The sequence below is a fragment of the Plecotus auritus genome (genome assembly GCF_963455305.1).
Source record: "Plecotus auritus genome assembly, chromosome: 7".
NCBI classification, from domain to species: domain Eukaryota; kingdom Metazoa; phylum Chordata; class Mammalia; order Chiroptera; family Vespertilionidae; genus Plecotus; species Plecotus auritus.
In genome coordinates this window covers 33,409,781-33,481,869 of record NC_137774.1, presented here as the reverse complement: position 1 = coordinate 33,481,869, position 72,089 = coordinate 33,409,781, and positions in this window count along the sequence as shown.

The following is a 72,089-nucleotide window of genomic DNA, read 5'->3' as shown; positions in this document are numbered from 1 at the left end:
GATGAAAGACTTACACACTGACAACTATAGAACACTGCTGAAAAAAAAAAAATTAAGGAAGACTTAGATAAATGGAAAGATAGCCCATGTTCATAGATTAGAGCCTTAATTTTGTTAAAATGGCAATACTACCCAAAGTGATCTGCACATTCAATGCAATCCTTATCATAATTCCAATGACCTTTTATGCAGAAATGGAAAAGCCAATCCTTAAATTCAGATGGAATTGAAAAGGGCTCTGAATAGCTAACAAAATATTGAAAAAGAAGAAAAAAATGGAAACTTACATTTTCCAGTTTCAAAATATACTACAAAGATACAGTCATCAAAACAGTATAGTGCTGACATAAGCATAGACATATAGACCAATGAAAGAGAATTAAGGGTCCAAAAATAAGCTCATTTATGGCCTGCTGATTTTTTTTTTTACAAGGATGCCAAGTTCATACAATAAGGAAAGAATAGTCTCTTCAACAAATGGTGCTAGAACACTAGATAATTATATGCAAATAAAAAATAAAAAATAAGAAGAAGTTGGATCCTTACCTCACATAATAAACAAAAATTAACTCAAAAAGGCAGGGGAGGAGTGTGTATAAGAGATCAAGCATATAATTATAAGCATAATTAATGGACAAGGACACTAGTGGGGTAAGGGCATGTGCTGGGGGTTGGGGTGGCTGGGGAGAGGTTAATGGGGGGGAAAAGGAGACATATGTAATACTATATGTAATACTTTAAATAATAAAGAATTAAATAAAAGAAAAAAAGAAACCATAAATTCCAAATAGCAGATTTAACATTGAACAGTAAGATAAATAATTGGAGTAAGACTTTACAGAGTAAAACTAAATTCTGTTTAGAATGTTAAGAAAAAAGTCAGGACAATAAACAGCATAGTTTCCACAAAACAGTAAAAAGATTATCTACAGCCCTAGCTGGTTTGGCTCAGTGGATTGAGTGTTGGCCCACAGACTAAAGGATCCCATGTTCAATTCTGACCAAGGGCATGTACCTCAGTTGCAGGTTCAATCCTATGTGGGAGGCAACCAATCAATGTGTCTCTCTCACATTGATGTTTCTCTCTCTCTATCTCTCCCACTCCCTTCCACTGTCTAAAAATCTATGAAAAAAAAAAATCCTCAGGTGAGGATTAACAAAAAACAAAAACAAAAACAAAAGATATCTTCAATGGGTATACGTGGATATTTCACATGTAATTCTGTAAAAAAGAAAAATTGTCTCACTAATATAAAAAAAAGGATAAATGAACTACATATAAGATCTAAAGTCATAAAACTCTTAAAAGGAAACAGGGATAAATCTTCATGATCTTGAATTTTGCAATGGATTCTTAGTTATAACACCACAAGCATTAACAACAAAAGAAAAAAATAGGTAATACTTCTTAAGATTAAAAACTTTTGCACATCAAAAGACAATCTACAGAACGGTAAAAATATTTGCAAATTATATATCTAACAAGGATCAAATATCCACAACATATAAAAAATGTTTACTCAAAAAGCAGAAAGACAAAATTAACTTTAAAAATGTGCAAAAGACTTGAATAGGTATTTATCCAAAGAAAATATAGAAATGGCCAACAAACCCATGAAAAGATGTTTAATATCATTAGTCATTAGGGAAATGCAAATGAAAATCACAATCAAATACCACTTCACACCTACTAGAGGGATATAATAAAAAGATAATAAATGTTGACAAGGATGTGAAAAAATTAGAATACTCTTACACTGTTGGTGGGAATGTAAAATGGTTCAGCTACTGTGGAAAACAGTTTGATGTTTCCTCAAAAAGTTAAACATAGAATAACCATATGAGAAATTCCACTACTTGGTATTTACTCAACCTAATTGATAACTAGTACTCAAATACACATACATACATTTTTATAGCAATATTACTCACCGTGGCCAAATCATAGAAACAGCCCAAATGTCCATCATTGGTTTATGTATTATGTATTGTTTATGTATTAAACTTCAATGCATTATTAATCAGCCACAAAAATGAAGTACTGATAGATACTACAATGTTAATGAATCTTGAAACCATTGTGCTAAATGAAAGAAGCCAGACACAAAAGTTCATACATTGCATTTATATATTTATATAAAATATTCAGAATAATTAAATCCATAGAGACTGAATGGAGATTGGGGGCTGGGGAAAGGGAAAATGGGGAGCAACTGCATAATGGGTATGGGTGATAAAAATGTTTTGGAGATGATGGTTGTATAATATCATGGATGTACTACATGCCACTTAATTGTTCAATTTTGAATGGTTTATTTTATGTTATGAGAATTTCACTTTTTAAAGTTCTTTTATAAAGGAACTTGTATTATGTCACCTTTAATGGTTTTAGATGAGGTTCAAGAGTCAGTTTGAGTTATATAAGGCAGGATCTTAGGATCACTCTTCATATGATGCCAAATCATGACCAATCAAAAGCCACTATCTTAGAGACCAGAAATACAGACCACCACTTTCCCTATAAGGGAGCAGATCAGCAATTGCTTAAAGGAGCAAGGAAGTAGCCCCTGAGGATAATAGATTGATGGATGCCTACTGACATCAGCCTCGGGTGACCTGACTCATCCTTCTCTTGATAGGAATGGTTTGTCAATGGTCTATGATGTTCCAGATCTGATTGTTGAGGCTCCCTTGGGGATGGGGACTAACACGTCTTTGCTTTAGCAACTTTCTTTTGTCTATGTTTTCCTCACGACCAACTTTCTCTTTCATCTGTATTTTCTACCCATTCAATTTGACACATTCTTTAGGCCTGTTAATACCTTTAATTATACAGAGAAGCTACCCCCGTCTCCTTTAGGTGATTGTATATATTTCTAACCCCATCCATTATCTTATTTAAGGTGCAAGTTGTATGTGTGTGTTTTAATGGGCATCTCATATATAAACTCCTTGTGGCCACGATACTCCCAAAGTAACTCAAGTGGCTGGGTAATTCTCAGTTCATGGATCTCAGTTAGGACAGATGCAAGGATATTTTGGAAGTGCATAGGGTAGTGAATCAAAATAATCTGGGAAGCTTTTCTGAACTTAACATGGTTGTCACCCAACCTCACTGACAGCTCTGATAGACCAGAGGGTTAGGGTAGGTGGAAAGGATAAGCATGAGTGTTTTGGATAAGCTTTACAGGTGATTCTGAAAATCTTTTTCCTCCTCCCTCATTCTTGTGAGAACTCTCATATACTTCGAGGGAGTCACTGATTGTGGCTGGGAACTTGAGACACACAGACCCTTGTATCAAAGGAACTGTGCCTTTCATCTGTGAATCCTGAGTCTAGCTGATTTGAAAAGACAGGAAGATCCCACAAGACTTCCTTGAATACTTCTCCCTTAGCCAGGTGTTTGCCACTATTTTTGTTCAGAGCCACCCACCTAGCTGCGGCTTTCTTTATCAGGAAAGGCATTTATCCATCATAGTTCTCACCCACCAGAGAGAGGGAAAGAACAGCACTGGTGGAAGTGGGAGTCACAAGGCAACGACTGAGCCCACCCCCAATTTATTACTTTGCAACAGGAAAAAATGACTAATGGGTTTTGTAAAGTGAAGGAAAGTGAATGATTTCACAATCACTTTTGTGGTGGTTGAGAGTAAAGATGTAGTTTGAATCTTCTTTAGAAATGGTCAAAGACCCCATACTCACTTGGAAATGTGGGTTGGCAAGATAAGCAGAGTGTGATGCCAACTTCAAATTGTTCCAATTGCGTAAGTAAGTGCTTGTCAATGGAAGTGATGCTTTTCCGTGGGAGGTTTGGGATATATACAAGAGGAAAAGGAAGCAGTATTACTGTTGAGATTCTAGCAGCATTGAGTTGGCCATATCATACACCAGTTAAGATATGAGTGGTTTTTAGCAGTGGAATTTTAAGTCTGTCAGCATGTCAGTAAGATGCTTTAGAATATTTTACCAGAGCATGTTTGGTGATAGTAAGAACTGGCTCTGTCCCAGGCCTTCTCCCTCATTTTATCTCCCTAAAATCAAAGGTCACACTGAGAGCTTCATCCTGACAGGTGACCACATCAACACAGCATGGGGGTGACCAGTGCTTAGAATTGCAGCTTCCAAATGGAACTAGGTCCTTTGGTAGACATGGCCAGGTGTGGCAGCTTGTTCTCAAGCCAACCAAAGAAGGCATTGTTTTCTGCTGAGTTTGGTTTGTAAACTGGCTAGATGTGACCCACAGAAATTTATTGTTTGGCCCACATGGTATTTTTACATTAAAAAAAAATATAGCTGAAACCGGTTTGGCTCAGTGGATAGAGCGTCGGCCTGCGGACCAAAGGGTCCCGGGTTCGATTCCGGTCAAGGGCATGTACCTTGGTTGCGGGCACATCCCCAGTGGGAGGTGTGCAGGGGGCAGCTGATCGATGTTTCTCTCTCATCGATGTTTCTGGCTCTCTATCCCTCTCCCTTCCTCTCTGTGAAATATCAATAAAATATATTAAAAAAAAAGATAACATATATCATAAAAAATATATATATATGTGTATATATATATATATATATATATATATATATATATATATATCTTTTTATTGATTTCAGAGAGGAAGGGAGAGAGAGAGAGAGAGAGAGAGAGAGAGAGAGAGAGGTAGAAACATCAATGATAAGAATCATTGAGCCCTAGCTGGTTTGGCTCAGTGGATAGAACGTCGGCCTGGGGACTGAAGGGTCCCAGGTTCGATTCCGGTCAAGGGCATGTATCTTGGTTGTGGGCACATCCCCAGTGGGAGCTGTGCAGGAGGCAGCTGATCGATGCTTCTCTCTCATCGATGTTTCTAGCTCTCTATCCCTCTCCCTTCCTCTCTGTAAAAAATCAATAAAATATATTAAAAAAAAAAAAAAAAAAGAATCATTGATCGGCTGCCTCCTGCACGTCCTCTACTGGGGATCAAGCCCACAACCCGGGCATGTGTCCTTGACCAGAACTGAACCCAGGACCTTTTAGTCCACAGGCCGATGCTCTATACACTGAGCCAAACCAGCTAGGGCTACATTTTAATCTGGATCAACATTTTTTAAAAATATATTTTATTGAATTTTTACAGAGAGGAGGGGAGAGGGATAGAGAGTTAGAAACATCGATGAGAGAGAAACATCTGATCAGCTGCCTCCTGCACACCCGCTACTGGGGATGTGCCCGCAACCAAGGTGCACGCCCTTGACAGGAATCGAACCTGGGACCCTTCAATCTGCTGGCCAATTCTCTATCCACTGAACCAAACTGGTCAGGGCTGGACCAACATTTAGGAAACCTGATTTCTGGCCTTTTTCAAAAAAAAAGTCAGAAGTCCTGGTAATATTGAGCCTGCATTTCTATGTGGCAAGGAGTGGCTGGAACTGAGAAGCAGCATCTTCCTTTAAACAGTTTGTCATAGTCTTCACTACTCACACAGCATGTGATGTGCTTTTATACTCAAGGTCATTTGAGCTCAGACCTCCTTCAGTGTGCAGGCAGCAGCCAATGTGTCCCGGAACACTCAACACTGAGAGGAGGAAACATCAGACCCCTCGCCAGAAAAGTCCAAAGAGAACCTTCAAATGCAAACCCCCTCAAGTTGTAATGGGGGAAATACATGGGGAGTCCCTTGGAGATAAATTAGAAGTCCTCCTGGAAGATAAACCAGGTGGTGGAGAATGTAGTGGCTGCTCTGTAATACTGCAGAAGAGGTTAGCATTAACCCCAGGGAAACAGTTATCTCTTACTCCCAATTAGTTCATTTCTAGGCTCATTGGATATGCTGTAGCTCACAACTGAAGTGAGAAAGTGTCCCTGGTGTTGGCACATGCCTTCTGGTTGAAAACCACTATCCCAGCCAGTCTCTAAGGGCTGTGTGATCACTGCCATGGGGACTATTGTTCTTCCCATAGAACTGTGCCTTATCTCTGAATCCCTGAGGATTGTTTCACAACTAAAGGCAGAGGGAGGAAGCCTCAGGCTTATAAAAGTTGCCAAGAGCAGCGCTTCCCAAATTTGTCTGTGCACCCGAGTTCCCTAGAAATCTTTAAAAAATCAGATTCCTGGGCTATATTCCACACCTACCGAATTAGAATATTTGGGAATGGGGTCCAACTATTTACATTGTCATACATCCACCAGGTGATTCTGATGCAGCTATGCCAGCACACCAGCCCGTGCTTCTAAGAAGGACTTTGGAGAGGCACCGGGTCACAGATATGGAGGATGTCCCTGAATCTCCCACATTCATCCTGTAACCAGCAACCCTGTACTCAACAGTCAGTCCCTATTATACTTCTTCCCTTATTGGAGTCCCCAAAGTCACAGATAGTTAGCATAGTCTGGTATTAATGTTAACCTGAGTTTGAATCTTATCTCTGACATTTGTATTGATTGGTCTTGAGTAAGTTTTTATCTCTCCTCAAGCCTTAGCTTCCACATCTGTGAAATGGGAATATTAATACCTAGGGTTGCTGTAAGGACATATTGAGAGAGCATGTGTAAAGCATCTGACTAAGACGTGGGTGGATGGCAATTATGTAGTAAATACTGGCTCACTTTCCAGAAGTGGGATCAGCTGAGTACTCTTAGGAAGTTTTAATCAGGACTCTTCCACTGGGCACTCTAAGACCAGAGTGAAGAGGTGAAAGACCTCAACTTAAGGAGATCTGAAGAGAATATGCAGCTTTTGACATTTTGGCTTTACGTAGTAAAACTTCAGAATCTACTCTCTTTGTTAATGTATGTATGATTTAGTTCCCTTAAACCAAACAAAAACTATTTCCTATGGGAACAATTATTATTCTCCTCCTGAATGTCTCTGGGGGAGAAGACAGAGAAAAAGAATTTAAGCTATATACTTTCAATATAATTTTAAAAGATGAAGTCTCTTGAAATGTGCCCTTAATCCCTCAATATTTGTGAGAAGTTGAAGCAGATACACAGGCATTCTCCCAAAACATTGAAAACAAAGCAAGAGAGAATGCAGCTATAAAAGACATTCATTTCAACCCAGTAGGAGCTCACTTAAAAATTTTGAAAAGTTATACTGTTTGCAAAACATCAACTTTATGTCAGAATTCAACCTCAATAGATAACAATGCAACATTTCCTAAAAAGTTGAAGACAATAATACAGGTTTAGAAAGTTTATTTATCTGAGCAGGTTTTAAAAAATGTTATTTAATCTCGTTTGTTTTGGAAGCAGACACTTTCTGGTATTACTAAACACTGAACCTATGGAGTCTAACTTGAGTGCTTTAAGCTGTGGCAAGAAAAGCAGGAAAATCCTAATGAGAACCACTGACTAAAGCCAGGTTCTGGAATGAAGAGAGTCCTGGGGAAGGAGCTGTCCATGCACTTGGTGCTGACACCCCCAGCAAGTTTACACCGAAAAGCTATAGGCAAAAGCAGCGTATGAGACCATCTTAAAGTCCAACCTAGTGAATTTATGCACCCCAAATGGGGGTGGAGTGGGTGTATTCCTAGATCAGGGTTGATGCACCTGAATCATTGATCAACTGCCTCGCCCCAACTGGGGACCGAAACCCAGGCAAGGACCTGACCGGGAATTGACCTCGACCTCCTGGTTCATAGGTCGATGTTTAACCACCGAGTCACACCAGTTAGTTCCCTTCATCTCTTTTTAAAATTTTTGCAATGTTTTTGTTGAGTAAACCAGTCATTTTTCCTATAGAGTTTTCCATAGATTAGATTTTCCTGATTGCCTCCTGTGGTGTTGCTAAGTAGGTTTCTCTCTCCCTGTGGATTTTGTAAATTTATATATCTAGAGGCTTAATCATATTTAGATGCCTTTTTATTCAAGAGTACGTGTTTTTTCATAGTGCCAGTGGTGAGCATTATCAGGATTCATTCATTCATCAGGGCTGCAAAATGATGATATTCCATAATTTCTTCCTTATGTACTAGCTGAAAAAACTTCTCCTCATTAACTATTTGGTTACTCAAAGCCCACAGAGGTGGGGAACCGTTTTTCTGCCAAGGGCCATTTGGATATTTATAACATCATTTGAGGGCCATACAAAATTATCATCTTAAAAATTAGCCACTATATTTGGTCAAACATTTAATTAACTCACCCCTAATGCCTTGGCAGGGCCAGATCAAATAATTTCACAGGCCTTATATGGCCCACAGGCCAGACGTTCCCCACCCCTGCAAGGAATAAGAGGACAAATATATAATTTTTCCCTTTTATTTACTGATTTTCAAAAAAGGACTTGGTTAATTCCCATTTTCTTCTACACTCACTCTAATCAGGATTTCACACCCACTCCCCAACTACACCACTGAATCTACTTTTGTTGAGGTCACCAATTAACTCTATGTTGATAAGTTCAAAGGTTAGTTCTCATTCCTCATAACTGATCACCTGCATTTAACATTGAGGATCAAACTCTCCTCCTGGAAAGACTTTTTTCACTTGGCTTTGAGAACACTGCACTGTCCTGGTTTTCTTCTTATTCCATTGGCCACCCTTTTTCAATCTCCTATGCTGGTTCATCCTTATCTCCCTAAACTCTTATATTGGAATACCTGTGAGCTATCTTCAAACCTTGTCTCTTTTTATATACACAAGTCCCTTGGAGATCTCCTCTAATCTTATAATTTTAAAATGCCACTTATATGCTAACTCAGTGGTTGACAAACTCATTAGTCAACAGAGCCAAATATCAACAGTACAACGATTGAAATTTCTTTTGAGAGCCAAATTTTTTAAACTTCTTCTAACACCACTTCTTCAAAATAGACTCACCCAGGCTGTGGTTTTTGTGGAAGAGCCACACTCAAGGGGCCAAAGAGCCGCATGTGGCTCATGAGCCGCGGTTTGCCGACCACTGTGCTAACTTATCCCATGTTCATATCTCCAGTCCATTCATCATCCTCAAACTCCAGACTCACATACAACTGTCTACTTGATATCTTTACTTAGAAGTTTAATAGGCATCTCTAACTTAACCTGTCTAAAGTCTAACTCCCAATCTTCTCCTAAAACCAGTTTCATCCACATATTTCCCCATTTTCACTAATGGCAACATCTTTCCAATTGCTCTAGCCAAAATTCTTAGAGTAATGTTGAGTCCTCATTTTATCTCATATTCCATATCTAGTTTGTGAAGAAATGTGTTGCTTCTCCTTTCAAAATATATGCAGAATCAGATCATTTCTTATACCCTCCACTGCTACCATTCTGGTCCAGGACACCATCACACACCTGGATTACTGTAATAGCCTCCAGGTCATGCTGTCTTCTCTGTCCTTATCCTCCACTTTCACTTGCATTGCTACCACTCAAAATTTGAGACTCAACTCAGTCATCCTTTCTTCACACAGCAGACTGAGTGTTCCTTTAAAAATATATCAGATCATATCACCTCTCTCTTCAAAATCCTCTAAAGATTTCCATCATACACAGAGCCAAAGCCAAAGTCCTTACAATGCCCTACAAGGTCCTGCCTAGTCTGCACCCCTTGCTTCTTCTTGACCTCATTTTCTACCAGCCTCCTCTCACTTGCCCCATTCTAACCACACTGACCTCCTTGAACAAGCCAAAAGCACTCTTGCTTTAAGGCCTTTGCATTTGCTGTTTTGTCTGCTTGGAACAGTCTTCTCCTTCCTATGCTTTTGGCTTACTCTCTTACATCCTTCAAATCTTTGCTCAAAAATCACCTTCTCAATGAACTTATTCCTTACCTCCCTTTTAAAAACGGCACCTTCCCTAACACCATTATGCCTTCTTCCTGAATCATTGTTCTCCATTGTACTTATCACCACTGAACATACCATATATTTACCTCATTTATTTAGTTCCCCCCTACTTGAATGTAAGCTGCAAGACAGCAGGATTTTTATCTCTTTTGTTTTGTTCACTACCTTATCCTATTGTCAAGAATAGAACCTATGCCTGGTGACATGGCTCAGTGGTTGAGCGTTGACCTATTAACCATGAGGTCATGGTTTCATTCCTGGGCAGGACACATGCCCAGGTTGCAGGCTTGATCCCAGTGAGGGGTGTGCAGGAGGTAGCCGATCAATGATTCTCTCTCATCATTGATGCTTCTATTTATCTCTCCCTCTCCCTTCCTCTCTGAAATCAATAAAAATAGATTTATGAAAAAAAATAGAACTTAACATGGTGGTACTCATGGTTTCATGGGTGTGCAACCAGTGTAGTTGCACAGGGCACACTCTAAGAAGGGGGCCCCTTACTTGGAGTTTAATGCTCTGTGGTCACCATCCTGAAATTCTTTATACTTTTATCTTTGAATCTGTGTTTCATAACTGTAGTCTAATGGAACAATGGAGCATGCTCTGGGGGTTTGGAACCCCAGTTCACATGTGATTCTGCCTCTGCATGCCCCACCTCTCCGGGATGGTTTCTTGCCTACCTGCTCCTCTTCCCCTACCCAGCAACCACTGTCAACCTATGCCCCAGAGGAGCCTTCCACATAGGCATGGGGAGGGTCACAGCAAGGGTATGGATGCCCATATTCCAAGGTGGAGGATGGGGCATTGGACACCTTTAGCTATACTTGCCCTGCCAGTACCTCTGTGCTCCAGAAATGAAGCATTAAATAGCAAATAAAACATATGAAACCTGATGGAGAGAGAAAATGCCGAGAAAGATAAGAAGCTTTTTTTTGCTTTTGAAGAGGGCCTCCCCCATTTTCACACTCTATTGAGCCCTGCACATTCTGTAGCCAGCACTGCAATGCCCAATAAATATTTGTGAAAGGAACGAATATTATATATAAAGCTCTTAGAAGTATCTGGCATGTGGTAAGCATTCAATAAAAGCTAGCTATTATCATCGACTGTCTTATTGGTGACCTTCTCTTGCTTCAAATTTAACACTCAAGTTACATCCTTCTGTGTTTTCTCTCCACTTTCTGACATTACTAGCATGTGTGTCTTTGCTTATCTTCTCTGCAGGGAATTATCTTCTCTCCTCCACTTGCACTTACATGGCTACCACTCAACTCAATATCCCCTGCTCTAGGAAGCCTTCTCTGTGCCTCCTGAGTCAAATTGTCCCCTCTGTTAACTCCATCCTCTTCTTTTATCAGGCCCAGTTTTTCCAAGGTGGGTCATGACTGAGCTCCATCCAAAGGCCCAGGATTTCGTTTGGTGGGATTTGGAATGTGTCTGTACCACCAACCAGTGTAGCTACTTATAGCCTCCTGGTCTCTGGGTTGAATAGTTGCTCTTCCTCTGCCTCATGCTTTATCTAGAGCCAGGTTTTGCCTTAGTTCCCACAGTCCCAGTAGGACAAGGACTTGCCTGAACCACAGCCTGCTATTGGGATCTTGATACTCATCTTAGTTGTGTAAACAAACATTTCTTCTGGAACCAGGATTTAGTTCTATTTAGCATTGCATTGTCTTGCATTTAGCCTTGTGTGTTTTATGTTCTGTGCATACTGTTTAACATATCTGAGCCTCAGCATTCTCATCTGTGAAATGGGGATGAGTGTCTACCTGGCAGGGTTGTTGAGAAGTTGAAATAAAGAATGCCAGCCCATAGCAGGAGCTTGGAAAATACTCTCCCTTCTGCCAAGTGTATTCCTTTTTTTAAAATATGTTTTTATTGATTTCAGAATGGAAGGGGGGGGGAGAGAGAGAGAGAGAGAGAGAGAGAGAGAGAGAGAGAGAGAGAGAGAGAGAAATAGAAACATCAATGATGAGAGAGAATCATTGATTAGCTGCCTCTTTCATGCCCCACACTGGGGACCTAGCCTGCAACCCAGGCATATGCCCTGACCGGGAATCAAACCCTGACCTCCTAGTTCATAGGTCAACACTCAACCACTGAGCCACACTGGCTGGGCCAGGTATATTATTAGCTACTGGCATGGGACCTTCTCATTGGCACAGGCCTCATGGTTTCCATGCTGCTGTGAACACTTTTAAGCTGCTCTAGCTCCAGGCTGTATGTTACGTTGGTATTAGTGACTATCATCTCCCCACTAGGTTCTTCTGGCCTCAGAGAGGGGGGAAAAATCATTGTTTTGGTTCAAGTGTGATAAACAGTGATTGACAGGCCTGAAAAAGAAGCTGTTGAATAACAAAGAAAAAAAAAAAGCCTCTAATTATTCCCTTTATCCAGTCTGTTCAATTCATTTTTTTGACAACTGCCTTTCCCTCCTTGCTTTAACTGTTTAGGAATAAATTATTTTGAAGAAATGTGTTTTCAAATAGATTTGTTAAAGCTAAAATGTTTGGGAAACTCTATATTCTGAATCTGAGCTTCCCTGCCTTCCACTGAGAGACTGGGGATCACTTTTACTGGGGAACCATCAGTGATAGCAGCTAACAGGGGCGCCCAGGTCCAAGAGGGGAGACCAGCTTCTGATCCTGGACTCTTCACAATTAGTTGGGTACCTTCAGGCAATCCTTTACCCTCTTGAGCCACAGCTTCTTCATCTGTAAAATGGACATATCCTACATACCTCTTGGAATAATGACTGCAAAATCACTTTGGAAATGCAAAGAATTATTATTATTCTTAGATGGTGCTCAAAATACTGATCAATTCAATGAAAGAAAAAGAATGACCGACTTGAGCTGCTTGCCCCAGTTCCTGCTCTTGGAGCTCAGTCTCTGACCCTGGCCTCTCAGGCGCATCCTCTGCAGAAGCCCTCACATCTTTGAGGTAAAGAGAGCCAGTGAGCCCTTTAGAAACTCTCCTGGGCTGGCTAGGCTGGGGCTGGGGCAGGAGTGGGGATGAGGAAGGGAGAAAGAGGAAGGTTTCAGCAGGAAGAAGAAGGTGGGGCAACCTAGGATTTTACTGTGGGAATCCAGAACCATAGGTTTGGAGGTCCTTATCATGGTTATTATTATCTTGGCCACATCACTTGCTCATTCTCCCCACTATTGCAGGGCCCTGAAGACTCACAAGTTACCCTGATGGTCATGGTTCAATCCATGGAGTAGGCTCTCTTGATTGTGGTCTGTGTGAAGTGGGTGATGTGTTAAGGGGAGGAGCTGAACCAAGAGCAGAATCCCTACCTAATCAAAGAGCTAGGTTGAGTTGGGTTTCTGTTCAAGTTATTGAAACTCTGTGTCTCAGTTTTCTCCTCTGTAAAATGGGGGTAATAGTATTACCTACCTCACAGGACTGTTGTAAGAATTAAATGAGATTTTATCCATAGAGATATAGATATACACAATGCATAGTACTATGTATGGCACATAGAGAGTACTCAATAAAAGTTAGTTATTATTATAATAGTTATCATCATTATCATTACCATATCATTAGACACCTGGGCTTAAGCCCAAAGCCATCAGTCTGAGCCTACACTCCTTGTCACTGGCAGAGGGACAGCTGTACTTTCCATTGGCTTATTCTCCACAGGCTCAGGATTTTGCAGTTGCTGGTAGAGCATTTTAATGTGGTTCAGTGTTTTCAATTCTGTCACTTTGTTGTACCTGCCCCCTGAGGCAGCTGAAGCAGAGAATCCCTGAGAAAAAGGAATATATAAAATAAGAAGCTGTGATGAAGTCCCCTTTTTATTGTCTAATTTCAAGCTGTTTTTCAGGGTATCTTTTGGTAAACAGGTGAAGACTCAGAACTCAGCAGATCAAAGCACAGGTTGTAGCCACTGGAGGTGACAGATTGGTTGGGCTGGGGCTAGCAGGTGATAGGGATAGTATGGTGAAACATGGCAGAGAGCAGCCAGGGCAACAATGCACTGTTGTATTGAAGCATGAAGATAACCCATCAGTTAGAGCCACAGATATTCAAAAGCCAGCTTAGAAAACTCTAAAGATTATTTTTAACTACACATACCAGACAGCTGGGCTAGCTCCTCTGGCAGCTCTGTGAATCTCAGCAAATCTGAGTTAGAGTCATGGAAGGTGACAGAGGGGAAATGATGGGCCAGAACAGCATTCCTCTTGTGTGTGCAACAATGAACAAAAAACCTTTAGACTAGGCTGTCTCACTCATGGACCACACCAGCATGGCAAATAAGAAGCTCCTTTCTGCTATCAGTCTTCGTCTAGGCCTCCTACCTGGTTCTGCTTTTGACTAATGAAGAATCTTTTGAGTTCCTGGCCCATTGGTTTTGTCTCTTGCTTTCAGCCCTGCTCTTTTGTTGGGATTTATTTTTACTTTTTTAAAATATATTTTTTATTGATGTTTTACAGAGAGGAAGGGAGAGGGAGAGAGAGTTAGAAACATCCATGAGAAATAAACATCGATCAGCTGCCTCCTGCACACCCCCTAATGGGGATGTGCCCACAACCAAGGTACATGCCCTTGACCGGAATCGAACCTGGGACCCTTCAGTCCGCGGGCCGACGCTCTATCCACTGAGTCAAACTGGTTAGGGCCTTTTGTTGGGATTTAAAGATGGCCTTCAGCATCTTTACTTTGACCTTTTGTAGTCTCAAGGGCAGGCCTGCATCTCCAGTCAGTCTGCTTCAGATAATACCCTACCTGGCTGGAAACTGATCATGCACAGGTCTTTTCTGACCCTTTTGCCAGCTTCCCACCAATGGAACAATGCACAACTTTCCTACTCTTATTCCCTCCTCATCCCCAAAGATTCTAGTTCATAGGGCTGAGCTGCTCTGGTGCTGGTGGTCTATGAATCATGCATTCAGACACACTGCTTCACTGCTTCATGAACAAGTTTCTGGAGTCAGATGGGTTTGGCAGTGGATCATGCTTCTGCTTTTAATGAGCTATGTGATCTTGGGCAAGTTTCTTCACCTCTCTAAGCCTCAGTTTCTGTATCTTTCAGGTTTTGTGAAGTGTCTGATCCAGCATTTAGAAGGGGCTAAGCAAATGATAGATGTCAAGTATTGTACTATCCTGTTGGTAAAGGACTCCAAAAGTCAAGCAGGAGAGGTGGTAAAAGCTATTGTCTGAGAAAAAATTAAGCTTCATGAAGAGAGGAACAACATGTGTATGGTTTTACAAGGGTTAGTGGTGGTAAAGAATGAATCCCACTAAATCTGTCCAGTATATCTCCAAGGTGGCTTCAATGATCACCATCTCCTGGTATTCATGCCCTTGTGTAATCCTCTCTCTTTGAGTGATTAGTGACTCATTTATAAAAAATAGAATACAGCATAAATGATAGACTAGCACTTCTGAAATTAGGTTGTAAAGACATTGTGGTTTAGCCCAGCCAGTGTGGCTCAGGGGTTGAGTATTGACCTATGAACCAGGAGGTCATTGTTCAATTTTTGGTCAGGGCACATGCCGGATTTCAGGCTCAATCCCCAGTGTGGGGTGTGCAGGAGGCAGCTGATCGATGATTCTTTCTCATCATTGATGATGTTTCTATCTCTCTCTCCCTCTCCCTTCATCTCTGAAATCAATAAAAATATATTTAAAAAACAACAACATTGTGGCTTATACCTTGGGTGTACTCTCTCTCATTCAGATCAATTGTGCTGGGGGAAGCAAGCTGCCATGTGAGCAGCCCTATGGAGAGGCCCATGTGTCATAGGAAATAACTAAGGTTCTTAGTCCAACTGCTTATGAAGAGCTGAAGCCTGCCAACAACCACGTGAATGAGCTTGGAATTGGATCCTTCAGCTCCAGTCGAGCTTTCAGATGAGACCACATCCGTGGCCAACAGTGTGATGAAAACCTCATGAGAGAACTTGAACCAGAGGCACCCATTGAAGCCACATTCAGATTACTGATCCCTAGAAACTGTGAGATACTAAGTGTTTTTGTTTTAAATTGCTAAACTGTGGGATAATTTGTTATATAGGAAGATAACACACTTTTACTATCTGGACTTTTAATTTAGTTTCCTTCTTCATTGGGGCTTCTCCAGGGACCCATTCAACCTGATGATGATTATAAATGAGAGACTGGAATGTGTGGAGGGCACTGGCATTGCAGGAGAGTGCCCTAAGCAGCAGAAAGTAATTCCATGATGATCTCATCTCTCAGAGAATGGTTGTGGAGGAACATAGAGGCTGGAGAATAAGGCTTCTCTGTGGATGCAAGTCCAGCTGGGCTAGCTAAGCCCTGGTGCCAAGCTCAGGCTAAAGGTGTTAAAGGTGGTGAAATTCTCATAGGGCAAAGTTGGGGCTCACAGCAGGGCACAAGTGATGGGGTAAAAAGTGAGAGGAAATTGGGGCAGCAGCATAAAGAATGGAAGTACTGTCAGAGTTTTAAGGATTAGGCTCTGCTACTTACTGTGTGACTTTGAACAAGTTATTTAAAATCTCTGAACCAAACATTTTATTTTTATTTATTTATTTATTTATTTATTTATTTATTTATTTATTTATTTATTTTATATGCATGGTCTTTTTATTTTATTTTATTTTTTATTTTATTTTTTTATAAATTTTTATTGTTCAGATTATTACAATTGTTCCTCTTTTTTCCCCCCAAAGCTCCCCTCTATCTGGTTCCCACCCCACCCTCTGACATTACCCGCCCCCGTCACTGTCTTCATCCATAGGTGTACGATTTTTGTCCAGTCTCTTCCTGCACCCAACACACCCCTTTCCCCTTGAGTATTGTCAGTCCACTTCCTTTCTATGCCCCTGATTCTATTATATTCACCAGTTTATTCTGTTCATCAGATTTTTTATTCACTTGATTTTTAGATTCCCTTGTTGATAGACATGTATTTGTTGCTCATAATTTTTATCTTTACCTTTTTCTTCTTCCTCTTCTTAAAGGATACCTTTCAGCATTTCATATAATACTGGTTTGGTGGTGATGAACTCCTTTAGCTTTTGCTTATCTGTGAAGCTCTTTATCTGACCTTCAATTCTGAATGATAGCTTTGCTGGGTAGAGTAATCTTGGTTGTAGGTTCTTGCTATTCATCACTTTGAATATTTCTTGCCACTCCCATCTGGCCTGCATAGTTTCTGTTGAGAAATCAGCTGACAGTCCTATGGGTGCTCCCTTGTAGGTAATTAACTGTTTTTATCTTGCTGCTTTTAATATTCTCTCTTTGTCTTTTGCTCTTGGCATTTTAATTATGATGTGTCTTGGTGTGGTCCTCTTTGGATTCCTTTTGTTTGGGGCTCTGTGCGCTTCCTGGACTTGTAAGTCTATTTCTTTCACCAGGTGGGGGAAGTTTTCTGTCATTATTTCTTCAAATAGGTTTTCAATATCTTGCTCTTTCTCTTCTTCTGGCACCCCCATAATTCGGATGTTAGTACGCTTGAAGTTGTCCCAGAGGCTCCTTACACTATCTTCATATTTTTGGATTCTTTTTTCTTTTTGCTTTTCTGTTTGGGTGTTTTTTGCTTCTTTGTATTTCAAATCTTTGACTTGATTCTTGCGATCTTCTAGTCTGCTATTGGATCTCTGTATAATATTTTTTATTTCAGTCAGTGTATGTTTAATTTGTAGTTGGTCCTTTTTCATATCCTTGAGGGTCTCGCTAAATTTATCGGCCTTTTCTAGGAAATTCTTGAAAAACCTTATAACCGTGGTTTTGAACTCTATATCCAGTCATTTGCTTTCCTCCATTTCTTTCATTAGTGACCTGATTCTTTGTCTCCGCATTTTGGCTGCTTCCCTGAGTTGATAGTGTGGCTTTGTGTGCTAGGTGTCCTATAGGGCCCAGTGGCTCAGCCTCCCCAGTTACCTGAGGTGGACACTCTTGGTGCACCCCTTTGTGGGCTGTGTGCACAGTCTTGTTGTAGTTAAGCCTTGATTGTTGTTGGTATCACTGGGGGGAATTGACCTCCAGGCTAATTGGCTGTGAGGATCAGTTGTGTCTACGATGAGAGAACTTCTGTGTTGGAGACACCTTTATGAGACAAGACTTGCTTTAGTGGGGCTTTGATGCTCACTGAGTCTGCCCCCTGAGTGTGTCACTTATGGATCTGAGGAGTTGTAATCTGGATGGTCCCACTCTGATCCCTGGGTACACTGGCTCTGGGATCTCCAAGGAGGTGCTAATTTAGCCTCTGCCTAAGGCCACCCAGCAGGAGCTACGGAGAGATCTGCAGATTCCTCTTCTTTGTTTGGGTTTTGGAGGTGCCCAGATGAGGCCCAGCTATGAAGCAATGCAAGCTGCTGCGGAGCCTTGGGCCTTCTTTTGGATGTTCTGGGTCTCACTGACTCAGCTGTAGGTAAGTTTAAAATTCAAAGGACCAGGCCATTCATATGCAAAAGCCTCTGCGCTCAGCTTGGATGGGGCAGAGTCTCATGGTGGAGCAAACAGCTATGGCTTTGTGGGGCGGGATCACAGGGCGGAGCAAACAGCAATGGCTTCTCATCAGCCCTGCCCTAGAGGCTCCTGGTTCTCAGTGTCCCACGGTAATCACTGCCAGCACCTCTGAGAGAAAGCCGCCCTCGAGTTTTGCCCGCTGCCAGACAGTCCAGTTTCTCCCCGTATGAGTCTGGGTCCCCAGAGTCTCGCCCGGAACTGGAGTTCAGAGCAGTCAGGAGCTTTTGTCTCCTTCCTGATTGAGAAAGCCCGCTGTGTACTCAGTTGCCAGCCCTCTCCGGGTGTGCGCCTCAGTACCTCTGCCTTCCACAGCTCCTGTAAGTCTCAGTGTGCTTTTCTCTTTCCTTCTAGTTGTAGAATTTCCACTCAGCCAGCTTTCCTGTGATGATGTCCATTTTGTCTTTTAGTTGTAGTTTTGAAATGGTTGTGTGAGGCAGCAGTTTAGGTGTTTACCTATGCTGCCATCTTGGTTTCTCGTCTATGCGTAGTCTTTTGAACCAAACATTTTAAATAGAGATTATAATAATAGTCATTTTGAAGGATTATTTTTAAGAGGAAATAGGATATTGCAGGGAAAGCTTTTAGCAGAATGCAGGTGAATAGTTGATATTGCATTATTCCTGTTAGGGGCCCACATTGAAGGTCGGCTGGGTTCTGGGTGGATGGTAGGAACCAGCAGTGCCTTCCAAAGCAGTGTGGTGGAGGCAGTGAGGTGAGCCTCTCCTTAAAAAATAAATGTAGGAAGCCCTAGCTGGTTTTGCTCAGTGGATAGAGCATCGGCCTGCGGACCGAAGTGTCATAGGTTTGATTCCGGTCAAGGGCACATGCCTGGGTTGTGTGCTCGGTCCAACGTGCAGGAGGCAGCCAATCAATGATTCCCTCTCATCACTGATGTTTCGTTATCTCTCTTCCTCTCCCTTTCTCTCTGAAATCAATAAAAATATATTTAAAAAATAAATGTAGGAATAAAAGGCCACCTCAAAAGGAAGTTGACACATCAGAGAATTCATATGAAAAAGCCTTGTATTTTACTGAACATGGGATAAGCATTCAGATAGAGCTTAAAACTTTGACATAAAGAAACTCTTAGAGATAACTTATTCCAAGGAGTCAATGAGCAGAAATGGGCAAAGGTTCTTATCTAGAAGTTATGATTCATGGTTCTCCAGAGAATTCACATGGGAGCAAAACCCAAGAGGGTATATACAGACCTCATTAATGTCAGTAATTTTACACTGAGAAGAAAGGACCAGTCTAACAATGAAATTCCATGGTAATAGTAGAAAAGAAGTGATGCTTCAAAAATAATACCAACATATTTGTAGAAAAGATTACAGAAAATCTAATTATAAAGGATAGAAGTGATTGATCACAGTTTGGTGTAAAGATTTAAAAGGATGAATAAAGCAAGTAATAAGAGTCATGTTTCTGGGTCATGTTTCAATGGTCATGTTTCTGAGTCTGCTCCATTTAGAAAATTAAACATGTATTAAAGATGCATATGAGAATTTAACATAATTCTGAAGATGGAATATTATATACAAGTCCCTACATGACATGATAAGGTTGCCTGTATATGACCAGGCCCTAAAGTTTTTGAAATATTAGTAGATTGAAGCATAAAAGGTGCTCATTTACAATTTATGGATCATCATTTTCTGCATCTTGATTTAGAGACCTTAATTCACCTTTGAGGAAGACTGCTGCTTTAAGAAAAATCTCAGAATGGCCCTTTAATTATCCAGATGTAAAACATTGTTCTCATTGTTCTTGAAAGAAATGGTGACATCATTGTTAAACTGACTGTAAATATTGATAATATAAGTTATAACTCAATAAAATTACCACTTATTGAACATTTACCATGAGGTCATAAGAACCATTTGGGATGCTCATTAAATGTACAGATTCTGAGCCCCTCCCTGGAGATCCTATTCAGAGGCTTGGGGAAAAGCTGTGGAACCCATAAGCAGGCTGAGCTTTCCTCAAATGATACTGTGTCTTCAGGCTTTTCCTTCATTATCCCACAGCTCCAATCCTGAGGACTCTGAATTATAGAAAAGGCAACTTGCCCAAGGTAACATGGCTCGCAAGTGGTGGAGAAGGGGTAGAAAACCCATGGGTAGTGGGGGATGGATTACAAATGCAGAAGCATCATGGTGCTTCTAGAAAGACCAGGCCTATCCATCACCTTGGCTGGGCCACAGGCATCTGTCTTAGAAAGACCAGGGCATAAGTTGTACCAGTCTGTGAGTACCTAGACACAAGCCTGGCTCATGGAAGACAAACCATTCATGCTAGTGTCCTTGTCATGCTACTGTAGGTAGAAGAAACTACTGACAGAACTGGTTGTTATTACAAAGAGCCTGCCATCCCAGACCATCAAGGAGAATTTATATTCCCCAGCTCTCCTCCTTCTATCAAGAAAGGAGTAAATATAAAGTGCTGGGTGACTTTTTAAAAATATATTTACTAGAGGCTCAGTGCTTGAATTCATGCACCGGTAGTGTTCCTCGGCCTGGCCTGCACCCTTTCACAATCTGGGACCCCTCAGGGGATGTTTTGGCTCAATACCCATAGGCCAGGCCGAGGGACCCCACTTGTGCATGAATCCATGCACCAGGCCTCTAGTATGCATATAAGATCTTTGGTTAATCTCTTCCCACCCTCTCCCCTTTCTCCTTCTCCTTTCCCTCCTTCTCCCTTCCCTCTGAGATTCATCAGTCTATTCTATGTTTCTATGACTGTGCATTGAGCATGTGCATTGAGCATCTGCCCTCTGGTGGTCAGTGCGCGTCATAGCTACTGGTCAAACGGTCACTTGGGCTTTTATATATATAGATATTTTTATTGATTTCAGAGAGGAAGAGAGAGATAGAAACATCAATGATGAGAATTATTGATCGGCTGCTTCCTTCACACCTCCTACTGGGGATCAAGCCCTCAACCTGGGCATGTGCCCTTGACCGGAATCAAACCAGGGACCTTTCAGTCCGAAGGCTGATGCTCTATCCACTGAGCCAAACCAGCTAGGGCTGGGCGAGTTGGTTTTTAGTTGTTTGTCTGGCTAATGATTTGCTACAGTCTCAGTTACTTGTTTTGGCCTCAGCTTCATCCCATTTTCTTATGAGATCAGCAGAGGTGCTCCTTGAGCCAGTGTAACTTAAACTTCTTGACATGTTTTTTATTTCTGTATTCCTGGATCCTAGCATGGTGCCTGACACATAGCAGGCATCCAGCAAAAATGTATTGACTGCATCAATGAATAAACCAATGATCCGTTTGAGTTTGGAGGAGACTCATCGGTACCTGCAGCTCTGCCCCCTTAGGTATCCCCCCCCTGGTCTTAAAAAGGTCCCTTACTCTGCACCTGATGTCATCAGCCAGGACAAAGGAGACAGCTTTGGCACCAATATCTTCTGCTTAAGGGAAGCCTATTGTGTGGAAACTTAGAGTTATGGGAATAATAAATTATGATGATGGTGGTTCTTTTAAACAGACATCTGTGAGGAAAGATAAGCAAGACCTCACCAAAAAGATCTTACAATTGTGGGCATGGCCTGGGAAAGGCTCTTAAGAATACAAACAATAAAGGACTGTCACAAAAGACAGAAAATTATTTCTTACAGTCACATTTATGCTTTAAAAAACCAACTAAAATTTTGGTATGTTTTCTTTTTTATTTTTAAGTGTTGCAATTAAAAAAATATATATTTATTGATTTCAGAGAGGAAGGGAGAGGGAGAGAGAGATAGAAACATCAATGATGAGAGAGAACCATCGATCAACCACCTCTCACACTGACTGAGCCCACAATCCAGGTATGTGCCCTTGACCGGAATTGAATCCAGGACCCTTCAGTCCACAGGCCAATGCTCTTCCCACTGAGCCAAACCAGCTAGGACTTGGCATGTTTTCTTCCAGTTGTATTTCTTTGTATATGTCTTTTTCGTAGTGATTGTGATGCATATAAATTTTTTGCATCTTGCTATTCTTTATTCCACAAAACATAAAAACATTTTCTATGTTATTATAAAGTCTTTATGAATATCAATTTTAGTGGTTGAATAATACTCCGTTTTATAGATGTACCATACTTTATTTAACTATTCCCCTATTGTTGCTCATTTAGTTTCCAATTTTTCCCTTTTATAACCAAGTAATTCTGCAAAGATGTATGTGCATTAAACTTATTCTATATTTGAGATTATGTCCTAGAGATAGGAGATCAAAAGTTGAATGCTGGATCCCAGAAGAAATTGCTAATTTGTGGAAATTTATCACTGTTCTTGAGAATTCAGGCTCTGGACTCAAACAGACTGAATGCAAACTCTTGCTCTGGCATTAAGCTGTATGAATTTGGGTGCCTTGGTTGACCTTTCTAAGTCTCAGTTCCTTAGCTATAAGGTAGGGATGGGGATGCTGTGAAGATGAGCAAGTAATATATGCCAAGTGCAGTGCTTAAACGTAGAGTGTGCTACATAAATATTAGTCACAATTAGTTTGGCTGTCTTTGATTATCAGCAAGGATGAACCTTCCCTAATGCTTTTCTGCTTATATTTGTGTGTGTGCGTGTGCATGTGTGTGTGTGAATTAAGACATTATTTTAGACTGAAAAAAAAAAAAACCTAAACAATAAGGGACTCTAAAATGAAATATTTATCAGGCAACCCACTGGTCATATTGCTCTTTCTCAGGGTTCATCTCACCCCAGAGGAAAGCAGGCAGCAGAGTGCTGTACTACACAGCATCTCTGCCTTTTGTTAGTTTTAAGTGCTATCATTTCCTGTCATTTTCCTCTTTAAATGCTTCCTTTAAGACTAACGTATGAGTATGATTTTTATTATGTCGAGGAATCCTGTGGGAACATATCAGCAATTGTGGAACAAATTCGGAGGGAAAACCGGGCTTGCTTTCCAGTAATGTGCAGTACGTGGACCTTGCTAGGAGCACTTTTCTCTGGAAAACCGGACCTCCCAGGGCAGGAAGAGCAGAGCAGCCTGCGCAGCCGTGGTGGCTTCCCCTCCCACTGACAGCATCTATAAATCCATTTCCTGTCTTGTAATTATGTCTCTTGTAGTAATTAGCCCCTTCATATCAATGAAGCCAAATTTCCATGTGTGATGGAATGCAGCCTGAATGTATGAGAGGAAGTGAAATGCAGCTTTGGCAGGCGGGTGTCCTGTGGGGGAGGGAGGATGGTCTTGCTGTTTGCTTAGTCCTACTGTGTGCCAGGCTGTGATGGGTGCTTTGCACCCCCTGTTCCATGTAATTCTCATACTGATCATCCTCTCCAGCACCTTCACTTTTGCTTTCATTGACAGCTTCTGCATTCCCTCAGAGAGAAAATCAACCCCATCAGTGGCACCTCGGTGAACATATGACCCATCCAAAGGCTCTGTGGATGCCCAAGAAGAAAATACTGCAGGAGCCAGCCGAGGGTAGCTCTCTGGAGGCTGGCTCCCTCCTGGAATTTCATGTGCACTGCTGCCTCATCACAGCCTGGAGACAGGCAGGCCATGCGTGGAGCCAGCATTAGGGTGGCAGAGAGGCCCCGCAGGCACTTCAGGGTCCTCAGAGCCCAGAGCCTGTACAGGGACCCCGCTGTGGAGGGAACACTTGGGGCCCTGCAGCGCTTGGGAGAACAGGGCAGGGAAGCATGGGCAGACACACAGCTGGAGGGTGGGGCAGAGTGGGTGGGTGCCAGCTCATGGCCTTGAGGAGAACACTCCATCTCAGTATCAAAGACAGCACAGGTCTTTTTATCACACCCTCCTCCATCTTCCTCTTCTTTCTTTTTCCTCTCACCTCTTTTCAGGCATCTCCTTCCCATGATCAGGCTGTTTGTGGGGCGGGGCGGGGGAAGGGGGAGGCGGGGAGGGGAATCTATAATTCCTTAGCTTGACAGAGAATTTGTATGGGACGGGGAGAATGGACACAAATTGTCAGGAAGGCTAAGGAAAAGGGTAGGCTGGACAGTGGATTAGCTGGAGTCCTTGAATAAGCTAGGTGTTGCTAAGTCCCTTCAAGTCCTAAAATGGAGATAAGAATCACTGTCGTGGGCGTTTTGCTGGACTGAGGAGTATGTGGAATATGTCCAATTTTGACTTAAGAATGTGCTGGTTTCTCAGTGACATGTCTGGGAAAATGTGTAAATGCATGTTTGTATGTATGTATGCACACATCCCCAACTTCACTTACAATCAACTAAATGTATATTTTTGTCTTTTAGAAATTTGAAACTACCATGTATAATAATAACTAGTTACTACTGATTAACCACTTGCTCTGTGCCAGATTAGGCTCTGTACATATTCTCTTATTTAATTCTCAAAGCCCTAGATATTATTAGCCCCATTTTACAGATGAGAAAACTGAGACACCCCCAGGTTAAGACGATCTCCCAACTCCCTCAGCCATGGGCAAACTATGGCCCGCGGGCCGGATCCGGCCCGTTCGGCTGTTCTATCCGGCCCGCAGAGCCGAAAGAGCGGAGGGTTCTCTTGCTCTCCCCTCCACTCCTTTACTTTGAATTTATATTAGTTCACACAAACACTCTATCCATGCTTTTGTTCCGGCCCTCCGGTCCAGTTTAAGAACCCATTGTGGCCCTCGAGTCAAAAAGTTTGCCCACCCCTGCCCTAGGTCATGGACCTAGTAAGTTTTAGAACTGGAATTTGAAATAGGGCGGTATTCTGAGTCTTTAGTCTCAGTCATTGTTCGGTTTCTAAGAATCTAGGCTTTTCCATAGCCAGACATTTTGGACTCAGAGGGAGGATATTTCCAAATACCATTATCTGTGGGCTAACTCCCACCTCCTAGGCTCTGGTTCAAAGTGACCTAATGCTGGACGTGAGAAAAGCTTTGGGAGTGTGCTGTGACTTCCATCTCCACAGAGGCCTGGGATATTTCTCCAGCAATCTTCCCAGCATTCAGAGGAGGGAGAGCCTTAGCTAAGTCCTCAGGCTGAGGACCGGGGTGCGGGGGGCTCCGACTGGGTGATGGCCCTTCCACACCAGAAGGTGGCTGCCTGCTGATTAAATGCTGCTGCCCCTCTCTCTCCATACTGCATGTCAAAAGCACTGCCCGCCGTGTCCTCTCCTTTACCTGTCTCTTCCATGCAGACCTGGGGCCTCCTTTTCTCATTATACAGAATTCCAGAAGAGTTTACTGAAAGTCCAGCTTTTCCAGGCAGGGAGACCCCTTCTCTATCTTTGCCAGTTCGAAGAGTGAGCTGTGGCAGCAGTGCAGGAGGAAGAGCTTGGGCTCTAAGAGCTATGGGTTCAAATTTTGGGTCTGCCATTTTGCTTTATCACTGAGCCTCTCAGGGTCTTTAGTTTCCTCCTCTTTTAAACATTTTTTAAAAAGAAGGGGCTATAGCCCTAACCGGTTTGGCTCAGTGGATAGAGCATCGGCCTGCGGACTCAAGGGTCCCAGGTTCAATTCCAGTCAAGGGCATGTACCCTGGTTGCGGGCACATCCCCAGTAGAGAGTGTGCAAGAGGCAGCTGAATCGATGTTTCTCTCTCATTGATGTTTCTAATTCTCTATCCCTCTCCTTTCCTCTCTGTAAAAATCAATAAAATATATATATATAAAAAAAGAAGGGGCTACTAACACCTGAGTTCTAAGTCTGTTGCTAGTTTTAAATTAATTAATACACACAGTTTGTGGGGTGGTGCTGAGTGTAAGAGCTCAGTAGCCATCATTTTTACTGCATGTCAGACACTTCACGGAGTGCTTTACACAACAACCCTATGAAATAGATGTTATCATTATCTCCATTTTACAGAGGAGGAAAATGAGGCTTTTGGAAGTTAGGGTCACACGGCAAGTAAGTGAGAGAGCTAGGATTTAACCAGGACTGCCGTCTTGGAGGCTTATGCTCTAAACCTCTTCACTGCACCACCCCTCAGAAAGTCCCAAATGTCTTCCTCAGCCTTTCTGGGGCTTCCTAGGGAAACCCCTGCAGTGTGAGGATGGCTGCCGCTGGCTCCTGTCCCTTGATGAGAGGTGTGGTGCTGGCGACCTTGTGGTGAGCTGGACCCTGTGGTTACCAGGGTCCTCTCCAGTGCTAATGCTGGGGGTACCATCCCCAAATGGACTTTAAAGGGGCTTGGGGGTGTCTGGAAGAGTTAAGATGTGATTTGAAGGATTTTATTTATTTTTTATTTTTATTTGAAGGATCTGAAGGGTTGAGAGCAGACAGGGCAAAAATAAGCTTTGCATTAATCCATTATCCTAATTATCATCCTAAAGATAAGCTTGATCAGATATGAGCATTGCTGAGATTGATTTGCCTAAAATAAGAATCTCATTTGCATTTTTCTGATTTTCCTCCACTTCATTTAGCCACATTAAGACAGCTGCAGCTCTTGCCAAGGACAAACTTTTGAAATAGATGGATTTTGCTTTGGTGTATTTATGGGGCCTATGATCCTTCCCACCCACCTGTGGGTGTGTTGTAATCTCCTTAACAGAAGAAAGGACAGTTGAGGAAACTTCAAGGTGACAACTCTGGCTTGCTAATGCAGGGTCAGCATTTTCAACTTCCCTTTGACCACATTTTTTAACTTATATAGGAAATATATGTCTAGGAAGCCATCATACAGTTGGAGAAAAGTAATCCAAATATATTTCCTATATAAGTAAGGTGGATTGTAAAAGATCCTAATATCTAGAGTCTGAGTTAGAAGATGTAATTTCATATATCTCTTTTCATTAACTATTCACATCAACCTGGAGAGGTAGCTAGGGAAAGCACTTTTTGTTTGTTTGTTAATCCTCATCCTAGGATATTTTTTCCATTGATTTTTAGGGAGAGTAGAAGAGAGAGGGTAAGACAGAGAGAAACACATCGATTGGTTGCCTCCTGCACAAGCCCAGCCGGGGAGAAGCCTGCAACTAAGGTATGTGCCCTTGACCAGAATCAAACCTGGGACCCTTTGGTCCACAGGCTGACACTCTATCCACTGAGCCCAACTGGCTAGGGTAGGGCAAGTGTTTTTATTCCCATTTTATAGATGAGGAAACTGAAGCCCAGTGAGGTAAAGGTATATATGTATAATTTAGGCTCCTTGATTTGTTAATAGAGTCCAAGACCTCTTGACTCCCAGCCCTGGGTCTCGAACCTCCTGACTTCCAGGCCAGGGTTCTTTGCTGACCCAGATGCCTGTTAGCAGCTCTGGGAAGAATCTCTTCTTGCAGAGAGGAAGATTTGGTCCTGGTCCTAAAAACAAGACTACATCTTTCATCCATTTGACTTTCAATGACCCTTCATGGGGGAAATAAGACCAGTGAAAATATCTGAGAACTGATGAAGAGCATCCATGCGTTTCTTTTTTTTTAATATATTTTATTGATATTTCGCAGAGAGGAAGGGAGAGGGATAGAAAGCCAGAAACATCGATGAGAGAGAGACATCGATCAGCTGCCTCCTGCACACCTCCCACTGGGGATGTGCCCGCAACCAAGGTACATGCCCTTGACCGGAATCGAACCCGGGACCCTTCAGTCCGCAGGCCGACGCTCTATTCACTGAGCCAAACCGGTTTCGGCTCCATGCGTTTCTTAGCAGAGCAGATCACCCATAATAAAAGCCCATGAGGTCATAACATCTAAGCTTTAGAAAGACTCCACTGACTCTATTCCTATATTCAACCTGGGGACCATTTCCTCTATGGCAAGTCCCTCTTCAACTCGACTTGGTGTTTAACTTTTAAGAGTGGAAAGAACATGGACTGTTGATCCAATAGTCATGGGTTGAGCCCTGGCCTTTCCATTAGTGTCAGCTGATGTTCATAAGAATGCTCTTTGTGTGGAACTTAATCTATTACATCTTTTAATTTAAAATATTATTAAAAATATATTATTTAATATATTTTATCACTTAACTCCACAACATTACCATGATAAATCCCAGGAGGGCATTCATTCATTCAACAAATACATATTTTCGGTGAGGTTCTGCTGTTTTTTACTTTACAGGGCAGCATATTAAATACACTATTCTGCCTCTTGCTTTTTAAAAACTTTTTATTATAGGACAATTTCACACATACACAAAAGTAGGGAATATAGTATGAACTCTCATATAGCTATCAGCCCACTTCAACAATCAGCTACACAGGGTTAGTCTTATTTTTTCTACACCCCAGTCCTGCCCCTTCCCCTGATAATTTTAAAGCAAACCCAGACATCATATAATTTCATCTATAAGCACTTCAGAATATCTCTAAAAAATGACTTTAAAAAACATAACCACAACATCTATGACATGTAAAGAAAAACAACAATAAAATGTCTAGTCCGCATTCAGATTCCCTGATAATATGGTCTCTGTCTCTCTCTCTCTTAACAGATGCTACTCTGTTCAAATCAAAATTCAAGCAAGGTCCACACATCGCATTTGGTCGATCCCTTTGCTTTTTTATCACCTAACAATACTCCTGCAGATCATTTCATACCAGAACATAAAGAACTAGAACAACTTTATTCTTTTTCCACTGCAGAGTGCTCTTTGTATGGATGTTCTATCATTCATTCAACCAGGCTCCTGTTGGTGGACATTTAGTCCATTCTGAACCTTTTACTATTACAAACAATACTGTGTTGAATAACCTTGTAAGTACGCCACTTTGCACACGTGGGAGTATATTTGTAAGATAAATTCTTGGAAGTGGAATTTCTGGGTGAAAGGGTATGTGTGTTTGTAACTTCAAAAATTATTGCGGATTGTCCTTCTCAGAGGTGGTACCAAAGCCATTGGTACTTCCACCAGCCAGGTGGGTGTGAACCACTCTCCCTGTACCCTCCTCAGAAGCAATATCCCCTCTCAGACCTCTGTCTGTGCAATTCCCCTTTCTTGGGGATGTCCTGTCTCACCTTGTCCCTCTGGTGAACTCCTAGTCTTTAAGGCTAAGCTCAACCCCCCTACCCAACCTAGGTTTAGGGTTGGTGCTTTCTCACTGCTCCCAGAGAACTCTTTTCACAGCAAACATCATACTTCATACTGGATCCTCTTTGTTGATTCATCTCTGTCCTCCATTGGCTATTGAGAATCCTCGGTACATCACCCACTTTTATAACCGTCTGGCACCCAGGTATTGGAGCCCAGACAAAACCCAAGCCCCACATTGCTCTGCCCCAGAAGCCTGCAGCAGATGGCATCGCATCACTCAGGCTGGGAGGTCCGATTATCTTAGACCTGCAAATGGTTTGTGGATTCTGGCCTTTCAAATTGCTTTCTATTTAATCTGGGCTGGAAGACCTTGATTTTTGTTGTTTTAAAATTGAGGCTTTCTTTCCACCCCACACGTGAAATTGTCATCCTCCAAATTATTATTATCTGGTTGGGCAGGGACAGAATTAGGCCCCACAAAAGCAAGTTAGGCGGGGCAGGTGGGGGTAATCCCATTGCCTGAGGTGGGGGAGGGTGCGGCAGATGGTTCCCCAGGCAAGCCTTGAAAGCCAGGATTAAAAAGTAATTTTCAGCCTGCTGAAACTGGGACTGCAGATTTGGGTCACTGCGATTAACTCTTTCCGGGCTGTAGGCTGGAGCCTTGGCACCAAGAAGAGGTGTCCTGCCTTGGGGAGAGACTAGGTGAGAACCCCATTGGTTTCTCCTCCTTGAGCCTCAGAGAGAGCATCTCTTGAGCCTCTTCTTGAGGAGGGAGCTCAGGCCTCTTGCTGGAGACAAGGCTCTTACCTCCCTTTTGAACTGGGACTCCGTCAGAGGAAAGTCCCTCCAAAGGGAGGCCTTGTGCTTCCGGGGTTGAGTTCTGATCAGAGGCTGAAAGTGGCACCTCATTCTGTTATCAATAGTACCTCAGGCCCTAACCGGTTTGGCTCAGTGGATACAACGTCAGCCTGCGGACTGAAAGGTCCCAGGTTCAATTCCGGTCAAGGGCATGTACCTGGGTTGCAGGCACATCCCCAGCAGGAGGTATGCAGGAGGCAGCTGATAGATGTTTCTCTCTTATCGATATTTCTAACTCTCTATCCCTCTCCCTTTGTCTCTGTAAAAAAATCAATAAAATACATTTTAAAAACAAGTACCTCAGGTATTTTCCCCACCAAGATGAAGTGCTATCTTGTCAATTACTTTCTGTGCTAGAGATGCTTCAGTTCTGTCCCCAAACAGGATCTATCAGTAGCTGTCCCTGTTACCAGCTCCATATCCCCCAAATAATTCTCAGAAGCCAATGCGTTAAATTCTTTCCCCTGAGGAATGCTATTCGCCCCCCTCCCCACACTCTTGAACTGTAGAATTGCAATTAAAGGGGTTTCTCTTTTCTCTTTGGTTGCCAGGAAGCTCAGAGCCAAATTCACAAACTAATTCCATGGTCTCCATGAATGCATTTTATTTTTTTCACTACCTTGTTATTCTATTTTAATTTATATATTCCGATTTTATTAGTAGTAGTATTTTTATCCTCACCTGAGAATATGTTTATTGCTTTTTTAAAATGAGAAAGAGAAAGGGAGAGAGAGGGGGAAAGAAACTTCCATGTGAGAGAGAAACATCAATTGGTTGCCTCCCGTACATGCCTCAACCGGGGAACAACCTGAAACTAGGTCTGTGCCTTGACTGGGAATGGTGCCTTTTGGTGTATGGGATGGCACTCCAACCAACTGAGCCACCTGGTCAGGAATGATTATATTTTCTATTTATATTGCACTATATTGCTGAATGTATATCCTGTATGTTATATCAAATCATTTGTGCAGTTAGGTAGAGTATAAATAACTAAATGCAGAAATAGTTCACACTTTCATTTATTAATTCAACTTTTAAAATAAGTACCTGTTAGATGCCTAATACTGTAGTAGATGATTGGCTGATAAAAAAATACACTTAAACATTTATCACCTATTATATAGCGGGTACCATGCCTCGGACCTTTTATGTCATTTATTTTAATTTATGCCCAACAACAATCTTATGACATAAATATTAGATGAGCTGGAACACATAAAGCACTTAGCCCAGTGCCTGGCACAGTAAGTACTAAATAAGTGGTAGCTATTCTTCTTATTAAGGATAATTATTCTCATTTTAAAAGGAAGAAACTGCAGTTCTGAAAGGTTAAGTTGTGAGAAGTTGATGAAAATCATGGACCAGTGGCCAGCAGATAGTAGGTGTAGCAGGCATTTGATTTCTTTTTGGCTACCGATTTCAATGCCCTTTCAGGAACTGTCCTTTTATTTCTCTTTGGGAACCTCTACTCCCTACAGAATGTGTAGTTCATGTGCTCCGGGCCAGGCTTCATCCCCCACACTAGAGGAGCAGCATGTGACTCAAGCATGGCCAATCAGGGCTCTGTGTTTGCCTAACCACAAGAATTGGTTCAAGGGTACACCATGTGACCTGATTTGTCCAAACAAAGTGCATCCTAGGATTTGTGTGAGGAGGAGGAGGAAGAGGAGGAGCAGGAGCAGGAGCAGGAGCAGGAGCAGGAGGAGACTTGTTCTCTTGACTGCTAAGCCAGAGCTGACCACACGTGTGACTGGAATTTGAGCAACTAGCTAGCCTCTTACTCCGAGTAGAGAATCCATTTGATAATGAAGCAAACAAGAGAATGTGGAGGCTAGAGATGGAAAGAGTGAAAATGGGTCCTGAGTGTGCATCATTTTTCTGGGTCAAGCCACACCTGAAGCCAACAAGATCTGTTCCGTGATAGTTCAGTTGATGAGCCAATAAATTATCTTTATGGCTAATTCTGTTTGAGTTGGTTTCATTCACTTACCCTTAAAAAGATCCTAATTTATATAAGGCATTCAACAAATTTTTGTCATGGCTAGTAAGGGGCAGCATCAATTTTTGACCGGCTTTGGCCCTAAAGCCCATTATGTCATGTTCCCTGCCTGTAGGAACTTGAACTGTAGTTGGGGTGTCAGATGGAGACAAGTAAAACTGGTGGATAACGAGCCAAAGTGGGAACAGCCTGACCATTGTGGAAAAGCTGGGGGCGTAGTGCTTCTGGAACACCCTCACCCTGTACTCTCCTCTCCAGGATCTGTAAGTGGTCTGGGAGATGCTCAAATGCTGATTCACAGACATGCCAGCTGCCTCTGTGGTTTCCATGCAAGGAGCTGATGCTTCCCTTGCCTATTTAAAGGAGCAATCTTGCTAGAGCAGTGGCTGGATGGAACAGTCAGGGACACTTTTATAGCACTGGACTCAACTCATCATGTGACCTCTTTGGTCGAGTCATCTCCCAACTGAGATGGGCTTTCTCATCTACAGAATGAAGCTTGACAAACGAGGTACAAATGAGATATTGTAAGTTGTTAAACTGAAAGGTGGCTTCTGGGTAGTCCCACCTGAGTAACTGCAGGACTGGGCCTCTCCTATTTGGGAGTCCTCGAGGGTGTTTGTGAATAAATCCAGTCTTACATCATCTCCGCTGCTCTCGAAAGATCTTCTGCCCCCTCTCCCCCCAGCTCAAGGCTTTGTGTTGCCCACACAGTCATTACTACCCATAATGACCTCTGTCTGTGTCACAGCCTGCCTCTGGACTGCCCCTTAGCATGCTGCCCCCTGCCCTGGACCTCCGATGAGGAAGGGAGGTCCCTTCCCTGGTCCTCTTCTTATGGAGAAACTCTCCAGGGAGCTTTCTGCTTTTTGTATCATGGTAAACTTGTAGGAAAAGAAAGTGGGAGGCTGGGTGTGGCGCTGGTTCTGCAAGTTTTGTCACTTTCAGGGCATCTTGCCCGGGCTGACCAGCAGACCCTGAGCGATGGATGAACAGATTACTTTGACAGGTTTCTGTGAAAGAGAGGGCTAAGGGACTCATTTACTTCAGTAGTAAAAGCAGTCCTGTTCGCCTGCCTCGTTGGCTTTTTATTGTAACAACAGCTTGAACTTAAATTAACCTCTAGATACAATCAGCAGGGCAAGCATTCTTGAGAAAGTATATGCTTCTACAAGGTCAGGTCTTTAACGACTAAACATAGAGATTCTAGCAAAACACCCGGGGGACCGGACGTGTTTGGAAAAGTCAAGGTAGGGGCTGCCGCCTTCAGCAAGGTCCCCTCAGAGGCCCCAGACCTTTCAGAGAGTCCTCCTTACAGACCAAGTCCCGTGCTTCCCCACAGCATCTCCCTGCCTAGGCTATACATAGGAGGATGAAAGATCCAGTGTCCCCACCCAGGGACAATTTCAACAAGTGTGAAAGATACTAATGTTATAGGCAGCACATTCAAAGAAAATAAGCCTGGTAGGACAGAATTCTGCAAGGGAGCTGCTCGCCCTGTTTTGCTGACTTTGGGTAATAGAATCATAACACTGATAATCACCCCATTCAGGGTATAAAGATGGTGTTGGTAAATGTTTACAAATTACCTCTCCAGAAAAAAGTGTTTATTATAAATTGAATGTAATTTATATATTTATTATAAAATTTTATTTGTAGAAAGAGTGTGTAGTACACAATTTACAAATAATAAAAGACACAATGCTTCATTGTAAATTCCATATAGCCAATTGATTTTCACAAGGCTCTCATTGACCTTTGTTGAACTCTTATGTCCACAGCCAAACTACAGTTGCAATTCAACCATGATTTGACAGGATCAGACTACGAATAAATGCTTGATTATTATCTCATTCATCAAAGAAGGCACTCTTGTCACTAAATGAATGAGTATAATTCCAATGTGAATGTCAGTTGATATTTTTCTTTACATTAAGGAGTAAGACAAAGTGAAACAACAAAGATGTATATTGGAATGTTATTTGTTCATCAGTGACATGGTGACTTCTTTGCTGAATCAGGTAGTAGTATTTGACTGCTGAAAGAATATTTCCTTATTTTTGCTGGTAGTCACAATGTAATAGTTGTAGACACAACATAGGTTTAAATTGAATCTGCATAATTAACATTTTCCATGGAAATATTGGTGTAAATACTTCCACCAAGACTGATTTTAGTTTACCAATGTTAAGTCACTGAATGTGGAACTCGAAGGAGATGACTAATAACACAACATTGCAAATGGTACTTCTGCCATATAGACACAATTGACATAAATAACCTCAGGAGCATAGAGGTTGATAAAATGTAGTAAAATAATTAGAAAATGATGAGTTTTGTGTGTTTACTGTCTTTGTTTTTAATGTAATTGATTTCACTACTAGAGGCCCGGTGCAAAAATTTGTGCACAGGTGGGGTCCAGCCAGCGAGAGAGGCGGCGGGCAGTTGGCCAGCTGGCCCTGCCTCCTTGTCAAACTCCCGGTTGAATTCCCGGTCAGACTCCCAGTCGAGGGGACAATTTGCGTATTAGCCTTTTATTATATAGGATAAGTATATATAATTTAATTTTTATTAATGACTGTATTAATAACCAGCTTGCAAAATTCCTGAAACTTTAACAATTGGCTCTGTGAGCCAGTACAAGCTGGCTTGAATACTCTACTGACAGAGATAGTGACAAACCACACTCCCAGCTCAAACCACATTAGGTAAAGAGAATAACCCATGGACACAGACAATAGGGTGGTGAAGGCCTGTGGAGGGGGGTGGGGGAAGGCTAGAAGAGGTCAATTGGGGGAAAAAGGGGACATATGTAATACTTTCAACAATAAAGATTAAAAAGAGAGAGAACTAAATGAATTGTTCAGCATACTAATTAATACCTGACAAACATTTAGGCCAATTCTGTTTTCCTATGTGATATCAATAGCCATGTGGCTGAGGGAGCAATTCCAGGCTGTTGTGGATCCTCTGGGTCAGTGCTTCTCAAAGTGTGGTCCCAGGACCAACAGCCTCAGCATAATATCAAACGTTTTAGAAATGCAAATTTTAGGGCCTATTGGCAACCTAATGAATCAGAACTTCAGGTATAGGGCTCTGCAGTCTGTTTCCAATGTTTTAGATGCATGTTTAAGGTATTTCTGATGCACCCTCAAGTTTGATTTCTTTTCTGAGGTGTACAGTTTGAGTAGAACTGCTCTTTGATGTGCCCCCGTGTTCTTTCCCCATGCTGTGGGTGATGGAGTGTCAGCTTTTAAATTCAGAGTCCTTGTTTCTTCTAGGTGCACTCAAAGTATAGTGGTTAGGAAAAGAGTTTTCATCAATTGGTCCCTGGGCAAGGCTTCACCTCCATCCAATTTGCTTTGCAAAACAGGGCTATGGGCCAGGTGCTCCTCTGGCCTCTCTGTCCCAGGGCTCAGTGCATCCATGCTCTCTAGGACCAGTATTCTCCTGCGCTGGGAGCACAGCAGGGGCAGTTTAAATTGCCTGTAGTCAGGAGAGAGGCTCAATGTAGATGCCCTATTTGTGCTATCCTGTAGCATTGACTCTGACATAAAGTTAAACATTCTTCCTTCACTGTAAATTAGCTGAAGTGACAGACATCCTGGGTCCAATGGTCTCAAACAATAAGTAATTTTATTACTTTTCATAACTAAAGTCCCTGGGCAATGGGATTGGTTGGTTTACCAGCCTTGGGCAAACTACGGCCCTCGGGCCGGATCCGGCTGTTCTATCCGGTTCTCTTGCTCTCCCCTCCGCTTCTTTACTTTGAATTTATATTAGTTTACACAAACACTCCATCCATGCTTTTGTTCCGGCCCTCCGGTCCAGTTTAAGAACCCATTGTGGCCCTCGAGTCAAAAAGTTTGCCCACCCCTGGTTTAGACTGAGGCTCATCATCAGCATCAAGGATCAAGGTTTCTTTTTCATTTCTCTGTTATACCAACCCTTACATTGATAGCAAAGATGACTGCAGTGGCTCCAAAAAGCATAGCCAGCATAGAGGTTCTTAACTGGTTCCATGGACAAACTCAGGGAGCCATGAACCTGAATGGGAAAAAGAATTACATCACCAACCTCTCACTAAAATTTGGTATTTCCTCCAGTTATGGATGCAGGCAACAAACTAAAGCAGTAGTGTGCTGTTTTACCACCAATGGATATCACAAGTATTTTCACATAACATTATAATTGTGACTATATTGTGAAATACCATTGATGCTTAACCCCACTTTTAAGTTATAGTAGTTTTAGACCTGCCACTAGATCTTGATATTGAATGTGTTAATAAAGTTTTATATACATTATAGCATAAATATGTTTGTTTTTTAAAAAATATTTTTTATTGATTTTAGAGAGGAAGAGAGAGGGAGAGAGAGATAGAAGCACCAATGATGAAAGAGAATCATTGATCGGCTACCTCCTGCATGCTCCCCACTGGGGACCAAGCCCACAACCCAGGCATGTGCCTTTGACTGGAATTGAACCTGGGACTCTTCAGTCCACAGGCCGACGTTCTATCCACTGAGCCAAACCCGCTAGGGCATAAATATGTTTTAATATTTTAATACCTGTTACATGATCATTATTTGTATATAATTTATTTTATGTATGTAAAAATATTATTCTAAGAAGTTTTCCATAGAATTCACCTGACTGCCAAAGGCATCATCACACACACACAAATAAAAATAAATAAATAAATAAATAAATAGTTATAATTCCTGATGTGGAAGAAGGAAGGCCATCTGGTATTTCTCTTAGGAAACATCATATCTCATTGGCCAGAACAGGGTCACATGACATTCTTGAGCCAATCATTGTGGAGGGAAGTTGAATTATCCTTGAACCAATCAGATGCATTCCTGGTCAGGGGCTGTGGTCAGCTTTCCCTGAGGTGCAGAGCTGCTTGTAGCAGAGGGGATATCAAAACAAATTGGGACTCTGTTAGGAAGGAGGAAAGAGAGAATGGATGCTAGGAAGGTGTTCTGGGTCAGGAGTTGCTCAAGGGTCTGTATCACTTTCTGTCACGTACCAGAAGGATAAGGCTAAGATAAAGAAAACAGCATATTTTTATCTGAACACTTGGGGAGTGTAGGGAGGGAAGATGGGCTTCTTACCTTTCCAGAAAATTTTCCAGAGGAAGGTATACATAAGTTGAGTCTTGGGGAATGAATAGGTCTTAGCCAGGAGAAAGATGGAAAATTATTCCAGAATGTGGACATGCAGAAGCTAGAGACATAAAAGGGCATGGGTGTGTTCAGATACAAGTAGTTTAATAGTTGGTAAGAGAGGGAGTGGTGAGAAAAGCTGGAAAACTGGCCTGAGGTGCCAACATGAAGGGCATTAAATACCAAGGTTGGGCTTAGAATTCTATCCTGATGAACACAGTTTCTGAGGGGTTTTAAGCAGGTCAGTGACATGATCCTATTTTGTTTTTTCTAAAAGATCATTCTGGCTGTAGTTTGGAGAATAGATAGAAGGAAGAAAGACATGGCCATTTAGGAGCCTGTTTTTATTTAATTTAATTTTTTAGCATGTAAATTTTTTATTTTTTTCTAAATCTTTTTTGTACACTTAATATTACAGTACTTTACAAACAGTATAAACATACTACAATGACATTGAGCTGCATCTGTAGGAGGCTGTTTTTAAACAAGAGGAGGGCTGGTCCTCTAAAGAAAGATGGCAGAGGTGGGGCTGGAGAAGAAAGAATGGCCCTGACAGAACTTAGGGAACTGGTTGGATATGGCATGAGGGTAGTGGTGAGAGAATGGGTGACCCCCATGCTTATGACTTCAGCTGGTGGAGGATGATGGAACCATTCGCTGCATAGGAAACATGAGGAAGTGTGGTTGGGAGGGAGGAGGAGAGGTCAGAGAAGACGATGAGATCATAGATTCATAATTGGATAGACTGTGATATAATTTTGGCTCCTTTTGGCCTTGGCATTCTCATTTCTTGTATTTTCCCTGAAAGTTCAGAACCTCCACAACTTTTCAATGAGAACCAGTGAGAAATGGGTCTGAGGGCTCCAAGATCTCTGCAGAAATAGGAAGACATGGTAGAGAAGGATGACACCAAATGATACGATTTTTGGTCCACTGCTCCAAAGACTCACTAAAACAGTAAAAGCACTAATTCTGTCTCCTTACACCAGGAAATGGAAGCTTGAAAAGAAAACCAACTTGTGTTATAATTATAGGCTTTTAAATAAGTATCATGGGTGATATTTAGCACCAAACAATGAGGTGTTGAAGATCTTATTGTTCTGTTTTTTTTACTCAGCAGAATTTGGGGACTTTTAAATAGATTTGGAAAGTGACTCTGAGCCAAGGTGCCTGCCACTTTACAGAGTAAATTATCAAGGTAATAAGAGGCTGGGACTTCTGCCTGGGGAAATGGTTAATTGCTTTGCCCTCTAGTTATTGTGATGGTTCTGTGCTTATGGTAGTGTGTAGCATTCCAGGAGAGGGGCTATAAATTTCATGGCAGGAGGGACCTCTGATGGGGTGGGGTGGAGGTGAGCCAGTTATTGATGCTGAGGTTAATTATCAATCATGGGAAATACGTATCTTTTTAGGCTGTGCTGTCTAACAGAACCTTATCATTTTGGCTTCTTCCTGTGTTTTCTACTCCCTTCCCCCAGTCACACGTACCCATATGTACCCATCATCAAAGCAGACACACATATGGACCCATTCAACAAAGCTTTGGGCTGGTCTTTGATTTAGATGCATGTATCCACACAGGGTTCGTAGTCATGGGCATTACCAATCCAGGTCCTTTAAAAAGAGGATGCCTGGCTTGAACAAACATATTTCATGAGAAAGTATAGATGACTATATTGATTTCATATCCCCCACATCCCCACCCCACCCTGCCCTGGGACTCTTGCTGTTGTTACTGTTTCTTGAAATCTTGTCCTGGGCTTTGACTGGACAGAATGTACCAGTTATGCTGGCCCCGTTCTTAGGAGCTGACAGACAAAGGCTGGGAGCATTCACAGGACTTTGGCAGCTGGGGGTGGAGGCAGTGGTGGCTGCTGTGGGTGTTACCTGGTGGGTGGGGTGGTGGAGAGACAGGTGGGTTCTTTCACACGCCATACATTTGTGAAGGCGTTTTGTGCTTGGGAGCTGTTTGTGTCTGCACCTTGCAAGCTGTTGGATGCCTCTGCTCAAACAGAGGCCAATTCCTCAGCCCAAGGCTCTGTTCAAGTGCTGCCTTGGGGAATGTTTCCTTTGCAGACAGACTTGTCATCCAGACTCTCTTCAGCATGCCCTCTCTGGCAGGGAGCGGGTGTGCAAATTGCAAGGGCTGTTTTGACAGGACTGGCACCAGTAGCTGGGGAGGCAGGAGGTGCCTGAAGGTGAGGGATTGAGTCAAAGTTGGTCAGTTGTGGGCTAGGCTGGCAGCTGGCTCCTGAGTCCAGGGGTCATCCCAGAGGTGGGTCAGAAGGCCCCACTAATAGTGAGAGTGTGAACTCTGCTCCACCGGCCCAGGCCATGTGCTGCTGGCCTTGTTGACATTGTCTGTGGAGTGGGTGGTGATTGTGGGCAGGCCGGTGAGCTGCAGGTGAGCCTGGTCTGATTCTGGTAAGGGTGGTGACACCAGAACAGCATTTCCCAAAGTCTTATTCCACTGAACCTCGATTACATGAAACCTAAAAAGGATGAAAGGGTTCTGGGATTATATAAATTAAAGAAACACTGAGTTACATAAAGAGAAATGGGTCTCTTCACTGAAAAGCTTCTCAAACTTACAATGTGCCAAGGAGTGTAGTAAACCTGTAGGCAGGGATTAGAATAGATAATGTTTCCCTAACCTGTTTGACTATGGGACCATTTGGGGGTGTAGCATCTCTTGGGGTAAGGGTCCCATAGAACATACTTTGGGAAACACTGCCTGTGCTTTCCTTGCATACTGAGTTTATGTGACCAGGCTGGGTGCTTGGATCCTGGTTCCAGGATGGTGGATTTTGAATCTAGCTATTGGTGGGGCTACTCAATGGTACTTCTTACAATACTGGTCAATGAACACAGAACTCTTGATATTAAAACTAGACTAAGGATTTTAAGCTGCTTTGCTCAGAATTGTGCAAGTGACTTAAGGTAGTGAAGTAGGAGAAGCAGCTAAGAGGTAGATGGCTGCCTGTAGTAGTGGGGAATGCCAGTGGTAAATGACCTCAGACTTGAACAACAGAGAGGGCAGGACCAGTGTGAAGATGAATCTGCAAGGAGTGTGAGGTAACATCGCAGGGCTGAGCAAGAGGGAGCAATTCGGTGCAGTAGTAACAGATTGGGTTCTAGATTTGGATAGACCTCATTCAAGTCCTGGCTCATCTATTCATTGGATGTGTAACTCAGGCAAGTTTCTTAGTCATTCTGAGCCTTAGTTTTCACATATGTAAAATGGGGTCAATAATAGTACCTACCTCCCAGGGTATTTGTGAGGAATAAATGAGACAATGCCTGTTAATCACTTAGCACATGACCTGCCAAAATCAGGAGCTCAATGAATGTCTTTCTAAAAAGTTCTGATGCAGGAACAAATATATGTCAGCTGACAGAAGGGACCAGGGAATGAATGTACACAGAAGGCAGGTAGACAGGGGCAGTTACCTTGGTGCCTTCAGGATGGCTGAGTTGAGAGAAGAAAAGAGGCATAACATAGAATTAGTTTTCTGCAACTTGGACCAACCTGGCTTCAACTTGGCTTTGCTACCCGCAGTCAGTGTACCAGTGGCGGGGGTGGTGGTGGGGGGTGGAGGGGTTAAAAGGTGGTGGGGGAGGACCAGTGACACACGCAGTAGGCTCTAATCTGTGCCATTTAGAGTCTAGAATCCTTTGACATCCAGTGGGGCTGCAGGTGCAGGCCGGGGAAGGGACTGCCACTGGAAGCCTGGCATCAACTCATCAAAGGGAAAGAAAAGGTCACTGGCATTTGGGATGGCTGGAACCTAGTGAACCAAGCAATGAGGTCACCAATTCACCCTCTGGCTGTGGAGTCCCATCTCAAGAGGTGATTCATATCCTAATGGAAGGGAGGAGCTGAGATAATGAGCAGCTGCTTCTCCTGCTCTCTGTGTATGGTGCTGCCTCCAGGCCACGCACAGGCAATTTGAGGAAATGATCTTAGGGTTAAGGTGAGTCCTGAATGTGGTGAAATAGTTTGTACCACTTGAAGGGAAATGGGGTGCAGCTGGCTTGTGAGTTATTAAGGCTACATCTGGCCAGTTTCAAAGACCATCCTCCTTGATGTGCAAAGGCTTCCCGGCCAGTCCCTGCCTGGTTCTGTGAGGGGTGATAGGTGAGGTGAGGGTGCTGGCAGGCTGTTTAGTATGGTCTTCAGAATGGCCTGTGCTGCAGACCCTGAATAGGCTCTTTTTGGGTGTGGAGGATGTGCACTTGGGTGGTGTTTAAATCACACCGGATGGAAATAGCACCAATAGCCAACTTACTATGTTATGAGCCTCTTTCCACATGCTAGCTCGCTGGGTCCTCACAACCCTAGGTGGTAAGTTTTCTCATTAGCCCCATTTTGCAAATGGGGCAACTGAGCCAAGGACAGGTTGAGTAACTTGCTAGAGGTCCTATTAGTAGTAAGAACCAGGATTTGAACCCAGGCAGTAGCTCCTGAATGTAGGTGCTGAACCACTGTGTCATCACGGGATTTAGCAGAAATGGGATTCAGTCGTGGGCTAGGTGAGATACATAGGAAGAAGTATGAGCTCCTCTGACCTCTGGGAGGCAGGGCTGGGATAGGTGGCTGGCTCAGGAACAAGTTCACACCAGAATCAAATATCTAAAGTACAAATGTCTTGCAGACAAAATCAAAGCACCAAATAGGCAGCTCAGATCTGTTTTACTGAGCAAGTTGCTTGTGATCTTTGCTAGGGTTTACTGCCCCAGCTCCATGTGTGATATCCAGGTGGTGGAGGTGGGATTATCTCCTGGCCCTGCCATGGTCCCACGTGCTTCAGGGCAAGAAGATTCTGATTCCCGGGAAGAAGGAAAAAAAAGCACAGTCTTTAGAGCTATATAGGCTTGACAGGGCTTGAAATCCAGTCCCAAATCGCAGTAACTGTGTGACTTTGGGAAAGTTATTTAACCTCCCTGAGCCTCAGTTTCGTCCTCTGTAAAATAGGGGTAATAATATGTACCTCCATGGCATTGTTATGAGGATTCAATGAGATGATCACTGCACATCATACAGTGCTTGGGACATGGTAGGTGCCTGCCTGGTCAGTGTAGGTTCATTGGCAGGCTTGCCTTCTTCTCCCTCTTTCCTGGAAAAATGTATGATTTTCTAGGGTGAATAAAAAAAGAACAAGGGAAAGGCACTACAGCTGCGAGACCTGCGGCCCGCCTCAAATGCCCATAGCAAAGGAGAAAACTATTTCTGATTCTAGTTGCGCTTGGAGACGACAAGGGTGCAAAGAGAAGCCCTCTGGCCCTGTCTGGCTGCTTCTCAGTGGTCATAATCACCATGACACTGATTCTGACCTGGGAACTGACACCAGAGACTGCACACACAAGCAGGATGGGGCTGTGGTGGGCCCGAAGGGACATCTGGGAATCTGGGCCAGGAGCTGTACCTTTGAGAAGGCTGAGACCAGAGGAAGTAGCCCTAAGGCTCTGACCTGAGAGGGAGGGTAGGATGGTGACTCCCACCTGGCAGGAAGGCCAGTCTACCTCAGGAGACAGCCACAGTGGGATCCTAGGTTTAGCTCACAGCCACTCACTCCCTTCTCTTGCTCTTCCTGAAAAAAGCAAACCAGGTGGTCCCCATTGGCTGCTCAACCTACCCTCTTAGCCACTGGGAAAGAAAATGGCTAGAGAGAGAAGGCAAGTGGAGTGCATTCATTCATTCATTCATTTATTCAACTAATCTTTATTGAGCATGTATTTCCTCCCTATGTTTCCCAGGTCATAGGCTACTTATGCAGGCTTCAGTTTACTTATTTATTTATATATTTATTTATTATTTAATCCTCACCTGAGGATATTTTTCCATTGATTTTCAGAGAGAGTAGAAAAGAGAGAGAAAGACAGAGAGAAATATCGATGTGAGAGATACACATGGATTGGTTGCCTTCTGCATGAGTCCCGACGAGGGCCTGGGCCAGGGAGGAGCCTGCAACCGAGGTATGTGCCCTTGACCGGGATCAAACCCAGGACCCTTCATTCCACAGGCTGATGCTCTATCCACTGAGCCAAACTGGCTAGGGCTAGGCCTCACTTTGCAAACAGCACACTTACTAGCAGTGTGACCCTAGTCAAGTCACTTAACTTCTCCAGACATCAGTTTCTTGTATAATAGGTAAGAAGTCACCTACCTGGCATACAGCAGGCAGTCAATGAATATTGTTTCTCTTTCTTCCCTACCTTGTCCTCCTTTCCAAATGTTTGCTGAGAGAAGGAGGATTGGAGGCTGCCAGCACTCATTTGCATGTGATTTTATGTAAATGTGGAGTGTCTTTTAAGCTGGGGAGGTGAAAAGCTGCCAGAGGCCCAATTTTGTCTTCACTTGCTCTGCTAACCATGCCTGTTTCAGTTATCTATTGCTGCATAATGAATTGTTCCCCCAAAATAGTGGCCAAAAACTAACAACAATCATTTTATTGATAACTCTGATGGTTTTGCAGATTAATTGGGTGGGTAGGTGGTTCTCACTATGGATCTCTTGGGCAGTTGCAGTCAGATGGTAGTTGGAGTTAGAGTCATTTCAAAGGTTTCCTCACTTGCATGACTGGCATTGATGCTGGCCTTTGTCTAGGATCTCTGCAGGGACTGTCACCCAGTCACCTACATGTTGCCTCTCCATGTGCCCTGGGCTTCCTCACAGCATGGCAGCTGTTCCAAGAATGAGAGTTCCCAGAGAACCAGGTGGAAGCAAAAATATTACTTCTGCTATAGTCACAAGTCTGCCTAGTTTCAATGGAGGAAATGTAGACTGTATCTCTTAATGGGAAAATCTCCAGTGTCACATTCAGAACACGTGGGATGAGGGATCTTGTTGCAGCCACCTTAGAAAATACAATCTGCCACACTGCCCAGCTAGGAATAACTTCCTGAAGGAAGGCTTGTGGCTTGACTCCCAGGGGTGAAATTGCTGATGCACGGAGAAGACCAGGTTTCCTGATAAAAGGCTTTGGGTATGAGGTTGGGGGTGGGAGAAGGATTCAGACACTGCCAAGATAGTTCTTGAAACTTATCCCAGATTATCCCAGAAGGCAGTAGGGCAGAAAAAGGGAGAAAGGGAAGAACAACATAGCCTGGTGCTATGGGAATTAGTTAGGTTTAGGAAAGAGCAACTAGTCTTTCTCTGGTGTTCTTCACTTCTTACAGGAGATCTACTTAAGCTACTTGAGGAGGATCCTGGGAACTCAAAGGATGGGGAGCTACACTGGGATCAGAGGTTGGTGGCACCGACACTGGCATCAGGTGGGGGTAGCTTCAGCCTTTTTCCCAAAAATCCCAATTCCACCCCAAAGTGGATGGGCATTTCTATCAAGAGATGATAGGCTGGTCTCTTCTCTGATATGCTTGGGATAAGCCCATGTCCAGTATAAATAGAAACCACCACACTTGTCTACCATTCAACCTATTCCTAAAGACTTAATAAATATGAGAGTGAGTTTGGAATTAGTCTTTAAAAAAAGAATTCTCCGGGCAGAAACAGAATAAAATATATGGAGCTCTACACGATCACGCCCCATGGAAAATAAAAGAGGGAGTTCTCCCTGTTCCACCCCATGTGAATGAGACAGAGATTAATCTATTGAAATCAAATGTATAAATTATACATGGACAGGAACTGGCCCGGGCATAAGGTGTCTGATAGTGTGCTGATGGAAATGAAAATGAGGCTTGAAAGATCAATTCTGCTTTTAAATCAGCTCCAGTCCTGCTCATGCCCCTGGGCCTGCCTGGCAGAAACAACCTGACTTATTAAATTAGAAAACACCCCATTCCCAAACCTTTGGAACTTGCACCTTTAAAGTAATTGCTAATGTTTTGGATGATATTTCTGTGCGTCACCAGGAATAATAAAAAGGCAATAAAAGTTTGAAGGCCCATATTTTTGCTGCCTGATGCCAGATGTAAATCAAACCCATCTCTTCAAAGGGATAGACAGGAAGTTTTATGATGTGGGCTGTTATCTGCCAAGGGGAAAGGGTGGGTCTAAGTCTGGGACAATGTTACTTACAGTCCAGACATTCCTGTGTGACTCTCTCATTTAACCACTATGGGCTTACTGCTCTTCCATTCATCTATCCACTTATAAATTCACCTATCCATTCAATTAACTTTGTGATACTATGTGCCAGACACATATTTGGTGTTCACTAAATATAATCAGTACAAAGATGAATATAGCAATTCCCTGTTTTCAAGAGATTCCAGATCAAAGATACATAAACAGATAGCTTGCAATACCACCTTGTTAGTGTTAAACCAAGGTGCTTTGATCACAGGGTTTGTAGAGGGACAGGTTTATAAAGGAATAGAGATAGTTTTGCCTGACAAAGAGGATTACTCCTACTAATGATCATCTGGCCAATGTGTCCTCTGAGAGTCTTTAAGATGACCTCTGCTGAAAGAGCAGAAGATGAAAGAAGCTTAGGTTGCAGCCAGAGCTACTTAGGTGAGATAAAACAGAACCCGACCATGCCTGTTGTAGGTGGACCAGTGAGACAGCGTCGGTCGATGTAGCTCCTAAGGTCAGAGACTTCCCCTGTTACCTCCAGGACCATGCAGAGGGCCTGGATCAAAGAAGGTGCTCTCCATAGTTTTCTTTAACAAACAAAGAAATGGTCCATTGCCTGGTGTTATTTCAGGATCGAATGGACCCTGCCCTGTTTGTACAGGCAAGGTGCACACTTACCTAACAACATGGGGCGGGGGGGGGGGGGGGGGGGAGAGATATGGCCCTTCCCGGTCTGATGTTGTTACTTGTATCTTTTTGAACCGATGGCTCACTTCCTTTTTAAAAAGATGCTACTCAGGGTGTAATATACATGCAGCAAAGTACATAAATCTTAATCAAACATCCCAGTGAATTTTTCCATATGTCCACACCCGTGTAACCATCAGCAGGCCCAAGATCTAGAACAGTACCTGCTCCAGGCCAGGCTCCTCGTGCCCTTTGCAGCCCTGCAGGGGAAACCACTGCTCTGATGGCTCTGCTAACTTTTTCTGTGGAGTCTACCTCCACCTTCCCATCCTGTGTGAAAAGACAAGTTTTCAAAGGTAAATTCATCTTCATTTTAGTAAAAAAATGTTTAAAAATATTTTTATTGATTTCAGAGAGGAAAGGAGAAAGAGAGAGATAGAAACATCAATGATGAGAGAGAATCATTGATTGGTGTCCTCCCCCCCCTACTGGGGATTGAGCCCACAACCTGGGCATGTGCCCCTGAGCGGAATAGAACCCGGGACCCTTCAGTCTGCAGGCTGATACTCTAGCCACTGAGCCAAACCAACTAGGGCATAAAAAAATTTAACAGATTGATTTTATTCCTTCCATCATTAGAAAACATAGAATCACTAAATGTCAGCTCAGGCTGGGGTTTTGCCCATCTAGGTCTTCCTTTTCAGGAGGTAGGACTTCTTCTCAACATCAATTTATTCCACGGAGAAGAGTTGCTCCTTTTTAGTGTCTTTTGATTAAGGAAATAATGACCAGTGTTCCCCAGGACTGGATAGAGGGGAAATAATGGGGAATTAGTGTTTAATGGGTACAGGGTTCCAGTTTGGGAAGATGAAAAAGTGAATGTGAATGTAAATTTTACGGTAAATTTTATTTTATGCATATTTACCACCAAAAAATGAAAAAAGATAAAGTGTCATTTTTTAAAAAAAGGAAAATAATAACAAAAATTCCTGAGAACTCAGTGACTGCTTTAGAATAAAGTTTTATTTTGTTAATAGATTCTATGTTCATTTGGAAAACAGTTCATGTGAGCGTGAGAGCTATTCTTTTCCCAACAAACAGACTGCTTATGGTACATGCAAAGATACCTAAACCTTAGCAATGCCTGCAAGACCCCCGCCTCTTCCCAATGTCTGTGACCCACCATTGAGATTAACTCTTCATTCCAGCATCCTCAGTTGAAGACACTGAAGCTCAGAGAGAGGAGTGTCTTGTCCAGGGTCAGAGAGCTGGTCTGTAACAGCCAGGATCAGACTCTGGGCTCAGATCCCTCTAGCAGGTGCTCCTGTCTCTGCACCATCTCTGTTCTGCGCTGGCTGAAGACCACAGGCGCTATTCTGAGCCTCACTCTTCTGTTTCCTGCAATTACCTAGTCAGATGTGATTCTCAGCTTGGAGACTCCGCCCTCGCCTGTCCCATCAAGGCAGGAAGGAGGATGTATGGCCAAGAGATGGGGCCTCCTGATTCCTTTGTAATTTGACCCTGAAGCTCGGTGGGGCAGTGGGGGCTGCTACAGGCTCATTCTTATCATCAAGGCTGTGTTATCGCTCCTGTGAACCAGGGCAGATGCACCTGGAGGCACAATGTTCAAAGCCGAAGGCCGAGAGAGTCGAGTTTCAGGGTAGAGGTGCTCTCAGAGGCGAGAGTGGGTGCCTTGGCTATTTCGGCGAGAGCTGACAGTAAGAAATGCTTCTCTCGCACAAGCTGTGCAGAGCATTTTGTATTGTGGGCTGTCCTGCCTCCGCTTTCCCTTTCCCAGGCTTGGTGGATGCTGCTGCTCCCCAACCCCCTCCCTGATGCTGCTAACGACATCCAATTAATTCGGGATAATTTGGTTCATTATAAGCCCTTAGATTGGAACAGCGTTTTCTCTGAGCGCAGAGCAGCCTTCCTGGATATCCTCAAAGGGACAAGGCTCTGAGTGTAAGAAGCGAGAGAGGGCAGAGTCCTGCTTATTTGCCCAGTTGGGTACCAAGGAGCTGGTGGGTGCTTGAGACAGGCTGGGCTGTGCTCACTCCAGCAAAACCCATCCTTCCTGGTGCCCACACAGTCGTAGTTAAAAATATGATGGCAATGGGGACGTGGCAAGACACCCCAGCAGGAACATCGGGCCATCCTTGGGGCCTACCAATCAGCGCCATCCTTGTGGGGTTAGAGATGTCAATTCTGTGCCCAGTGGGCCCATCTTTTATTATTATTTATTGATTTGTTGTTGTTGTTAATCCTCACCCAAGGATATTTTTTCCATTTATTTTTAGCGAGGGTGGAAGGAAGGGAGAGAGAGAGAGAAAGAGAAAGAAACATCAATGTGAGGGAGATACATTTTTGATCAGCTGCCTCCTGCACGCCTCCTACTGGAGATCAAGCCCACAATCTGGGCATGTGCCCTGACTGGGAATTGAACCAGCAACCTTTTGGTGCATGGGATGATGCTCAACCAACTGAGCCACACCAGCCACTGCAAGTGGGCCCATCTTGATGACTGTGGGAGTTCCTGCAGGGGCCTGGGGGAAAGGAAGGCCCTAGCTGTGGCCAAGACCCAGCAGGGCAGATGGTGGGGTCCACTTTATAAAGAGCTTGGTTTTCAGTGGCGAGGAAACGCTTAAGAGAGTCAGGACCTGCCCAAACAGGGTTCGCTCATGAAGGAGTGCTGAGCCATGGGAGCAGGCTGGGGCAAAGGACTAGGAAGAATTTCAGAATCAGGCAGGCTGGGACAGGACTCATAGCCATGCCTTACCCCTGCTGTGACTGTGGCCTCCTTGAGCTTTATTGTCTTTGATGAAGAGCAAGGTAATGATACCTCCTTCTTTGGATTGTGAGAACAAAATGGGGTGTCAGGAGGTCTCCAATATGATGGTTAAGGGAGGAGGCTCAGCAGCCAGACAGCCTGGGTTACAGTCCTTGCTCCACCCATGTGCCACCTTGGGCAAGTCACTTCATCTCTCAGTTCAGTTTCCTCAGTTGTGAAATGGGATAACAATAGTACCCGCCTCATAGGAGTGGTGCGAGGATTAAATGAGCACTTACTAGTAGAAGAGCTCTGGCCAGTCAGCTCTGTTGGTTGGGTGTTGTCCAGTGCACTGGGAGGTTGCTGGTTCGATTTCTGGTGAGGGTACATGCCGGGATTGCAGGCCGATCCTCAGTAGGGGGTATTCAGGAGGCAGATCAATGTTTCTCTCTCTCTCCCTCTCCCTTTCTCTCTCTCTAAAAAAATCAATAAACTAAAAAAGGAGGAGGGGGAGGAGTAGGAAGAGGAGAAGGAGGAGGAGGGTGCTGGCACACAGGAGGTGCACCAGGCATGTAAACTATTATCACTTTTATTAATGATGTGTGTAGCATGCCCAGCACCCTGCTTGGAAGAAACATCATGAAGACTCTGATGGTTTATCCCATCCCTCTCCCCAGTGACTTAAATGCCTTGTTTTTAAATAGAGATATTAACCCCTACCTATCTAATAGGGTCTCTGCATGGGTCTTCCCGAAAACCTGTCCTAAGCACTCTCCTCCCATCCCAGGAGGAAATAAGCTGCCCCTTGAGCACCGCTGCAAGGATGTAGACTTCCATACGACCCTTGAACTTGTGCGCATTGGTGGTTATTTTCTTCTCGGGAGTGGGGACTGTGAGGACTGAGGCATTCTTGTGTCTCTACTCCCCTCCTAGCACCTGGGCTGTGGGAGACACACAGGGAGGGCCTGCAGGGTGGGCGTGAGGGCCAACTGGATGTGGGAGAGGACATATGTCCAGATGAGCAAGAAGGTGCCTGTGTTGGTGAGTGGCTGCCCTATGAGGGGAGCAGCAGGGCTCATGCCCACCGAGGGCCCAGGTCTGCCTATTTCTGAGACACTGGATTCTCCCCAAATCCTTAGGACATGCAGAGGAAAGAATTGGGATGGAACAGAGAGGGAAATTATGCAACTATCCCCCTATCCCTGATCATCTTCCAACCCTCCACCCAATCCCCCACCCTTAGTTAATCACCAAATCTGCAACATTAAAGTCTCCAGAGGAGCTGTTACAAACCTGGAATGCCCGGGCCTCATCCCAGACCAATTAAATCAGAACTCCCTGGGGATGGGGCCCAGGCATACATATTTTCTTGTCAAATCCTCAGGTGAATCCAGTGTGTCACCAAGGTTAAAAATATCAGATCGGCTAAGGAGAGACACTGTTTCAGAGTCTCAGGAACTGCAGGGTTGAATGATGTGTCTCGGCAGTCTCATCAATCCAGGTTTCCAGCATTGCTGTCTTGGAGGGGAGATGCAGGGAGTTACTGATGTTTACTGGGTAACCTCTACTACAAAGCCCCTGGCTGGGTGTTGAAGGGAATATGCCAATAACCCACAGCAAAGATCATAATAACATTTATGACGTGCCTATTGTGCGCCTGGCACTTAACAGACATTTGCTAATCCTCACAAAAATTCACAAATTGTTTACCCCCATTTTAGAGATGAAGGATTAGCGATGCTATCATCACCCTGCTCAATTTCACCCTCATACGCCAAAGACTGCTTATTACACACATCTTTTTTTTTTTTAAATTAATGAAAGAGAGAGAGAGAGAGAGAGAGAGAGAGAGAGAGAGAGGCTTCGATTGGTTGCTTCCTACATGTGCCCTGTGTATGTGCCCTGACTGGAAATCGAACCCGTCACATGTATGGGGTGATGCTACAACCAACTGAACGACACCAGCCAGGGCACATGCAGGAGGCAACCACTCATAGGTTAAGCTGGAAACATCTTCAACTAATGATGGGTGGAGAGTTGGTGGATAAGCACCCCAGTTTTTACACCTCTCGGCTGGGATTAGCTCTGAGATGTATTCTACACCAATGATTCAAACTTTGCTACATCTAAGATCCCCTGGGAAATATATATATAAAAAAAATTGTATGCCCAGGTCACATCCCAGACCAATTAAATCTGAATCTTAAAGCTCTCAGGTAATTGCAATTTTCAACTAACTTGTGAACCTACAGTCTACATCAACCACCAGAGTCTCCCAGAAGGATTGAACTTTAGTTACCTGGTGTGGTAACTTGCTTGATAATGCACCCTATTTGGGGATCCTTCCTTTCCCTGTCTCACTTCCCCATTTGCCTCCCAGAACTTTCTGGGGTCACCTCCCAATACATTTCGATACTGAATCCTGGTTTTAGGGTCTGCTTCTGTGTGGATCAAAGGAAGCTAAGATCTGGAAAGATTAAGCATCTTGCCAAAAGCCTCACAGCCAGGACACGGCAGAGCCAACATGTGAAGTCCTGCTCTCCACAGACTTTGTGGTACAATGGAAGAAACAGGTATTCAGAAAACTATAATATAAGACAAAGAGAAATGAAAGGTCAAATAGATCTTCAAACAAATGCTAGAGGAACATTTAAAAACACAAACAAACAAACAAACAAACAAACAAAAAAACCCCAACAACCCAGCCCCACGACTAAATGTCATGGAGAGTCAGGAATGGCTGCGTGAGCTGGGATCGGTTATGCGAGGTGAGAGGGATTTCCCTCCTGGAGATGTGGGGCAAGGTCATTGCCAGTGTTGGACCAGCCAGAACAGAGGCCCAGAGACAGAGTCAAGGGCAGATTTGGATGAGTGAGTGGTCAGCGGGGATGTGATGTAAGCTTAGGGCTAGAGGAGGTGGATGGTAGGCTGAGACACTCCCTGGAGATCAGGAAGTTCCTTGTCTCCCATGGTCCTTCCTTAGCCTCCCACATTGGATCTCTTTTGAAGGCATGGTTGGGCAAGGGTCTTCTCCTCTTTGTAATTTTTTTTTAAATTTAATAAATCTTTATTGTTCAGATTATTACAATTGTTCCTCTTTTCCCCCCCATAGCTCCCCTCCACCTGGTTCCCACCCCACCCTCTGCCCTTACCTCCCCCCAACTGTCCTCATCCATAGGTGTACGATTTTTGTCCAGTCTCTTCCCGCACCCCCCAAACCCCTTTTCCCCCGAGAATTGTCAGTCCACTCCCTTTCTATGCCCCTGATTCTATTATATTCACCAGTTTATTCTGTTCATCAGACTTTTTATTCACTTGATTTTTAGATTCACTTGTTGATAGACATGTATTTGTTGTTCATAATTTTTATCTTTACCTTTTTCTTCTTCTTCCTCTTCTTAAAGAGTACCTTTCAGCATTTCATATAATACTGGTTTGGCGGTGATGAACTCCTTTAGCTTTTTCTTATCTGTGAAGCTCTTTATCTGACCTTCCATTCTGAATAATAACTTTGCTGGGTAGAGTAATCTTGGTTGTAGGTTCTTGCTTTTCATCACTTTGAATATTTCTTGCCACTCCCATCTGGCCTGCATAGTTTCTGTTGAGAAATCAGCTGACAGTCGTATGGGTGCTCCCTTGTAGGTAACTAACTGTTTTTCTCTTGCTGCTTTTAATATTCTCTCTTTGTCTTTTGCTCTTGGCATTTTAATTATGATGTGTCTTGGTGTGGTCCTCTTTGGATTCCTTTTGTTTGGGGTTCTGTGTGCTTCCTGGACTTGTAAGTCTATTTCTTTCACCAGGTGGGGGAATTTTTCAGTCATTATTTCTTCAAATAGATTTTCAGTATCTTGCTCTCTCTCTTCTTCTGGCACCCCCATAATTCAGATGTTGGTACGCTTGAAGTTGTCCCAGAGGCTCCTTACACTATCTTCAAATTTTTGGATTCTTTTTTCTTTTTTGCTTTTCTGGTTGAGTGTTTATTGCTTCTTTATATTTCAAATCTTTGACTTGATTCTTGCGGTCCTCTAGTCTGCTGTTAGGTCTCTGTATAATATTTTTTATTTCAGTCAGTGTATGTTTAATTTCTAGTTGGTCCTTTTTCATATCCTCGAGGGTCTCGCTAAATTTATTGGCTTTTTCTAGGAAATTCTTGAAAAACCTTATAACCGTGGTTTTGAACTCTATATCCAGTCGTTTGCTTTCCTCCACTTCTTTCATTTGTGATCTGTTTCTTTGTCTCCACATTTTCACTGCTTCCCTGAGTTGGTAGAGTAGCTTTGTGTGCTAGGTGTCCTATAGGGCCCAGTGGCTCAGCCTCCCTAGTTACCTGAGGTGGACACTTTTGGTGCACCCCTTTGTGGACTGTCTGCACAGCCTTGTTGTAATTAAGTCTTGATTGTTGTTGGTATCACTGGGAGGAATTGACCTCCAGGCCAACTGGCTATGAGGATCAGCTGTGGCTATGCTGGGAGACCTTCTGTGCTGGAGACAGCCTTATGAGACAAGACTTGCAAAATTGCAAAAGCCTCTGTGCTCAGCTTGGATGGGGCAGAGTCTCAGGGTGGAGTAGACAGCCTTGGTTTCCCATCAGCCCTGCCTTATGAGGTCCCTGGGTCTCAGTGTCCCTTGGTAATCACTGCAAGCACCTCTGAGAGAAAGCCGCCCTCGAGTTTCGCCCACTGCCAGACAGTCCAGTTTCTCCCCGAATGAGTCTGGATTCCCAGAAACTCGCCCAGAACTGGAGTTCAGCGCAGTCGGGAGCTTCCGTCTCCCCCCTGCTTTGAAAGCCAGCCGCGTACTCAGCTGCCCGTGCACTCAGCAGTCAGTCCTTTCTGTGTGTGTGTGCCTCCGGACCTCTGCCTTCTGCAGCTCCCCTGAGTCTCCGTGTGCTTTCTCTTTTCCTGACAGTCCAGATTCCCCCCGAATGAGTCTGGGTTCCCAGAGTCTTGCCCGGGACTGGAGTTCAGCTCAGTTGGGAGCTTCCGTCTCCTCCCACTTGGGAAAGCCAGCCACGCACTCAGCCGCCTGTCCACTCAGCCGCCCGTCCTTTCCGCGCACACGCGTCTCCATACCTCAGCCTTTTGCAGCTCCTCTGAGTCTCAATGTGCTTTCCTCTTTCCTTCTAGTTGTAGAATTTCCACTCAGCCAGCTTTTCTGTGGTTCTGGATGGTATCAGTTTTATCTTTTATTTTTATTTTATTTTTTTAAAAATACATTTATTGATTTTTTACAGAGAGAAAGGGAGAGAGACAGAGAGCTAGAAACATTGATGAGAGAGAAACACCGATCAGCTGCCTCCTGCACACCTCCCACTGGGAATGTGCCTGCAACCAATGTACATGCCCTTGACTGGAATCGAACCTGGGACCCTTCAGTTCACAGGCTGACGCTCTATCCACTGAGCCAAACCAGTCAGGGCTCCATTTTGTCTTTTAGTTGTAGTTTTGATATTGTTGTGCGAGGCAGCAGTTTAGGTGTTTACCTATGCCACCTTCTTGGTTTCTCTCTCCTCTTTGTAATCTTTTTTCTTTTTAAAATATATTTTATTGATTTCTTACAGAGGGGAAAGGGAGAGGATAGATAGTTAGAAACATTGATGAGAGAGAAACATCGATCAGCTGCCTCCTGCACACCTCCCACTGGGGATGTGCCTGCAACCCAGGTACATGCCCTTGACCGGAATCGAACTGGGACCCTTCAGTCCGCAGGCCGACACTCTATCCACTGAGCCAAACCGGTCAGGGCGCCTCTTTGTAATCTTTTACCCAGACTGTGAGGGCAAGGGGCCAACCCAAAGTCATATCACCAGACATGGGTGGAAAGGGCAGAAAGAGGTCCATTGATATCAAGTCCTGATAGTGAATCTGGGCAGCTTTTTGAAGGAGAGCCATCCCACAAGGACAAAGTGCCAGGGGTTGGTGGCCTCCCTCATCGCCACCCATCTCTCTGCTGCTCACAGCATTAGCTTCTCTTGGTCCAAAGGGCTAAGTCTGAGCCTGCTTCAAGGCTTTGTCTCTGCTGTTCCCCCTACCTTGAGAACTCTTTTCTCAGATCTCAGACGGCTCCCTTTTCCCCATCGCTCAGAATTCAGCTCAAACACCACTTCCTGGGAGAGGCCCTCCTGGGCTACCTTCCTCCTCCTCTTTTCCCTCCCCACAAGTCTCCCTTGCACTCCCTCATTTTATTTTCTTTATCGCACAGAACATATTTGAAATCCATCTTATGTCTATTTCTCTTTCCTTCCTATCCTGTCAGTCTCCCCTTCTAGGCTGCATGGGATCAGGTAGGTTCATCTCTGCCATGTGTGTGTGTCCCCTCAGCTCCCAGATCAATGAATGACTGAACAGGGCAGGTCCTGAGGGTCATACAGCAGGGCCTGGTGACAGGAGTGGGTCCTGGTGAATTCTGGGGGTGGGAGGAAGGGCGAGCTGTCTTTGCTCTTCCACACTGCATATGTGGTGATGAGCTGTGCTCAAGTGGCCAGGCTGGCCTAAATGAGCAGTTCCTAGCAGTGACCAATCAATACTGATAGAGGAGCTAAATCAGGTTAAGACCCAGCTCTCCCCGGTTGCTATCATGCCATAAATGGCTTCCCAGCAGCCCAAGGTCAAGGGTGCAACTTTCACCCCACTCCCATCCCCCACTACCAACAGGGAGCCCCTCCCTGCTGCCCAGGAAGCATGCATGCTCTGGGCTGTTGTTCTTCTGCTGCCCTGCCTCCCTTTCATCCACGCATTAGGATGCCCTTTCCTTCTGCATTTTATTTCTGTGCCCAAGGTCTGAGGTGGTCATGCACACGCTGACATTTAAAGACCCAGCTGAGAAATCAATCAGTGTGGTCTGTCCTTCAGCGCCTCAGGAACCTGTGTGGCTGAGCCAGGCCTTGTCTGGCTCACACCCCATTGATTTGCAATGGTATCTGTGGGCTGGTGACATTATGTGTAGAACCCCCTTTGAGAAAATGGGAAGCAGTAGAGCGGAGTAGTCAGGAGCCTCGGGAGTCAGACTGCCTAGATTTGAATCGTAGTCTCTGTCATTTGCCGGCCACATGACCTGGGCCACTGGTTCAACCTCTGGAGTATCTGCCCTATAGGACTGTAGTAATGACAGAATGAGTTAATAAATGTGAAGCAGGAGAATGACACCTACAACATAGTGCTATATTTATATGTTCGTTATTGTTATTGTTTTTAGACTGGGGATAGAAACAGTACCCACTTCCTAAGATTGTTATGAGGACATAATGAAATAACTCAAGTAGAATCCACCTAGTGTGATGTAAACACTCAATAGGTATCAGTTGTGCCCACAGCTTAAGGAGACATAGCCTGTTGAATATAAGCCAAGGATAAGGATCCCCTGAATTAATGGTAATCATTATGAGTAAAAAGGGGCTTGATTTATGAATTAATAGTCTAACTAACTTTTGGCAGGAAGATGGCTGTCAAGCAGAGCAAGGTAAGCCTGCTAGAGTTGCCTGGGAGTTGGGCAGTGGGCAACTGCTTTGTCCCAAGGAGCTTGTCCAGTCTGCCATGAGATGGAAAGCCATCTGGCCCAGGCAGGGTCACGGGTCCTCATGTGACTCCCAGAGCCTGCTTAGGGAGCCGTGAGAGGTAGAAATCCTCCCCCAAGTAGACCCAGGCTCCCAGTCTCAAAGACAATGTCCTTTTTATATCTATCCAGTGCCTGGGCCAGCACCTGATCATATGCCTGTTTGGATTGAGGGCAAAGGGGAGAGAGGGCCAGGAGGGAGAGGATTAAGAATTACCCAAGTCCCAGAAACATGACCGGAAACAGCCCTCAGGACGAGAGTGTGACAAAAAAAAAGTACCTGGAAAAAAGCTGTGTCTGCAGGAGGGAGAGGGGAACCAGCCATAACTGGGCTGTGGGTTGTGAGCTTTACATACATTCACTATGCATGGAAACCCCTGGGAGGATGGAGCAGAAATGGTGTTTGAGTCACATGGCTTATAAATGGAGAGGGTGGGCTTTGAACCTAGGTTTGTGGGTTCCAGAGCCTGTTTTCCCAACTGAAGGTGCTGGTCAGTACCTTGAGGGAACACAGCCAAAACAGAAACCTTCCAAGGTTTACTTGGCATTCTGCTAAGGGAGGGTTCATTGTGTTGGGGAGACACCAATACTCAGGTTCCCAGAGAAGAGAGTTCTGTGGTGGGTCAAGGTTAGTGTGCTGTGGTTTTGTGGACAATGCCTCCAGATGCTCTGTGCCCTTGACTCTCATTCTGTGTTCATCTTCAGATTAAATTTAGTTCCCAGGGATCTTGTTAGCAGGAAGAGGTGTCCCAGATATAGACTTACTTGTTCCTGTTCCTGGCAAGGCCCACTTCCCATCATGACTGACAGGTTTTGGATAGTGCGGGATAAAGGAAAGAATATAGATTTCAGAGTCCGACTGGCTCCACTCATTAGCCTGCAAGTTCCTTAACCTCTTGAAGCTTCTGTTGCCTTCCTCATCTGTAAAATGGGGTTTAATCAAAATCCACCCTGAGGGAGCTATTGTAAAACAGACAAACACCTAACCCAGTACCTGCTTTGCTATAGGGGCTCAAAGAATGGCAGATATTTTTGAAACACATTAACATTCTGGTTTGTCAAGCAGTCTTGTGAGTTGGTCTTGCAACCATGGGTAGCAATAAAGTCAAGGTGAGAATTCCATTGAGTTCTAGAGATCCAGATTCTAAGATGCTGGCCCTTGGAAATACCCTGAGAGAAGCCTGGAGGGGTGGGAGGTGGTGTTTGGCAGTTGGTGGTCTTTGGCAGTTGGTGAGCACAGAGGGGTATGTGAGAAGGAGAACTAAAGGCCTGAGAGAAGACCCCAGTGGACCAACCAACCCAAAGGCAGGAGGCCTAGGGACTCAGGAATGATAGGGAAGCCACAGGCTGGACCAGTCCCGGCCTCACCAACCGTCTGCACATTCATAACTCCTGGGTAGCTTTGTAAACACAGATTCCTGGGACCATCCTTGAATATTCTCATGGAGTAGATATGGGTTGAGGCCAATGAAATTGTATTTTTCAAACATTCTTCACTATAGAATAGTATGTATAGTAAGATATGTAATATAATATATATAAGTATATAAAAATATATAAGTATATATATGTATATTTATATGCTTGAAACACTCTGAACAAATTTACAAAAACTTCTAGTAATTGTTTATAGGGATAACTGAAGGTAAGGTGCATGAAGGAGACTTATTTTCATTTATACCCCTCTGTGGGATTGGAATTTTTTTTATCATGTGTATGTATTAAAACAGTTACATCCATTAATATAATTTAAAACATAATTCATTGAGGTAAAATTTACATACCATAAAATTAGCCATTTAAAAGTGAACAATTCAGTGGCATTTAGTACATTCACAATGTTGTGCAACCAACAACTCTATCCAGTTCCAAAACATTTCCATTATGCCAAAATAAAGCTCCTTACCCATTAGGCAGTTTCTCCCCACCACCGCCTCCTGCCAGTCTCTGGCAACCACCAATCTTTCTTCTGTCTCTATAGATGTGTCTCTTCTGGATATTCAGTTTCCTTTTATATGATTTCATATTACTGGAATCATACAATATATATTTTGTGTCTGGCTTCTTTCACTTGGCATAATGTTTTTGAGGTTCATCTATGTTGTGGCACATATCAGTACTTCTTGCCTTGTTATGGCCGAATAATATTCCATTGTATGAATATACCACAATTTCTTTGTCCATTCATCTGTTGATGGACATCTGGCTATTGTGAATAGTGCTGCTATGAGCATGCGTGTACATATAATTGTTTGAATATCTGTTTTCAATTCTTTTGAATTACCATATAGTAATTCTATGTTTAACTTTAAAATATATATATATTTTATATATATATTAACTTTAATATATATATATATATATATCTGATTTCAGAGAGAGGAAGGGAAAGGGAGAAAGAGTTAGAAACATCAATAATGAGAATCATCTATTGGCTGCCTCTTGCACGCCTCCTAATGGGATCGAGCCTGTATCCTGCCTGACTGGGAATAGAACGGTGACCTCCTGGTTTATGGTCAACGTTCAACCACTGAACCACACTGGCCGGGCTATGTTTAGCTTTTTGAGGAACCACCAAACTGTTTTCCACAGCAGCTGAAACTTTTACATTCCAAGCAATACAATTTTATTTATTTATTTTTTTAAATAAATCTTTATTGTTCAGATTATTACAGGTGTTCCTCTTTTTTCCCCCCATAGCTCCTCTCCACCTGATTCCCCACCCCACCCCATGCCCTTAGCCCCCGCCACTGTCTTCATCCATAGGTGTAAGCTTTTTGTCCAATCTCTTCCCGCACCCCTCAGAGAATTGTCAGTCCACTCCCTTTCTATGTCCCTGATTCTATTATATTCACCAGTCCATTCTGTTCTTCAGATTTTTTTTATTCACTTGATTTTTAGATTCACTTGTTGGTAGGTATGTATTTGATGTCATTTTGTTGTTCATAATTTTTATCTTTACCTTTTTCTTCTTCTTCCTCTTCTTAAAGAACACCCTTCAGCATTTCATGTAATCCTAGTTTGGTGGTGATGAACTCCTTTAGCTTTTTCTTGTCTGTGAAGCTCTTTATCTGACCTTCAACTCTGAATGATAGTTTTGCTGGGTAGAGTAATCTTGGTTGTAGGTTCTTGCTGTTCATCACTTTGAATATTTCTTGCCACTCCCTTCTGGCCTGCATAGTTTCTGCCGAGAAATCAGCTGACAGTCGTATGGGTGCTCCCTTGTAGGTAACTAACTGTTTTTCTCTTGCTGCTTTCAAGATTCTCTCTTTGTCTTTTGCTCTTGGCATTTTAATTATGATGTGTCTTGGTGTGGTCCTCTTTGGATTCCTCTTGTATGGGGTTCTGTGTGCTTCCTGAACTTATAAGTCTATTTCTTTCACCAGGTAGGGAAAGTTTTCTGTCATTATTTCTTCTAATAGGTTTTCAATATTTTGCTCTCTCTCTTCTTCTGGCACCCCAAAAATTCGGATGTTGGTACGCTTAAAGTTGTCCCAGAGGCTCCTTACACTATCTTCATATTTTTGGATTCTTTTTTCTTTTTGTTTTTCTGGTTGGGTGTTTTTTGTTTCCTCATGTTTCAAATCTTTGGTTTGATTCTTGGGATCCTTTGATCTACAGTTGAGTTTCTGTATATTCTTTATTTCAGACAGTGTATGCTTAATTTCTGGCTGGTCCTTTTCCATTTTTTTGGCATTCTCATTAAGATCCTTAAAGGTCTCACTAAGTTCCTCAGCGGTTTTTAGAAGATTCTTGAGTAATCTTATAAATGTGGTTCTGAACACTATGTCGTCCATTAGTTTGCTTTCCTCCATTTCTCTCATTCGTGACATGTTTCTTTGTCTCCGCATTTTGCTGCTTCCTTGTGTTGATGGAGTGGCTTTGTGTGGTAGGTGACCTATAGGAGCCAGTAGCTCAGCCTCCCCAATCACCTGAGGTGGACACCTTTGGCACACCCCTTTGTGGGCTGAGTGCAAAGTCTTGGTGTAGTTAAGCCTTGATTGCTGTTGGTACACTGGGAGGAATTGACCTCCAGGCCAATTGGCTGTGAGGACCCGCTGTGTCTATAATGGAAGAACTGCTGCGCTGGAGACACGCTTATGGTGTAGGACTTGTTTCAGTGGGGCTTTGGTGCTCACTGAGTCTGCCTCTTGAATGTGTCACTTATGGATGTGAGGAGCTGAAATCTGGTGTCTCACACTGACCACTAGGTACACTGGCTTCTGGATCTCCAATGGGGTGCAGGTCAGCTACTGTCTGAGGCCACCCAGCAGGAGCTACAGCGAGAACTACAGTTTTCTCCTCTTTGCTTGGGGTTTGGAGATTTTGGAGCTGTCTGACCCGGGCTGCAAGTTTGCTAGGTTAAGCTGCGATAGGGCAGGCCATTCATATGCTAAAGCCGCTGCTTGGAGCTTGGGTGGGTTCATAGATTGTGCAGGGTGGGGTCTCAGGGCGTGACCAGGCTAGGGTGTGGCAAACAGCGATGGCTGCCAGTAAGCTGGCTCTGTGTCTCCGGACCCTGTCCCCACGTCCCGCACCCCAGCACAATAAACAATTATTCCTGCGCGCAGCCCTGCAAGCAAGCCTCCCTCACTTTCCGACCCCACGGCAGACAGTCCAGCTTCTCCCCGTAGGAGTTTGGGTCCCCCGCGTCTCCCCAGAAACTGAAGTTTGGAGTAATTGGGAGCTTATCTCCCTTCGGGTTGAAAACAGCAGCGCTCCCAGATGCCCGTCGCCAGCCCGATTCACGCGTCTCCGTACCTCAGCTTTTCAGCGCTTGTGCACCCCTCAATGCTGTTTGCTCTTTCCTTCTAGTTGTAGAACTTCCACTCAGCCAGCTTTCCCGTGGTTCTGGGTGATAGAGGTTTTGTCTTTTAGTTGTAGTTTTGAAATTGTTGTGCGAGGCAGCAGTTTAGGTGTTTACCTACGCCGCCATCTTCACCTTGGTCTCCCAAGCAATACAATTTTAAAGGTTCTAAAGATATTGGGTACAAAAGAAGAAAAAAATATTATCTTAAACTACTGTTTTCTAAATTGAAATTTTTAAATATTTACTTAATCTAAGTACACTTTTGGTGCACAGCCTGACTGGAACCCCTGTTCCACAGTTAGCACAGAGAGTGGGAGCTGGCTCCACACCCTCCTCCTGCCCATGTCTCACTTGTCCTCCATACACACAGTCACTTGTAACTTATCATAACTGATTTTGAATGGAAGTTTTCAACTGATCCATTTTCCTCTTTTCATTGAAAGGCTGTCTATGTACAGCCTTAGCTGCTGTTATCTGTGTTGTTTGACTAGCTGCCATGTTACTGGCTACACTTCCCATGGAATAAACCCCCTAAGTGTGGATGGTAAATGATGAAAAGCTGGCACAAAAATAAGAAGGCAGGCAGTGTTCCACTGACACCCCTCAGGAAGTGATCAACTTGGTCCCATGTGCCGTACTCTATGTGCCCAAGCTCCAGGGCCATTCATGCACTGGGAAATAACCACTCATCCTTCTCTCCTCCCTCCCTCCCTCCCTCCCTCCCTCCCTCCCTCCCTCCCTCCTTCTTTTTTTCATTCAACAAACATACTGAGAACAAAGTACCTAATCAGATACTGTTCTAGGTATTTTTATATGAGCTGTGTTGTGTAAGACTCATAATATGAAGTTAGTATTATTCTCAGTTCAAAATGAGGAACTGGAGATTAGAGAAATTAAAGAAAGTTTTCCAAAGTCACAGAACTAGTAGGTAGTGGAATCAGGACTTGAAGCTGGGTTCCCTAGTGGCCTAGATTACTTAGAATTCCCTTTCTCTTCCTCTACTTTCCTCCCCTTTTTCCTCTCTGTCTTCCTTCCTTCTGCATTTATTTCCATCATGCTACATGTGACAGGCACCCAACACAGACACGAAGGATGTCATAGTGAATAAGATGGACAGGTGCAAACTCTTTCCCATTACTCTTCCACGGAGTCCTATGACCCCTGGGCATCATCTCAAACCTACTCAATTTCTTCTCAAATGTTCTCTCTCACATAATGAACAAATGTAGCAGATCAAAGAACTGTGATGTTGAAGATGAATTACATTCAGGCCCTGGGTTTATTCCTCCTTTGATAAAGCCCCAAAAGCTCATGGTTCAAAGATGTGATTAATAAATCTGATCACACCCCTCCCCTGCTCCAAAACCTCTGGCGGTCCAGGGCCTACAGACATTTCTGTGACATGAGAAACGGTAAAGATCCAGGTCCAGCTGGTAAGCTGAAGCACATAGCAAGCCGGGGGAGAGCATTTTAAGAAGTGCTTTTCTGTGCGTAACGTGAAATTCATGGATGGAGTGGCATCAGGTGGTGGAGGCATTTCTTCAAACTGAGAAGCAAGGTGAAGGCTTCAAGGCTGAAAGATCACCTCTCTTCAGAGGAAAGTACCCTCAAGACATGTGCACACCAGTTCATTTGTGTATAGCGCCCATCCGCATACTCAGGTAAGTTTGTGCTTATATTATGCAAGTAAACAAATACTGAGAGGTAGCAATGTTTATTTGAGTAGAAACATTTATTTTAATAGCTTTATAAATCACACCAGGATTTTATTTCATTTATAGCATCGTTAAGGATATGAAGGTGACACTTAAATGTTTAAGTTAGACTTTACGGCTACAATTTATAAGAGATACTTGTTATCAAAGGTCTATTGTAATTCTGAGCAAGGCAGAAGGGTATTAAGCTTGATCTCACCTTCCTGTTCCCCCAACCTCCAAACCTCCCAAGTACCTACATAGCAGTGAACGAGGAGACTTTACTAGTGTCCTTGTATTCCTCTTCTTGTGGACTAAAGAGGTCAGGATTTGGAGTCTGGAGACCCAAATTCTGGGCTCTATGCCATCCAATGGAGGGACCTTGGACACATCACTTAAACACTTTTTGGGCCCTTTCCCTCAGCTGTTAAAAAGAAGAAGAAGAATAAAGGATAATAATATTGCCTTACCTATGAAAGAATGTAAATCGCAAGGTTGTGGGTAGACCCAAGTGAGATAAAGGTGTGCTTGGTAAACGATAATGGCTTTTAAAATATATATATATATATATTTTTATTGATTTCAAAGAGGAAGGGAAAGGGAGAGAGAGAAACATCAATGATGAGAGAGAATCATTGATTGGCTAACTCCTGCACATTCCCCATTGGGGATCGAGCCGGCAACCCGGGCATGTGCCCTTGACCAGAACCGAACCTGGGACCCTTCAGTCTGCAGGCCGATGCTCTACTCACTGAGCCAAACTGGCTAGGGCCTATATGGCTTTTGTAATTCCCCGTCTCACTCTACTGCAGAAGTTGGGGGTTGAGATGAACCAGGGGCCTCTGAAGGGAGGTATGTATTTGTTTCCTGAGGTTGCCATAACAAATTACTGCAAACTGGGGAGTGGGGGTGGGCATAGAACAACAAAAACTTATTGTTTCATAGTTCTGGAGGGCCAGAAGTTTAAAATGAAGGTGTTGGCAGCTGGACCTTCTGGAGGTTCTGAAGGTGAATCCTTTCCATGCCTCTCTTCCAGCCTCTGTGGCTCTGGCTATGAAGATGGTCACCTGATGAAGAGCTGAGGCCTCCTGCCACCAGCAGTGTGAGGGAGCTATCTCGGAAGTAGACCCTCCAGCCCCAGTCAAGCCTTCAGGTGGCTGCAGCCCCCGCTGACATTTGACTGCAACTTCATGAGACACCCTGGACCAGAATGACCCAGCTAAGCCACTCCTGGTTCCTAACCCTTCAAAACTGAGTTATCTAATAAATATTTGTTGTCTTAAGCTGTCCTTGGTGTTCCTCAGCTTATATTGATATAACTTCAATCTCTGACTCTGTCTTCACATGGCTTTTCCCGTGTCTCTTTGTCTCAAATCTCTCTCTCCTTCTCATTGGATCTAGAGTCCATCCTAAATCTAGAATGATCTTAAGATCTTACCTTACTCCCATCTACAAACACTGTTTCCCAGTAAAGTCACATTCATCCCTGCCCCAGGAAATGCCACTTCTCTTGGTCTACCAGTGGAGCCCAAGGTTCTGCATTTAGAAGCTCGGCAGGTGGCTGTGATGTGCAGCAGGTTTGAGAACCCTTGGTGCAGGCAATTACTTTACTCTTCCTAGAAACACATGCAGCTCCTGATTATGTTTTGTTCCAGCTTCCAGCTTCCTGGCTTCACAAGCCAAATCCACTTCCCTTCAGGCTGCATTTCTGGTTGGTTGGACCTTGCTTTTCCATGTGATTTTCAGTTTTGCTTACTTTCTTGCCACTGGCTCCAAGGAACCCCCAGTTCCTGACTGGACTAGCCTCTGCCTGCCGCCCCCTGGGGGGCCAGGCTTAACCAAGGTTCCTGTCCTCTCTCTCCACATATCACAATTTCCATTCTATTTTATTTTATTTTATTGATTTTTTACAGAGAGGAAGAGAGAGGGACAGAGAGTTAGAAACATTTATGAGAGAGAAACATCGATCAGCTGCCTCCTGCACACCCCCTACTGGGGATGAGCCAGCAACCAAGGTACATGCCCTTGACCGGAATCGAACCTGGGACCCTTGAGTCCGCAGGCCGACGCTCTATCCACTGAGCCAAACCAGTTAGGGCACAATTTCCATTCTTTGTTATTGGATCTATTGGCCAGCTCTTCACCATCAGACCAAAAAGGAGGGTGGGAACAATTATTCAGATAATTCAAGCAAAAAAAAAAAATGATGATTTCTCCCCCTCCTAAATGATCCAGATAATTGTTTTAATTCTCACCTTCATTTTGTCTCTGGAGCCCTGGCCTCTTCGTTCTGTTGCCCTAGTTAAAATTTGGTCTCCGTGATAAATATTTCCGATCTAATTGTTTCCTTCACTCATATTCCCCATGAAGTATTTTTAGGGAAGAGGATCTATAGGTAAATGAGCATTAACTTCAATCCTGGGCAATATTACAATCAAAATTAAGTTGCCGTGGCAGACCCGCTACCTACATCTCACTTTCCGGAAGGGCCCCAGTCTATTTCATCTGTCCCAACCCCGACAGAGGCAGCAGTGAGGAGGAGCAAATTACCATTTATTAAACTCTCTAATTACATTTTCAATAGCATTCTTGTGTATGTGTGCAGCCATTAAATTAGCAATGTCCTGTTAGCATAACATCCATATTTATAGACAGGGTTGAGTGATGCTGTAGTGACATGGTACAAAGTTGAGTGCCCTTAATAGAAGGTTAGGGACATGTCCTCATCCTGGAGCCATTCAGTCACACAGCAGATGGAGGGGATTTGAGGGGATTTAACAAAGACTTGAGCTGTTTGAGACAGCTTCAAGCCTTTCATTGGAATCTATAAAAGTTCGGCCAGAGACATCTCATTTTGGGAGAAAAGCCCATGCTTCTTTATTTGGGTGTCACAGACAGCCGGAGGCTGACAGGAAATGACAGTGTCCTATTTTGTGGCTCGCAGAACAACCATTCAGAAAGTGCACTGCAGCTCCTGCTTGAGCTGGCTGGGTTTGTACTACTTCTCCAAACCCAGGATGTCCAGGCCGGGCATCTGCCTGAGCAAAACAAAAGTATTCATAAGATTCTTTGGTCATTGCCTCCTCTGCCAGGTAACCCTCCAGTGTTTGTCAGGACAGTGATGTGTGACAGGCCAAGTCCTCTATCTTATCAGCAGGGAAAGGTTAGATGTACACCTAGTTAGCCAGGGTTTATAGGTAAAACAGGGCGGGTGGAACTGGCTCAACAAACCCAGGTCTGTACAACGACAACTCCACACCCTTTTAAAAATACTGAGCATCGCATCCTAGACATCCAGGCCAGACTCTTCTGTTTCCTGTTTCCTACAGGAAAGCATTGCCCTGACTTCTGAAAAGCATGCAGATTCCCAATTAGCATCCTTCCATCAAATGCTTACAAAGTGACCTGTCCACTCCACAGGGTCCCACTTCTCCTGCTTGGGTCCCCATTCCACTGCACTTGCCAGGTGATGCGTGCCCCCTGAGGAGGCTGCGTGTTCCACAGGCTGCGCATCCACCCTTCCTGCTCTTGGCTACGTTCAGTAGCCTCTAGGGCAGTTTCCTGACAAGACCCAGGGGGTCTTAGCTGGTCTCCCACTTCTCATCTTAACTCATTTGATTTAGAATCTGGGAGCTAGAAGGAACATCAGGAAGAACCTGACCCAACTTTTCATTTTTGCAGACAGATCCATGGCACTGAGGCAGGGGTGGGGAAGGGGGGGCGGGGGGGGTTGCTCAGAATAATCCACTCTCCCCTTTGCAGACACCTGGCTTCCCTTTACCTATTGTTCTGCCGGGGCTGGCAGCTCCCGCAGTGTAATCGCCCTCAGCTCATTAACAAGCTGTGCTCATTTGCATATCTAAACATCCCTGAACATAGAAAACAGAGCCGAGTACATCTTCCGCTTATGTATATACAGGAAAAGGGCAGGGAGGAGGCAGACAGGAAAGTCGGTTCACACACTCCTTCCTCTGTTCCTCACATTCACCTGTTAGTCAGTTGTGTGTGTGTTTTTTAACTATCTCATTTGTTCCTTACAGAGAAAGAATTGATAACCTTTATCTTGTATTTATTCATTCCTTCCTTTTCATTTAGAAAAGCTGTGATTCTTCCCTATTTTCACCTCCCTTCTTTTCACCTTTTCTGGCACCATTTCTGGGAGAATGCCCTACCCCCTCTTTAAACACACACACACACACACACACACACACACACTCACACACACATCGCCTTCTACATCCATCAGCTTTATGCAAATGTATAAACACACCCACCCTCATTCAGGATGCTCAGAAACAGGAACCGTCTATCTATAGATCAGCCTGATTGCAGTTCATTTTTATACAGCTTGAGAAGCGTGAAAAGTCACAGGCTGGGGATAAACCAGTCCTAAATTGCCAACCAGATGATTGCGAAACACATAGATCATTTATTCCAGAAGTGCCTTAACGGCCCCCCAGGATCCACCCTAAGGATTTGTCAGTTTGTAGGAAAAGATGCTGCTTGGATGATGCCTTCTAGGGCAGTGCCATCTTAATCATGGGTGGAGGGGGTACACTCATCTCTACCCAGCTGCCAGCTTCCTGGGAAACAGCTCCTAAACAATGGATGAGGGCCAGGGGGACCAGCCCAGAGAGATGAAGTGGCTGGGGGGGTGGGGGGGGGCGGGGGGCATGAGTCTACAGTAGACAGGCCTGCTCTCAGCTTTGTCTCTCACTCCATTCACTCTGTAAGCTTTTATTAGACCCCCTACTGTATGCACAATTTTCTTCTACTAGTTTTGAACACATTTATTTAACATATGCTTATAAATGCTTGTTAAGTGGCAGTCACTGTTCTGTTTTACAAATACTACCTCATTTAATCCTCATCACAATCCAATGAGGCAGGTACTATCATTATCCTTACTTTACAGATGAGGAAACTGAGGCACGGAGAGGTTAAGCAACTCACTCAAGGTCACACGGCTCATAATTGTGATGCCAGGATTCTAACTCAGGGAGTCTGGCTCCAGTCTGTGCTCTCAACCACTCTGCGGACTTTCCATGTAGCTGGAACAATGATAGGATGCAATAATGACTATTGATTGCTTCTCTAGCATTCATTCACCCTTCCTTTGTCAACAGCATCCTTATTTTCTCCTCCAAGTGGTTTTGGTGGGTGTGGCTTCAGGGGTGGGTCTTCATCAGTTTAGGCCAATCAGCAGGTCTGATTGGTCAGGGACAAGCACATGACCACGGAACATAAGTCCTTAAGATTCTGAGGGCCATATTTGGGGAGACTCTTCTACTTGACAGTGTAATGTGAGGAAGATGAGCTGTGGTGAAGGGAAGTGAGAGTGGAACAGCTATCATGTGATGTTTAAGAATGAACATGTAGAAGGCAGAGCAGAGAGACAGATAAATCAAGTCATTAGTGAAACTGTTTAAGCTGCTGGTTCAGGCTTTGCCTGAAGCTACTTCTTCCTCCAAACTTTTTAGTTGCCTGACACATAGTAGGCTACCAATAAATATTTGTTGAATACATGAGGTAATAAAGTTCCTTAATTGGGTAAGCCAGTTTAAATTGGGGTTTCTATCATTGGTAACTGAAAGATTTCTAACTACACACACTAACCAGTGACAAAATAAACCTAAGAAAAATGTGGTATATTTGAATATAGCACATGCTGACCAAAATTATAGAACAATACTAAAGGCCCAGTGCACGAATTTGTGCACAGGTGGGTTCCCTTGGCCTGGCTGGAGATTGGGGCCAGCCAGCTAGGGGGAGGGATGGCAGGAGGTTGGCCGGCTGTGGGAGGTTGGCTGTGGGAGTGCACTGATTACCAGGGGGCAGCTCCTGCATCGAGCATCTTTCTCCTGGTGGTCAGTGCACATCACAGCGACTGGTCAACCAGTCGTAATGGTCGCTTAGGCTTTTATATATATAGATTCTTTTTTTTTTAATATATTTTTTTAATTGATATTTTACAGAGAGAAAGGGAGAGGGATAGAGAGCTAGAAACATCGATGAGTGAGAAACATCGATCAGCTGCCTCCTGCACACCCCCTACTGGGGATGTGCCCACAACCAAGGTACATGCCCTTGACTGGAATCGAACCCGGGACCCTTCAGTCCGCAGGCCGACGCTCTATCCACTGAGCCAAACCGGTTTCGGCTATATAGATTCTTATACAACAAGATTCTATAAGCTAGACAGTAGGGGTTTTGCTCTCTTTCACCATCAGCATCTTGACTCTAATGAGCATGGTTCCCTGGGTCTGGGTGCCTATTTATAACAGTAGGTTTCTCTAAGCTGGGACTTTCTTTGTTTGTTTGTTTCTTTCTTTCTTCATAAGCAGGTTCTTTAAAAAAATTTTTTTTATTGATTTGAGAGAGAGAGAAAAAGGGGGGAAAGAAAGAGAGAGAGAAAGAGAGAGAGAGAGAAAGAGAGAGAGAGAGAGAGAGAGAGATGGATTTGTTGTTCCACTTATTTATGCATTCATTGTCTCCTGTATATGCTCTGACCTGGGATCAAACCTGAAGCCTTGGCATATCAGGACCATACTCCAGCCAGGACCTAAGCTGGGACTTTCTGAAAGTGACAAAAGGATTTGCTAAGGATAAGTGAGGTCTGGATGTGGAGTTGATGTTCATTCTGAAATGGGACCTAGGTGGAGAGTGTGACACATATTCATGGGCTATAAATGACCTCACAGTGATTCCTGCAGCAGGTCCCCCCTCCAGGAGGAGTGGTGGCCCTTGTGGCCTGGAATGACTTTGGCAGCAGTTGCTGGTCAGCTAGGGCTTCTCCCTGGGTTCCCACTGCTTTGCCCTGAGCTCTAGGAGCTGGGGCCCATCCTGCCTCTCCCTCCCGGACTTTCATCATTAAAGCCAAAAATTTGGTTCTTTACTTGCTCAATGCTAAGATTTTAAGAACTGGGTTGCTATTAGTCCATCTGTGGAAGGCTGTTTTCCTCTTTGCATCTTCCTAGCTGGGGCGAAGAGGTTGGCAGTGCTCTGCTCCTAAGCAAAGGACTCTCTACTGCTTCATCTGCAGGAAGCCTGGTGGCAGGGAAGGGGGCTGGAACCACATGTCAGGCCCTTATTCCCTCCAGGAGTCACTCTCTGCTAGAATCCAGCCTGAAAACGGATCCTTGGTTGTGCAGAATCACAGAAGGTGTTGAGGGCACCAACCTCTCCAAAATCAGCAATTCATGTCACATATTCAATTAAAACTAAACCCACAGAAATAATCCTTAATATTTTATTCCTCTGATCCACCATCATGATCACTTCATGGATCTTCAATGACACGCTCCCCTTGGCTTTTTCAGAATACGCCGACTGCCCTTGTTTTCAATGTATATTTGACTTGTTTGCAAATGCAAGTTATCAGTTTTCTCTTCTCTCCCCCAGCACTGCGCCTCTCTTTCCTGCGGACCACAAAGCAATTTCTGGAAGGTTGGGTCTTAGAGGGTGGGTCTTAGGATACTCAGGTACATAAGAAAGGCTGCATGTAAAATAAGTGTGTTAAGAAGCTGGTATGAGGATGCCCGGGCCCTAGCTGGTAAGCATTTTCCTCCTTCTTCCCTATAATGCAGGTCTTAAAAACAGTGAAATGCTGTTTTAAAATTTAGTCTGGGATTCCCCTTCTCCCCCTTCACAGTGGAGGCAGGAGTCAGTGCCTTTAAAGTTCAGTGAGTGAGTCTTATCCCAAGAAAGCCCCTTCCAGGTCTGGCATATTCCTAGACGGATAAGGATATTTCTCATTCAAGCCTGTTTGCAAAGATCTAAATGAAAGTTGTTATTAGAAAACCCCCCAAATCTTTCACTAAAGTAAGAAACAAGAAAATAAATTTTCTAGGTATTGTCTACTGTCTGGCTAGCTAACATAATGTGAGCATCAGAATTCCCCTCTGACATGTAAACTATAATCAATCCTCCAGCCTCTTTAGTCTAGAGAATAAAAATAGTGCTCTTATCAAGTAGTCTTGCTCTACTTCCACTTCCCCTAGGAAGTCCACTCTCTGGCTAATTCCTCTCCCACTGTGATGACAGTCCCTGGCAGTGGTGCTAACATGTGTCCCTGGGTCTGGTCCTCTTGTCCCCCACCCTCCACCCCAACTCCACATTCCTGCTCTGACTCCAGCTTGTCACTAGGTGTTTCCTGCTGATACCAACAGAAGATGCATGACTGCTGATGCCCGTCAACATCTATGCTGAGGCTGCCAGTGCCCAGGGTTGAAAGCTGCTCTATTTGTGCCAAGGGTACTATTTCCTATGACAGCCAAACCCATTTCTGAGTCATCACTGTTGTGGTGTAAGCTTCTAGGACTCAGGTTGGGTTATCTTAGGCAATAGCTTTTGTTGGCTTCCTTTAACTGAAACTCCCTTGACCCTGGGATTCACTTGATCCCCATACAAAGGGTCAGGACTTTCCAGGTAACGAGCTGAAGGACAACCTCAGAGACAGACTCTTGGCTGTGCTCACCTTTCGGCCTCTTTATGGTTGAATCAAGCGGGGTTGCCTTAACTCTCTGTAGTAGATTCAACTCTTATTAGCTGGATGCGTTTCAGCAAGCAGCCTAACCATTCTGGGTCTTATTTTATCTTCTGTAAAATGGGAATAATACTTGTCCCACTGGGTGGTTGTAAAAATTAAATGAAATCAAGTATTGCAGTGCCAGGTATGGAATCAATATGTAATAGGCACTATAGTTATTCTTTGGAAACGCTTCAGCATCTAACCAGTTTTCTGAACATATCTGACTCTTAGGGTTATATTATTATTATTGTCTAAATGTTTATTTCCATTTTTTTAAACACTTTCTATATGCCAGGCATAGTCTTAAGTACCTGTCATTCGTTATCTTACTTATTTCTCACAAAATGAGGTGGGTACTATTGAAAGGCTTGGTTTAAGGGTGAGTAAAGTGAATTCCATAGAGATCAATTGGACTTTCCCAAGGTCATCCTTTTGGTAAGTGGTGGAGTCAGGGTTTGAACCCAAAACAAACAAACTCCAACGCTTGTGACCTTAACTGCTCTGATATATGTTTTCACTTCAGGTTGAACAGGGCCAGTCCCTTGCTGCAGGATTTTTCGTTTTTTAGACTTAAGAAAATTCTGTAATGTTATATTAGGTTAACGAGGAACTCCCCATGATCCTTTAACTGTCTGGTGTGTTCTGCTTGTTCGCCCAGATATGCTGCAACAAGAGTGCCTCTTTCATTTCCTGGTTCAAACCAAGAAAGGCATGTTAAGCTGGGTAGAAAGGGTGTGCCCATTCCTTTGTCTCTCACAAATTTGGCCTTAGCCCTTTGCTTCCCTGGCAAGGGCACCAGGAAAGGGACAGATACTTCACATTCCCCTTATTTAGAAAATTTATATAGGCAGGTGTTCATTTGTTTATTAAT